Genomic DNA, 72,089 nt, shown 5'->3' with positions numbered 1-72,089 from the left:
GGCTTGGCCTGATTCTTATTGCAAGTCGCCTTGACACCTCTTGAAGAAATGTGACTACAGAGCTTCACCAGAGAAGATCACCGGTACTTGGTGCTAATTTGCCACTTTTTTCAGGTTGCATGCGATTGTGGGCGTCTACTGCACAAGTTGTGGCTTTGTTTTCTTTCTAAGCTACAACTCTGGACCTCGGCGTTCCACTTTCAGCCTCTCCAACGTTTCTGACTTAGTGACTAAAACCGTAAATGGAAACCCGGCTGTAGTAAGCCGTGATAACCTACAAACAAAAGTATCATATAGTACGTGCTCGCATGCCTTGAATAGCCGAGAACGAAAACGAATTGTAGCGATTCTCCAGACGGCGTCATAAGATTATGAGAGACGTCGCCATGGAGGGTTTCAGAAAGTTTAACCACCAAGAGTTACTTAACGTGCACCCAATCTAAGCCCACAGGCATCAAACACTTTGGCCTCCATCAATAATGTACCCGTCGCGGCTGACTACGTAATGACACTGAATAACAGAAATATGAATAGTAATTCAAGATTGAATGTCCCAACGCCACCATATGTTTATGGGGGACGCCGTAGTGCAGGGCTCCAGAAATTCAGAGAAGAATGCACAAATTCTGTCCCACGACAACGGTAATTGCAGGGAGCCTTAAGAGGTGAGACACGGTAAATAATGAGGGATGTTTGTTCAAAGACCGTGTGATTTGCGTGCATCAAGGTAATTGTGTAATCTACAGAATCAAAGACTCTAAAGTTACTGCACGCGAAATTCGCGTAACTGAACCATCGCTTTCAATTCGTCCACTATTTGTACATAAGGGCAGGCAATGCCAATAAGGTAATTACATTAATAATTTCCTTGCCATGTATGCCAAAGATTCGCGAAATGCATTTGTTCCAGCTGCCACCGTCAAAAGTCAGGAAGTCGGCATACACTCCCACTTCTTCAGCCCGGAAGGTGCATTCAATGATTTTTTCAAGTGTGGCTGTTTTCAATTTGCCTGTCGAGAAAAAAGCGCTGATTATTTGTGTCTGTAAAAAAATAGAGAGACCAATCCTGGTGTGAGATCTCAATGCTGTTGGTGTCACGTTTGTGGCTGTACCCCTTTTTTATAAACATTTTGCCACAGTAGAGTTCAAACAGCCCAGCCGTGCAAAGGTCTGCAAACATACCCTATTTGCTACTCGTTGTGTAGTCCTCAAGGTATCGCCTGATATCGCCGTCGATATAACCTGAATGGTTAAACAAAGTTCATTGCACCTCGCGCGCCAGATAAGCTGGGGAAATGTAGCAAATCAAAGACAACCTTTTTGTTCAACGCTAATCATATAAAACAATGTAAAGTTAGAGTAAGTAACGGTGGAAATAGTGCGCAACTTATGAGGTGCTCTCACGTTGAGAAGTTCTGAGAGTTTATTTTTCTCTGCTGATAGCTGAAGGTGTCCACTATTTTTTTTCGTTTCGCTTAAAGTTTCAATAAGGTTGGCATTCAGGCCAAAGACACTCCCTGAATCATCTCAGATATTTATACAAGCAACTTCATTCAGGCAGAACAATAATGATTTGCTTCCAAATATGCCCGTATAGCTTTGAGTTTCAAACTTACATTGACAAGTAGTCAACAACCCATTCATCATCGTAGATACTCCAATAAATCTTCATCTTGCAGCCAGAAAATAAATTCCCATGCCTAGCGACTCTACTCTAGCGTCTAAGGCTTCTTCGCTCAGTGCGTTATTTTACTGCATCATTTAAGTTTCGCCATCATTTGCGCTGCTAAACAATGTCCAGGCACTTATTTGTCCTTCTGAAAGCACGAGAAAGCTTATTGCGTTTAATTTCCTCAAGGCATAAACAAGCATTTCTCTGCAAAAACATGCCTTTGCAAGACGTTTGCATGCCTGAAAAAGGCATCATACTGCATTCATGGTAGAGGTGAGCCAGAGCAACTTTTTTGATCAGTGCCTGTAACTCATCTTGGGCATAGGCACGTGCTTTTCCTTTCCTCATCCTCGAAATCGAACTGTGGCCACTACAGTACTGTGCTGACGCAAAAGTTTTCCAGAAGTCATCATTTGTTCGGTGAAAAGGCTTGAGAAGTCACCGGCGTTGCTCTCGTAACAGACAGAAGTTAAATTTTCATTCGACACCACAGGCAACTTCATACAGGCCAACGGAATCAAAAGGGTGCCGTACATCACTTGGGTACGGCGATGGCGCTGTCACTTCACCGTTACAAACTGGTACTGCAGCCAGGTATGTCTGCTTGGCATTTGAAAGCTGGAGTTCATCTGATCCACTCCCATGAGCGACGGAATGAGGGTCAAGCCCAGTCTCTCAATCGCCGTCTGAAGGGAGTGATTCGGGGTACATCAGCTCGATGTTTCACTTACGTTGCTCAAGTGCCGGTTCTTGGACACAGTGGCTTTGTACTATATCTTATACGCCTTCTCATGTAGAAGATTTGTTGTGTTTGCTGTTTCGCCGCACAATAGTTGCATGTGTCGCAACAGTTGACTAAGAGTACGGTCGCCGAGGTTCATGTCATGAAGCGATTGCCGCAGTCGCTGCAATTCGGGGGGCGTGACACGGCGGATGAGAGTTTCTGCTGGATTTACATATGCTGGTGAGTGCGTGTAAGAAAACCCGTATATCAGCGAATACGGGTGGCGGGAGGTTGCTCACGACGCAATGGTATTCGGTCGTGTCTTCTGTGGTGCGTCGCGCTGCGAATCAGGCTTCCACTTGAATGAACCAGAGTGCGGGGTCCGCAGTCCAAAAGAGTGGCAGTTTACCGTCGACTGAGGAGACTGTCGGTGTAGCGTCCATTGGGGATGGCGAAGCCATAGTTGTGGAATCAGTCGTTGACGTCGTAGATATTGCGACATTGGTGCTCAACTCCAAGGGCTGCACCACAATGCCGGGACACCAGTGTTGAATTGCACTGCTTGACCTAGCTGGGTGAGCAGGTCCCGCAAGCGAGATAAGCCGTACGCGTCCCAAAGAGCCACTGAACTTTAATTTCCCTTGAACGGCACGAAGAAAATTCACTTCGTTCCTCGTGCTTGCGCTCATGGCATTCGCGCAAAGGTGTGCCGTTTCACGGCTCTACACGTTGTTTTATATACTTTAACGTCACGTGGGTTCTCCATTTAGGATAAAGACCTGCCAATTCCTGCACTTATATTGTGTAGAGTGTGCTAAACAAAGAAAATCGATTGATTACTTGGTAGTCAGTAAACTTTCATGAGATTGCGAATAATTAAACGCATTAAGTGAGTACTATACCGAGTAGACAAGCGAATGAGTGTTATAGTCAATACAAAACAAATAAACATTTAATAAGTGACAGTTCCGATGAACGACGTTGGTTAGAGAAACAAAAGCACGTTAAAGTAAACGCAAATCAAACGTGCTAATCTTCGAGTCACCTCACTCTATTGCATAGGGTCACAGGCGTTTTAATAATATTAAAGATACCTTATCTCAAACCTACAATTAAACTGAGATGAGTGAACTCATTGGCTCACTAATTCAGGTTCCTGATTTGACGAATCGATGGTTGGATTTCGCATACTGGGCCAATGGTCAATTACCTTCCATAAAGAATAATAACATATATATTTCCCACACACCACCACGCGGACTGATAGGTTCCCTATTGCACGGGCATATCTAGGGGAGCTATTTTCACGACGTCTATTTCGTGGACATGTCTAATTCGCCCGAACGCTTTCAGTTACGCAAAAAACAAAAAATGGTGAGTTGTGACGTTATGGCACGCATGACCACGTCGGTGCACCGAGTGTGCCAGGCCATTCCGAGCGTAAAAAGAAACCACCTCAGTGGATGAAATAAAAAAACAAGGCTTTTAAACAAAGTTGACAAGCTTACACGTGCGTTCGAACTTGTTCAGATGTTTAAAGAGCCATGCGGGGAACGCGTACAGATCTTTTAGAAGCGTCAGGCAGGCGGCCTCGATTAACCTAATTCAACGGCTAACTTGATTGGAGTCTACGCATGGAATCATAAATGTGCGTCTGAAAGCGGATCTCCGGGGGCAGAGTTTCTCGAGGCGAAACGTCTTCCCTCTTTTTAATTTGGGTCGAGAGTTGTCAATGCTGCCTGTCGTCAAAATGACGTTGTGGAAAAAAGAACAGAAATAAGCGTCGCTCTCAAGGCAATAAGGGTAGGCACAATTATACAGGACCGCGAATTTGACACCATTAGAATAGCTCCCCAGGCTAGTTTGCGTGCCTTATTTCTTTTCCGCCATTTTGCGCTTCTTCACTTTTAAAGACGATAGTCTCTGTTGGCGACTTTTGACGGAATAATTTTTGTCTGTTTGTCCACCCTAACGATACCTCAAACGGCATCAAACGGCCAACCCCATTCGCAGCGCCAACCGATATTGCTCTCGGTTTAGCGTTCATAGCTTTGCGATTGCCAATTTAAAAGCAATTATTGCGCATATATGAGGTGCCACAACAACACTTCGATGTTTTATATGTCAGCCTTTGTACTAGAAGAGGCACACACAAATAACTCTAAGGAATGTAGCGTTTGATCGCGCTGCGCTGACAGTGCAACGCGATGCTCAAAAAGGTGTTTCCAACGCTTTGCTACGGCGTAACGGTGGTGGCACCTTCCAGTCACTTTGCATTCTACACCTTATCACCTCCGAGACTGGTGCGCATCTTTCTCCGCGGGCTGCACGTTTTCGTTTCGGAAGATAACTGCCAGATGACACTTGTGTCTAGCGTGCCTAGATGCGCTCGTTCGCCTCCGCCACACGCTCGAGGCACTCTAACGCAGCGCCTGCAGAATACCATTCACCGAATTTTTGCTCAGAACATCAAATAAACGTTTTGTTCACTCTATCCAGACGCAAGAAGTCTTTCGACGACATTTACAGGGTAACATGCAGATTCGGGCCAATTTTTTTAGTAGGCGTTTGTGGTGTTTTGACCTCGTTCTTGTGTCTGCTTTTGCACGCCCTGTCTCTTATACAACGACTTTATACACTGTTCGCGAAATGTCTCTCTGACATCCTCACTGCATAATTCATATTTCAGATTTGGAACCCAGATTTCTCTGCAGAGAAACATTGATCTTTATGGCAAATAATACCTCATGTGGAGTTGTAAAGCTTGAGCCAGTACAAAGTATGATTTTCTTATTATTATACAATGCGCTAAATTTCTCATCCATTCAATTATGCCCCCCTTCTAGTTTTTTTACGTAACTTGCAGCTACTATTTCGAAAACAAGGCTAAAGCAATTTCGAGACCATGAGCAGGAATTGTATAGTTTGCAGCGAAACGAAAAACGAGTTGTATGTTGTCTGAGACACACTATGATCCTCTTTAAATGGCATGCTTGAAATTTTGTTGTTTGTAAATGCACACTACCACTTTATGATGTATTGGATATTAGCAAGCTTTCTTGATCCAGAGAGTGGCTTATCAAGAAAGTACAAAGATACTTATGGTAAAGCTTGTATATACAAGCTATTGTCACTTGTATGGTTGCAGTAAATGCGCCTTCTTTTTAATTGAGCAGGAGGGAGTAATATCCTAAGCGCATGTGGTATTTCGAAGAAGTACTCTAAATTTAGGCGATGCACGCTGAGAAGGAAGGAAAGGAACTGCAGACGTTTGGTGCATTTAAAAGCATAATACACAAACGAAGGTTCAAAGGGCATACTGAAAAAAAGGTGTACAGTCGTGTTCGAGAATTTTTTCTCTCTTTACAGTTTTTTCTTACCCTAAATTCTGCCTGTTTCTTTGAACCCACATGGTGTGTAAAGTTTGCTTGAAAGCTAATCAGTATTCTTTTTTTTATGTAAAGTACCGCGAATCTTTCTGCTCACGTTACATAGCAGGTTGATACAATGAGCTTAGATTTGCAAAATTTTCTTCAATATAAACTTTCCTAACGCTCGATAGACTGAATGTTATGCCAACTCTTGCGGCTATTTTTCCGCGTATATATCTTTTATGGTTGGTACAGCCTCATCAGCTGATGTACGTGTAATTCTTGTGCATATTTTGTCTTTGTTATTGCTAAGTATATTTGGATGACGAAACGACGACGCTGAAAGTGCAATAATATGCAAATAATTTCAGGAATAATGCCCTGCTAATAAATGTTGCATAATCTCGCTACTTATAGCAATTTTGTGTGGCTACATTGAACCTGATGACGCTATCTGTCGCTCATTAGTTCCACACGCCTTCGAGTTTCTTGTTGATCAGCTCTTACAATGCGCCAACTGGCCATACATGCGATGCATTTATCTACTGCAGTTACATTGACTATCTATCTATCTATCTAATCTCTCTCTCTCTCTCTCTCTCTCTCTCTCTATATATATATATATATATATATATATATATATATATGTATATATATATGAGATCTAACAGACAATAGTACCGAGGAAAGAAATATAGGGGAAGGTATCAGGTCGGATTGTAATGTACTTTTGGAAACAAAAGTGGATAAAAAGGTAACTTGCAGTGGCCAGGAACCGAACCTGTAACCTTCGAGTAACGCGTTAGATGCGCTACCACTGAGATACCACGGCGGCTACCCTCCCAGCCACTTTATCGGGTACATATGTGAATTTAAACGTGGGAGTGTCAGTAAGTTTCACCAGTGGCTATGACGGCAAGTGGGTACACTATTTACGAGCCTGTGTGGCGTCACGTAGCACATAAACCAATTACCAGCTGGCAGCTGACCATTAGTCCCTCGTATACAATATAAAGGCACCACGTCTGTCAGCACGAGACCCTCGTAATGAATAAAGGAAAGAAGTGTTTGCTTAAAGGCTCGTTTTTCCGTGTTTTGACACAATAATAATGAGATCTAACAGAGAATAGTACCAAGGAAAGTATAGGATAAGTTATCAGATCGAATTGAAGTGTAATTGTGAAGTAAGGAAAGTGGGTGAAAAGATAGCTTGCCGTAAAGCAGGAACCAGTTTACAGGAGGTGAGTATTGATGTTCTCTTCGTTCTGGCGGCTATCTGATTGTTACCTATTGTGTGAACATAATAAGTAGGAATACATATTTTTGGCGTCATATACCATACCAGGGTGTCTGCATAGTATAAAATTGTTGTTGGTTTTTTTTTCGCCCTCAGTGAAACAATTTCCATCTTCACATTATATTACTCTACTTCATGAAAATAGTGTTATGCAGATTAGGGATTTCTTTGGGGGCGAAGCTCCTTATGGCGTGGGTTTGTCCATTCCTTGTATGTTGTTTGATTGATACGTGAGGTTTACCATCCCAAAGCCAACATATGATTAAGACAGACGCCGTAGTGAAGGACTCCGGAAATTTCGACCACCTGGGGTTTTTGAACGTGCACCCAAATCAGAGCACACGGGCCGATAACATTTCCGCCTCCATCGGAAACGCAGCCGCCACAGCGGGCATTCGATCCAGTGACCTGCGGGTCAGCATCCGAGTACCTTAGCCACAAGACCACCGCAGCGGAACCATCCTTTGTATGTATGTATGTATGTATGTATGTATGTATGTATGTATGTATGTATGTATGTATGTATGTATGTATGTATGTATGTATGTATGTATGTATGTATGTATGTATGTATGTACGTAGACGGTGGTCGCGCATACCCGCTCTAGAGAGTGTACCCGCTCTAGAGAGAGTGTACGCTCTAGAGAGTGTTAGGGGAGATTATGGACCATCTCCCCTAAGAGGACATTGATTGGACGCACAACAGTGGCGACACGCAAGGCTTTGACCAGGTGGCAGCGCTCGTCGACGCAGACGCCGGAAGAACGCTTTAGAGTGAAACTTGGTGTAGCGATCACTCGAGTGAGCACTTATTAGAAATGCAAGGAGACTAGAAGTGGGTTGGGTTTCATGTAAGCTTCATGCGGTCGAGCGTTTCGGGCGGTGTAAAGGGTGAAGCAAAAAAGAAGTATGTTGAGAGTTGGTGTAGAAGGCGGCAGCTGCTAATGCTGCGGCAAGCGTGTTGTGGGGGATGCAGAGAGCGACATCAGTGCGCACCTGCGAGGATAGAGTGTGGTGGGAGTGCAACTTCAACGTGCAGCTGCTGCTTGACCTACTTTGCAGCAATCCGACACCTGCGGCGCAGGAAACGCGCCGCGGTGCGTTCGTACGGACGTAGATACTTACGGTGTTACACACGTGCGCGAAAGAACGGCGTCGCATATGAGAAAGGTTTTAAGACTACGCAGCAGCTTACGGCGGAGGATGGCTCCAGGCTCGCGGCCTTGTCAAATGCCAATAGCACAAGATAATTGACAAAAATGTCAATCAGGCTCTTAGCCAAGAATACATTTCTGGGTATGAGGTCTCGTAGAATGCCTTCAAAAATATCTCTTTTAAACGCAAAGCAGCTCTGTCACTAGCCTGTGTAACGTTGTCCGTTCGTGTTCCAGTGCGAACGGGCTGCACCGCGCTCCGCTCGCCAGAGTTGCTACAACTATGCCATGTAGGTTAAGTCATACTTGCGCGTTGACGTCACTTTCTTCCTCACTACAGCAGCTGTTGGCTCCTCCGCCAGCTGGCAACACGCTTCTCTTTCGCTCCACTCTCTCTAGCACCCTGAACTCTCGACCACACGTCGAATGAAAGCACGCACAATTATTCGCGCGTCTACAGCAGCCATACGGAAGCGGTCTGCCATTGGAAATAGCTAGCAGGCTGCGTCCGTTCGGCTGCTGCGGACTTGTGGCTAAGTCTGCCTACTCTATTAGCTTGTTCATCTGCGATTAAACTTATGCGAAATTTAACCCGCCTTCCGTGTCTTTGCGTTGCGCACAAACGTTTATTCGAGTAATTGCTACACCCAGTCTTGCTTCAAACATTCTAGTCCACTATACTTCGAACCTTTCTTTCAGCACCCGCGTCGAGGCCTGCTTCGACGTGGTCAACGCAATGCGCACTGCTGCTGCTTCGCATCCTATGAGGGTTTCCTTCAGTGAGGTTCATAGTTTTTATGAATTGTACTTGGTAGAACACTACCCTTCATCCGATGTTCGGAGAGAGGGGGGGGGGCGAACACACGGGGCACATCCCATTTGCTATGGGCCTGGGCAGAGTTGGCTTGAAGACAAAGATTACCACGTGAGGCCGAGAAGAGAGCCACAGAATTCACATATAATATTGAATTCGAAATTGTTGACAGGTATAATTTGGTATGTAGCAGTGAGGGTTCCAAGTGTATAGGTGTAATCAATAGATACCTCGCGAAAATGCAAAAGCTGTACTTTCAACTTTATGCCTCGCCGCGGTGGTCTAGTGGCTAAGGTAGTCGGCTGCTGATCCGCGGTCGTGGGATCGAATTTCCGATGGAGGTGGATATGTTGTAGGCCCGTGTGCTCAAATGTGGGTGCACGTTAAATAGCCCCAGGTGGTTGACATTTTCGGAGCCCTCTATTATGGCGTCTTTTATAAACATTAGTTGGTTTTAGGACGTTATATCACACATATCACTCTATAAATCAATCATTCTTAGTCGCGCAGCCTTTGCAAAGCCACCAAGAGTGATGAGAAACTTACCATCGTGTTATCGTCTCACCTTGTTCTTTTATTGTCACGTCACTAAAAAGCTGAAATCTGCAAATTTATCAGAAAGTAACTCTTAACTGATGTAAGGTGACGTTGCATCATGACGTCTTCAGATAAAGTCATCCTTTGTGTAGAAGTTCAGCCGATAATGTAGGCAGTGCGAAACCAGCTGAGACGCAGAAAACTTACAATGTTTCCAAGTACTGAAGAAACGGAAAACCATGATAGATACAATAAGCTTTTTGTGGGCGTGGGGTGGGATGAATTATTTTATTGAAAGTGAAACAAAATAGGATTTGCCTTCAAATTGTTTTAAGCAGTCTCATTAGTCAAGCGAGATTGTGGTCTAGCCCCGCCGCGGTGGTCTAGTGGCTAAGGTACTCGGCTGCTGACCCGGAGGTAGCGGGTTTGAATCCCGGCTTTGGCGGCTGCATTTTCGATGGAGGCGGAAATGTTGTAGGCCCGTGTGCTCAGATTTGGCAGCACTCTAAAGAACCCCAGGTGTTCGAAATTTCCGGAGCCCTCCACTACGGCGTCTCTCATAGTCTAATGGTGGTTTTGGGACGTGAAACCCCACATGTCAATCAATCAATCAATCGAGATTGTGGTCTAGTGCGGATGACTCCCGGCACCTAGCCAAACCGGCGTAAACTATCAACGCGCGTTATCGGTGTAAGAACGCAATCGCTACAGCTATTACTATTTTATAGTGTTCTATCTCTAAGAACTACTATCAGCTCGGACATCCTCAGAAATTACGCCGAATCGCCACGGACCTCCAGAATACACGGAACCCTTGCAGTCAAAAGGTTTCCTGAAAAAACAGAAACATCCAGTAGATGAAGCGTGGTTATTTTAATTGCGATGAGAAACCTTACAGGTAGACTTCAGCAATACCATTGACAGCGCATGACGTGAGCCTGTGATCATATGACAATATCACTTCGATGTAGAAGCATACCAGGATGCTGTCGGCTCTAGCAGCAAATCAATGACAGCTATTCTTCTTTATTATGGAGCTACGCACTTGATTGATTGATGATTGATATTGTGGATGTAACGTCCCAAAACCACCATATCATTATGAGAGACGCCGTAGTGGAGGGCTCCGGAAATTTCGACCACCTGGGCTTCTCTAAAGTGCACCCAAATCTGAGCACAAGAGCCTACAGCATTTCCGCCTCCATCGGAAATGCAGCCGCTACAGCCGGGATTCAATCCCGCGACCTGCGGGTCAGCAGCCGCGTACCTTAGCCAATGGACTACCATGGCGGGGCATACTCATTTGAAGTGGCACATTTGTAACAACATGCTTGTCTTTCAACAGAAACAAGTGCATTGTTTAGTGCTGTTAGATTACTATATTACTGGCCTAAGTCTAACTGGCTAAGCAGCGAGTGCTTGTTAACATATGAACTCGACTCTAGAGCCAATATATCGTGGATATTGGGAGAACGCCAACGAACAACCGCATTCGGTTGCCTTGGCAGAAGTGGTATATGTAAAGCGTATAAATATTGTTGCTTCTAAATTACCAAAGAAAACATATTATGAGGCTAGGTGTAGTAGGATGTCCAAATAATCAGATGACATTGAGTTATTTATTACACAGTCATGTCTGTACACCAGGTATCCCTAAATATAACTCCTCTTGAGAGGTGGCCACAATTACAAAATGAGCGAATATATGTGAAATGTTTGTTCAGAAATATTTCTGCTCTCGTTCATTTTACTTGCAATTTCAGCCATTCACTAAATATTTTTCTTGCAACTGTTAATGAGAAACAGTGACAACGTGGACTAACAAGATTTTCATTGTAGTATTTTCTCCTTCGTCTAGATGGGAACGTTTATTATGAGCTCCGCGTCAAAAACGCTTATGTTTCAACTGTTCCTGACCGACGATGTGGAAGGCACTTCAGTCGTGTTGGTGGCGCTGGAATATTTACTTACAGCCCAGACTGTCAAGATCTAATCAGGCCACGCGAGTGAACTTATACATAACAAAGTACACCTAGACAGCATTTTATTGACAATATAGCTACATATTTATTTTGCTGGGAACAACCGCAGTGAAGTCTGCTTTTGATATACATGCATCGCACCAATGAAATAAAAAGAAAATGTTTTGTTTGCGTTCACATCAATGCCTTGACAAGCCATTTACCACAATTGTGTCCACGACTCGTTTTAGGGGCGAAGCTCCTTATGGCGTGGCTTGGGTGTCCCTCGTATGTAACCACTAGTGGCACATACCCGAAATAGGTATAACACTTGACCTACAAGGTGGTGCCAGTGAGAGATTTCTTCTGTGCGTTGTTTAACAATAAAAAATAGTGCTCAATGAACATGCCAATGGCTGCTAATGGGGAATGAGAGACATGAGCATTCGGCTTTTAGTCAACGCGCACGCTGCGATCCCCATTAGCAGCCATTGGCATGTACATTGAGCACTATCGGACAAGAAAGGAATGCTACATTATACTCGCTGGGTGTAACCTCCTTAGCTTTAGAAAGGTTTAGCGAGCGTTGAGCCGCAGTGCCATGAATACAATGAACTTGTATATACCATGAATGAACTCAAGGTGGTTAAAAATGAGAAGTAGATACGAAGCGCAAGCCGTAAGAAAGTAAAAGCCGAATTCTCCTGTCTCTCATTTCTCATTAGCAGCCATTGGCATGTAAATTGAGCCCTATCTGACAGGGAAAAGTTGCTACGTTATACTCGCTGGGCGTAACCTCCTTGGTTTTCGAAAGGTTTAGCGAGCGTTTGGTCGCAGTGCCATGAATACAGTGAACTAGAATATACCATGAACTCGAGGTGGTTAAAGGTGGGAGGTGGACCCAAAGCGTAGGCCGTAAGAAAGTGTGCGTGTGCCACCTCTCGTTTAGTCCTTGGAATGTCCGCTGGATGGCGGTGCTTCTATATGGGGAATATATGATAAAAAGATGCGAGATGGTGGGACTTGGAGTGTTGAATAGATGAACGAACGGACACACAAACAGATGCATGGATGGACGCATGAACGGACGCAGGGCCGGATGCATGAAAGAACGCAGGGACGGGCGCACAAACAGACGCATGGACGGTCACACAGACGGACGCATGGACGGACGAATGCTTCGTCCCACTCTCCATCATTCACTCCGTGGATATGCTGCCATTTTTTTGCTATTTTTATCAAATAAATACTAAGAAAGAGCAAAATATAGTGTAACGGCGCCTCTGCAGCGAGGAATTGGAGCTGTCTGGGAAGAACAGGAGACGGCTTTGTCATGATCTTCCGTAGCCTCACGAAAATTACCCCTACCGAGATCAGAAGCCATCATTTTCACAGACAGTATGTTCGTCTGTTCCTTTTTAACTACACAAATTTTTTCGAAATTCTTAGAAGTACTTTATTTTCTTATCACAAGACATATAGGCATTATTCTCTTGGTTGGGGTACCAGGACACAAAGGTATGGTAGGGTGGGGCGAAATGCGACAAACTTTGCCTAACTTCCTTTTGATTCTTCTCTGACATGGCCCCTTCAGCTTTTAGAAATTGTGTGTTATGCTCTAAAACTCACTTCACTATTTGGCGCAGTCGATTACAACCTAGGAACGAACACATGCTTTTCCTAAACTTATCAGATTCATCACAGGCCCACCCAGAAAAAAAAATCCATATGTGTTTCTTGGAGCTGGTTCATATCGCCGGTATTTGAAAACGTGAATGCCTTAGCAGGTGCCAGGTTAAATGATAACATCAACTAGTAAGTCAAAAGTTACGAAATCATGTGGGGAAGAGGAGTTCCTGTATTGATACAGGTGTGACAGAAACGATAAAACAGGACAAGTATACATGTTTTAAAAGAAAAGCAGAGTTCAGAAACTTTTTACGTAGGTGATTGTACGCGCTGCGTGAATTCACGGACCGAGCTTGAGTCGATTGTAACGTTGCAACTAAGTGTTAAAACATAGGCGCTTCGGGGAACTGTGTGCTTCGTGTAGGCACAAGTGGGGTATCTCATTGCTGCAAGAAGAAATAAAAGTATGAGGTTTTACAAGTCAAAATCAATACATAATAATGAAACACACACACACATCAAAGGAGCGTTTGCAGTCTGCGAAGTCCACTGTAAAATGAAATGCAAAATAAAATGGTGGGTGTTGTGAAACGTTACTTCGCAAGCCGTATTAATAATGATGTAATGGACGCTCTTCACGTGATTTCTTCACAGCCAGGCAATAAATTTACATAAACCCAATGAGGGAGATATACCAGTATCAAAAGACGAATAAATCAGACCAATGTTAATTTACGAAATGGCTAATATTGTAGAACGCATCGTTTAACAGCAAAAGTACACACTGGTATGGCGGGGCAGACAGAAGCACCAAGCGGGGATAGATTGATATGTGAGGTTTAACGTCTCAAAACCACCATATGATTATGAGATACGCCGTAGTGAAAGGCTCCGCAAATTTCGATCGCTCGGGGTTCTTTATCGTGCACCCTAATCTGAGCACACCCGTCTACAACGTTTCCGTCTCCATCAGAATTGTAGCCGCCGCAGCAGGGATTTGATCCCGCGACCTGCGTGTTGGCAGCCGAGTACCTTAGCCACTAGACCACCACAGTGGGGCTAGCAAGAGGGGTTGAAGGCGGTAAAAATAGCGGTTATTTAGGGCGACACAGTTGCAAATCATACGATGAAAAAGCACAAACAAGACCTTTATTTTTATAGCATAAAAGACGTTAACAATGTCTCGGGAGGAAAAAAACAATCAGCAAGCGGCTCGAGAACTCAGCACATTGCACAAGCCGTGAACAAGCACGAACTAGGGAGTTGAAAATGCGACCAGAAATGTTAGACTGTAATTACCTATAAAATGTAAGAGCATTAATTGTAGTTGGAAGTGTGACCCTGCTTGTCACCATTTACCTGCAAGCTGACGAATACGCAGTCTTTTGTCCGACTAACCAACTGTCTTGCAGACAGTTGAAGACATGTTTAAGTCGTGTCTGTTCTATTCAGCAGCAAAATCCACAACGCCACAATCTCGAAAGATCGGCATACATTAAACACGCTCACAAATAGGTAGAAAGGGAAATCCGAAAAACACACGCACAAGCAAAACACGGCACACCGCCTTGCCCGTCTATGTGCTCGCCGACAACGAACCATATGAATATGAGCAGTGTGAATGCGAACCTAGTTGCGCTGAAAAAAACGTCGGGAGTTCGGCGGCACGGGCGTTCGCGCAATGCTTTTAGTGTGTTCTCTTACTACAGTCACAAAATCAATTACATGTACTACAAGGAAAATTTTATAAAGATCAAATCGTAGATAAAATTAGTAAATAGTACTTGTATGCAAGAAATAATAGAGAATGATTACTTTGTAGTGTATACACCGCTTGCTATGCTAGCGCCACACTTGTCGTGTGCAAGAAGGTTTCACATTCTGCACTCACAATTCTCGTTGAGGTGTTCTAATTAGTTTTGCAACTAAAGAAAGCCGTGTCTGGGCTTGCTTCTTTTTTTTCTCGTTTTTTAAAAAGCCTTTTGCACGTGTTTCGGCCGGCGGGAAGAGAGTGGGGTTGATTGGCTTTGAGTTCTTCTACAGAAGAACATTCCGTGTAGGCCTTTTTTTTTGAAGTCCACGTATGGCACGTGTTTTGGTAATTGATCAGCTATTACAATATTTTGACGACTTCATGCTGCTCCTGCGCGTGTTCCACGCGTTGAAGAGGCTGTATTCGTAGGCCTTCTGTTGTAAGCCGATGCTGCTTTTATTAACTGTGTAGGCTAAAATGAATAAAATGTTTTATTTTGTGCAGTTCAGCACCAACAAAAAATCTGGCCCCTGAATATGAATGTGGGCGCACATTTCTTTGTCGGGGGTGTCCTTCAGGGAAGTAACCTTTGCATGATGAGACCAGCTACTTCTGTTCCTCCTTCCGTTGCTCCCTTACAAGCATAAGCCTAAAACTATCGCTCCACCGTATTTAGAAATGTTGGCCATCTTGTTCCATTTGCTTTTTTGGGGAGAGTAACAGTTGCTGTCAAAGACAAAAAGCATCTGCTGCCCCATTTTGGCCATTTTCGGCTTATAATGTAGTCCAACTCATATATGCAGGCACTGGATCTTGACAGCTGAAGTAATGCCATTGGGAGGTTTCTGCTGCGCGTTGTTAAACAATACGAATTCGCACCCTCCAAGTTAGTATTCTGTCTGTCATCACTCATCAGCAGCGATAGGTGTGTTCTAGTAGGAAACAGCAGTCCATCAATGCGTGTTTGTGCCATGTTTGTCTCCTTCGCAAAGCTGCGATGAGGGCCAGCTTGAACGTCACCGCCATTATAAGCGTTAGCACTTGCTCCTTCGCATCGGCAGAAGTTTTATTTTAGTGGCAAATGGCACAATTTTTATTTCCAAATTGCATGGAATTAGAATAACTTTTAGCAGTAATTATCTTCTTGCTTTCCTCTTGTTGTCCAAAAGAACATGTTGAAATATTTAGACCAGGAATGAACCGGACAGGTATAATCGAAAGGGCAGTAAATGTGTACATTGCACATGCTGAATGCTATAGGGGGATACTTTTTCCAGTCTCAACCACCTTTTATTGGAAATAATTCTGTGTATATTGCCAAATGCATGCACATGACAAATTTAATGAATTCTCAAGAAGGATTTTTGAGTGAGCATTAATTCATACGATATAAAAGTTGATTGGTTTCAGCCGTATCCAATAGGCCATTTTTTATGCGTGTGATATCAATTTCTGTCAGGCTTACAAGTCTCACACTTTAGCTTCCTTAGCGATACAACACCGAATCAACGTGATTTATTTGGCTCAGTTGCTACAAAGATTATGCAATAAATGACACACTTGTGAAAGGTGGCACGAAAAATGTTTATCGGAGATAAGTGTGAGTTCGCTCTTCTCGTTACTTGGTACTAACTGCAAGATGCATTGCCACATTAGGATTCCTAAACGAAACTACTTGCAAACGGGACATGACTCATTTAGTCTACGCTACTGGGCACATACGCGAGGGTGGTAAAATAGACAGCAGGATTTGCTATTGTTAACGACACCGAAAAATGGTGAATGATTTTTTCTTGCGTGAAAAACCAGCATTGTTCACGCAGTATACGACAGCTACCTTCTGACTGCAGCTGAACTCGTCGAAAAAAATGACTGCATTTCCGGCTCAACAATCTTTATTGAAAGAATCCGAAACTATTGATGCGAAAACGCTTGATTGCTAGGCGTGATAACCCGAAATAAGAAATATCACAAGCTTATTGCAACTACAGGCTAAAAATAGCGTACATAGGGTGAATTTTCATGCTACTATATGTAGCCCCACATAGAGAAATCTGCTTGATGCCGCTGCAATGAATGAAGGAGGAGGAGGAGGAAGGGGAGAAATGAAAGGCAGGGAGGTCAACTAGACACACGTCCGGTTTTCTACCCTGCACTGGGGGAAGGGGTGAGGGGATTAAAAGAGAAGAGAGAGAGAAGTGAAAGGCAACGTGTGTGTAGATGTGACCTTGTGCATTGCACGCTTATAAGTGGTCGCGTAGTCCGGTTGTCTTTAGAAAACTTAGCAGTGCTTGCGTCGCTTTGCTGGCCAGCGACGCGTAGAGCCATGAGCCAAGTATCTTCTCTCCGGAAAAAGGTCTACTGTCTAGTGTCTCCAACGTTTCGCGTAGCAAGTTGCGTTCGTTGCAATGAATGAAAAACGCTGAAAAAGGCTGCCAGGAAGCGCTGTGGTTAAAACCATCTGATGTGCCTACTTTATCATCTGCACTGCGATGGTAACGTTGTGAGCTTGTTCACTAATAAGCATGGGTTACATTTGCTATGGTGCCAAGTTAGCTACGTGCCTGACCAACCTGCCATTATAGCATGGTCGCCACAGGGGTATTTTGCTTTATTAAAATACAAAGCCATTGAACAAAACTTGAAACTCCAATAGATTGACTGGCGTTTATTATTGATACCAGTATGAACATTGTTTATATAGAATTGTGAAGAAAATAAAATAGTCTGCTAAAATATTTTATACTGTTATTCATGTTGTCTGTATAGTCCCTGACATCTGGGACTGTAAATGTAGAAAGAAGGTTGGTTCCCTGCGACGCGTCTAAAGTATCTTCGACATCTTTCACTGGGTAGACTATACGCAGAAGAGTTTATAAGGCGGAGATCGTAGTAAAAGTTGCTCCCTAGAAAGAAAAAAAAAACAAGACAGTTGGTTCCTTCATCATAAGAAGCAGTCGACACGAATGGGAAACGTCTTCTTAGGGAAGTAGTAATAATGTTTACTGCACATTATACAGCAGAGCGTATAGCTATACAGCAGAGCGTATAGAATGTCTGTCGGTGCTTGACAGCTGAAAAACCACGTCAACCTGAGGGCATCCACGTTGACGCTTTGTGACACGTTTTTATCTCGACAACTAATGCCCATCAATATTAATTGATTATAGATTAAAGTTAGCCTAGTGGGTATGAATACCTGTGGTTGTTATAAAAGGTGAGATGGAAGCAAAAGGGGGAGGCAAAAGGGTGCGTCAGTAATTGTACGCCAAACTTGAGCTAATTTACTGACACAATGTCAGTGGTACCGAGTGACGATGTGCGATTTGAGAGAAACGCAACGCGCGCTGTGTGGTTTCTATGAAGGAGCTTATGCTAAACTTCTAGAGGGGCTGTCCCGTGCACCTGCCCGTATGTCGAATTGAAGCCGAAAAGGTCATATTACTCAGAGCAAAAGGAGGCGGCAAATGCATTGTTCGTCGTCATGTTCTGTGCGCTTGCGGCCGTGCTTTCCGTCATAGCAACAAAAACACCTATTTATTATTCTTAGGAGGTAATTGTGGAAGTGACATTGATCCACATCTGAATAACTGTTGTTTTGACACGTACCCTCTGGGTGTGTTAAAGAATGGTACTCAGGGTTATCAGTACGCATTATAAAGCACGGGCTACATGCACTCGTTCACGCGGATATCTACCTTAAGGTAAACGACACATTCGACAAAAACTTTAGAATACTATTGGCGTTGCCAAATGAAAGGCCAGCAAGAAGTAGCTTTAAATGTTGTAACAGAAAGAACAATAGCGTGGCCAACGAAGAAGGCTGCCAAATAATAGTGAAGCTGCCAATACCTGTAAAATGTTGGTGATGCGTATGCTGGGCATTGGTGGGCTGCAAACTAATTCTCACCTTTAATTTACGGACAATAATGAATGGACAGTTTCTTTGCAAGAGCACGTGCAAGTCACAACCCGTCAAGGGGAGACTACCACCGACTTGCCCACAACCGACTCTCGCCTCCTCCTCATGTGGGACGCATACGCTGACCTTATGCGCAGTTGGCACCGGCAGCGTCACAACAACAAATTACGCCGCCGCATCGAAGCGCTAGCGTGTGACATCGAGAACCACAGTCTCGCCTTCGCGAGACAGCAGTGGGGTCAGCTGTGTGACAATCTCAACGAGAAGATGAGCTTCAAGAGAACGTGGCACTTATTACGACACTTGCTCGAACCCAGTGCTTTCAAATCGTCTGCACAAAAACAGCTTCACTGGCTGCTACATCGTTACCCTGGCACGGACGTCGAGCTGCTCGAAAAGTTGGCTCGTCGTTACGTGAACCTCGCCCAGCCGAATGCGCCACCAGAGTGCTTTCCCGCTAAAGCGACAAACCGAACCCCCGACTGGTGTCGCAGGTCCCAATAATTAGGGAGGCGATCGCCTGGCTAATTCCAAGGGCCGAAGTATCGGCCCCCGGCGCTGCACCATGAAATCGTGGACATTTTAAAAGTTGTCCCTTTTTGGCGCGCCAGCGGACCGAAAAAACTCACATACCTACGTATGTGAGTTCCTTTAAACTGTACCGTTGAAATATCGTTAGCCAGTGGCTCCGCCTTTAAACACCTCACACTCGGAAACGAGGGCAACGCTCAGAGAGCAGTTTCGTCTCCATTTCTATATAACCTTGGTATGCGCACGCTGCCTTTTTCACTCGATGGCATCATGGGCCTTCGTTATACCATCTATGCAGACGACGTCACGCTGTGGACGACTACGGGTTCAGACGGCGAGATAAACGAGAATATCCAACTTGCGGCCGACGCCATCGTTAGCCACGCAACGTAGGGGGGCCTCAAGTGCTCAAAGAACAAGTCGGAGCTTTTGCTGAATTATCCTCCCGACTGCCGTCGGAACATGTACCCACCCCAACTGGCCATCCACGTCTATGTTAACGGTGTAGCCGTAAGACAAGTTGAGCACATGCGCATTTTAGGTCTATTCATTCAATCAAAACAACGGAACACCATCGGAATGCCTCACCATTGCCATCCCTCAAACACGTCTTCATCATATCTCGTCTCATGTACGCACTACGATACCTGCGCCTATTAGGATGCGAGAGGGACAAACTCGACGAACTTACGCGCAAAGTGTAAAGACGGCTCTTGGACTCATTCGCACAACCTCTACGTCACATCTCCTTTGCCTCGGCATTCACAGCACTGTCGAAGAACTCATCAAGGCGCACCGCACAGTACAGAATCAGAGACTTCGCGGTCGCAGAACCGGCCGCTGGATACTCGCTCGCATAGGACTCGCCACCTCGCTATCGGGCGCAGACCTCGTCTCTATACCTCCAACTTTACGTCGACGTTTTCTCATCAAACCACTGCCGAAAAATATGCTTGCAGGACACCACGACAGTAGACGGTGAGCATGAGCCCAAGCCTTGCACGACGACTACGCCTCGTGGCGCGATGCAGCCTACATGGACGCGGCCCACTACCCCTCTGATACAAGCACGTGCGCACTTAGCCTAATATCTACTCGCACCCCCTTCAACACCGACGCCATTTTGTGTGTAGCAGGCTCTCTCCGTGCCTTTCACCTCGCCAAAGCCGAGGAAGCGGCCATAGCTCTCGCGGTGTCCTCCGGGTTCACTACGATTCTCAGTGACTCGAAAACCGCTATCTCACAGTTCGCTTGCGGTACCGTTGCTCCCGGTACCTTGCAGCTCCTTGAGTCCCTCAGCTATCTCGAAGACGAGGATCCACCTCCTATGTCTCTTATCTGGGTCCCGGCGCACGCAGAAAACTCGAGGAACGAGGCCGCCCACCGACAAGCTCGAGAATTCGTCAACTGAGCGCTGGGCCCTTCCACGAATCCAGAGACTTACGCAGAGCTTCTCATATCCTATCACGAAGTTGCTCTGAAATATCGCCTCGAACGTCGAACAAAAGCAACGCTGCATCCCAAACTCAATAAGCCCAAACAAATCACACGGCACCGCCTCCAAACGAACTCGTTCCCGTGCCCACGGGTATACGCACACACTTACCCCGATCTGTTCAGTACGCATTGCTCAAAATGTGGCTCTGTCGCCTCCTTCTCTCATATATTATGGGACTGCAGCGAGGATCCAGCCCCGCCTGATCTCCTGACCACTCCCTTATCCGAGGCATGGGAAAGAGTACTCCGAGATACGAGCCTAAATGTACAGCTCCGGGCTATACAGCGAGCTCAGAAGGTCACGGCCAGCGCGGCCTGATCGCCATTCCTCTGTGAAGTTTTTCCACTTAAATAAAGTTGTTTCTTTCTCTCTCTCTCTCTCTCTCACCTTTAACGGTGTATTATAATAAACCACCAATCGCGCACCTATTTTTTCATCACAATCACCCAAAAGGGTGTGATTTATGTAAACCCACCCGTTGTACAGCCCTTATTATATTTGATCGTGCTAAAGGTGTATGTTCACAATATATATATATATATATATATATATATATATATATATATATATATATATATATATATATATATATATATATATATATATATATATATATATATATATATATATATATATATATCTATATTGGAGCATCAGTAAATATCATATATAAATAGATGCACTTAAGCCGCATGGGAAATTTCTCAATAAATTTTGTTGTTACAACGTATGTTTGCATTTCCGTTTCATTGGCTGAATTTTACCTCGCTTTATACGATATTTGATATAACCTCCTACTTTGATTAGCCACAGGATTTCTCACAGGTTGAAAGACCTAACTGATCGGCTAACTTTGTGTGATTCCGGCTAAAAATTGTTTCTAGCCGCCCTTCTTCATTCATCGCTAACTGTCACTCTTTAACAACGGTCCAATTCATTATGTTGTCCTTTAACAAAACAAGATATGATTACAAGCTGTTTCTGACAGACCATCATGCCCACTTTCTTTTTTGAAATCGCACTGAGCTTTTCTTATTGCAGCAGCTGTTTCATTTACAATGAGGTGCACATATTCTCTGACACTGAAATACTTCGCATGAATAATGAAGTCGCAAATTTATACAATGATTTCTATTCAGATCCATGATTACGGATCAGCTCAAAGTGACAGTATGCAGAGAACGTGCTATTATGGAACTAAGCACGTTTACACTGAATCGGATGAGCTCACTCTGCTGCAATTGTTGAACATGCATGACATGCTGCAGCACAATTTGGGGGCACAGCTGCAAAGCACAAGTGAACATGTCCAAGGGAACTCATCACTCTGCAGTCACCTATTTTTTAAGAACGCTCGCGAGTCGTACAATGTACGCGTGAATGATCACGGACAACGCTAGTGCACTGTACCCGTAGCGCAAAAAGGAGAAAGTGCAGTTCGCTAATAATGGCATTGTAATTAACCACCACTAACGTTCCGCTACAACACACAAAGATCTCGCACAATGATATGCTTCCTGAAGATTTACTACATAAAATAAAAGCAACCATTATTGACACTCCATCGGTTAAAAAAAACATATTCCCCAGGATCTTATCAGTGATTGCTGAGCCGTAGATTATTATTGAAAGGAACTTGATCGCGCAGCAGCGCCTTGGCTAGGCATCATGAAGAAAGGAGGGATAGAAAAAGGAAAGATGGAGGCCCGACGTATAATTATATACATATTTTTCTTTGGTTGCGTGCGTGTGGATCTAAATAATAAGCTTTTTTTTTTCAAGGTAAATAAATCCTGAACCAAAGGAAGCTCAATTATGGCTCTATTCACCACATACATACTCTCAACTTTGGTCTAAAAGTAAGAAGAAAGCGCTCATTACAATTATAATTTATTCTAACTGGTTACACAGGTTTTTCCGCTAGTTTTACTTCAACTGCCAGCCAAATTATCTAGGCACCAGTCAATTTATTCTAGCCACCACTATAGTTATTCCAAGTGCCAGCCATTTTAATACAGTGCCTCTGGAATGACTTCAGTCACCAGTAGATTCAATCCTGACGCCAGGGAACCTAATCATGACTTAATCGCGACTCCAAAGTGACCCAAAATTTTTGGGAACGCGTGGAGTGAATAGCTTTGGAATGAATTGAATGGAAATATTATAAGCATCCCTATTGATAAAACGAGCGCCACTGGATACCAGCGTCCAGCGCCATGCCTGATTATGGGCCCAGTATGGCGCTGGTACCAGCGCCTCCCAGCGCAAGTACTGGGACGCTTGAACAGCAGCGTCCCAGTACTCTGCGCAACATGGCTTCACAGGGTTAAAACGGCGATGTCATTTCGCCATAAATAAATAAAGGAATAACTATATATATATGTATATATATATACATAGTGCGCATTCATCGCAATAAAATAAAAAAATAAAAATAAAAAATTGCTTGGCAGAATTTGAACTCGCCACCTTTCGATCTCTATCCGAATACGCTACTCACTACGCCACGCCAAAATGTGCCTATGGGGTTGTAAAACTACTATTTATCCAAAGAAAGCGCCGTTCAACTTCATCTTCACAAGTCGCAAAGTCAAGACTGACACAATATTCTTTTCCAAATAACAATTGCCTCTTGGTTCGACAGTGACGAACGGCTTCCGGGCGCCGAATGACGTTCAGATATTAGCAAGAGCGCAAAGTTTTTTGAAGCATCTACGTCTTAACTTTGAAAAATCTCAAATTGACTGGAGTAGCAGCCATTGATTGTCAGCTGTTGCTGCCGATACTTTTTTTTTTCCTTTGATAGTCGGTTCTGGCACTTGTTACTGGTCAAAAAGTACAAATGATCTACTTGTCTTGTTTGGTAGATGTCCACTCACACGAGTGAATATTGAGTTTTTTTTTTGCGCAAGCGACGATGTAGCAGTACACATCCGGCGTGCCAGATTACATAATTGCAGTAATATCAATGCCTGCAACTAAGAAACTGCCGAAAAAATAACAAATGCAATCCGCTGAAAAAGAATGCCAGTATGTTAGTTCACTAACGCGTACCATATTCCATTTCAAAATTGTGCGTTCTTACGTACGAGTCAGAAAAGAACGGGCTCCTGCGCTCAGACGGAAGCTTTCGGTGACAGTCTACGTCGCTGAAAGCACGACACATTGATCGTCGCCGCTCCTTGTGCGGGCACCGCACTTGAAAATAAACAGTTGAATTATGCTCAGGGATGTCTAAACTGTACTTTACAGTCATTCGTACACTTTAGAATTGTGCCTTTTTAAATTAAAAAGCACGGGCAGCAGGTACAACGACGCGGGCTTAACGATAGGCGTCACTGGGACGGGGCACTGAGTAGGCGAGTTGCGATGCTTGAAGTTTCTGCATTTGAGCTTAGCAATTTTTTTAACTGTTACCTAAGCTGTGCCTGAAGTAAGTGGAAGGTCACTCAATGCCAGAAATGCATTTACGGAGTGGCGATGGCGAGGGACAGCCGTATTTCTGGCCTCCGCTTGCAGTATGCAGCAGGCGTGCAAGTGTGCAGATATATGCGGTTATATCGAAACCACCAATAAAAAAAACACCCATAAAAATACCAATGCAATCTGCTGAAAATGCATGCCAGAGAGTCAGTTCACGAAGGCTACCAAATTACCAACTGAAAATTGCGTGTTGTTACATATCAGTCGAAAAATTACCGGCTAAGTGCGGCCGGCAGCTTTCGGAGACAGCCTGCGTAGCTGAAAGCGCGGCGTTCGATCGTCAGCGCTCCTTGTGCAAACATCGACACAAGACAAAATAGTTGATTTAGGTTCTAGGATGTCTAAACTATACTTTACAGTTATTCTCATACTTTAGGTCGTCTGTGCACGAAGCAAGAAGCGCCGGTAACATATATACCAACGTGGCTGACACGACAGGTTTAAGGCTTGCTGAGCCGGGCACTGGGTAAGATCGCTCTCGACGCGTTGAGTTGGTATGGTTGAAGATTCTGCATTTGAGCTTTGGACTATTTCTAACTCCTACCTGAAAAAATTAGAAGGACAAGCATGGCCAGACAAACATTTATGCGTCGTGGTGGAATTGAACGACGACTTTTTTTTTCTCGCCTCCACTTGGGAACCTTGCGAAGCGATCGAGAGAGCTCATTTACGTTTCGTCAAGTTTGCGGCGAAAACAATTTCTTGTTTCTGTTAGTGGTGGCGTGCAGCTCCAGGCTTACAAACACTGCACCTTGGAATTGTTACCGCAATACACGGATGATGCGTATATTGCCGGTTTACGCGGGGGCTTATGTGAAAGAGGTGCATTATAGTTGTTACGATACGTACTTGCGCCGCAAAAATTAGGTATGCTCGGTATCTGTTAGAGTAGCACTTATCCCGGCCGTCGAATCTATCGTTTTATATTCAACGACACCGAAACAAACCACGGCACACGCTACAATAACATGCACGCTGCATCTGCGCTGGTAGAAACAGTGCGTGCTCCAGTATTCACCAGCGCTTGCCAGTGAAAATTCGAGCGCTTCCAGCACATCGCAGTGTGCACCAGCATCACAGCGGTTGAGGCAGCGCCCCTACCAGTGCGACACAGCTTTTTCCCAGTGCGCCTAGCGAAGTGCCAGTGAATACAAGCGTGTACCAGTGCCAAAAAACCTACTGGCATCACGCTGTTTTTGTGATAGGAATGTGGAGAATAAACAATGTATGAGTCACTAGTGACACAGTGTGACTTGTGCGACTTCACCACCCCCATCACCCACGTACGCACTATCCACACCTTCGACATGCATATCAAAGAAAATGCCATCTACGCAGTAATAACTTGATACTTAATGCCCGATGAGGTCATTACCCTGGGCATTAGGTATGCGGTCAAACATGTATGTCATCAGAGCGCGTTTTGTTCAACAGACGCAATGTCTAATGCTTCAGGGCTAGCGGTGACATATGTGCCTTCCCTAACAATTTCAAAAACCGATAAGCGAACGTCCGGTAGCCGGAGACTCTATAATTCAGATGCCCTACGTATTTCAAGATTGAAGCCAGGCAGTAACATGTCCTAGTGTTATGTCACAAAACCACGGAACGAAGCATGGCGCCCCCGCGCTGTGAAACGCGCTAAATGATGGGGCGGAAGCCGTAGTAAATGCCGAATGTGCACTCTCAGTGTCTCGTCAATGATATACGTTGTGACCGGCTATTCTTGCACGATAACAATGTTTTTGAGGTCTCCAGCTTAACAGGTATGCAAGTGTGCTGAATGAGAAACTGGGTACGCGCTCGTTGGTAAAGCGACATACTGAAACTGCCAAGTGCACGCTGACATGCTAAAAGAACGCTAACTTACACAGGGCTAATTCCTACTAACATTTAATTGCGGCACAAAGACACAATATAAGCATTCTTTGCCCATCTGCTCACAGCAAGTTATCATTTCACCCACTTTTCTTTTATCACATTCACATTACAATTGGGTCTACTAACTTCCCCTATACATTCCTTGGCATTATTGTCTTTTCAAATTATAGGCCAATTTCTGTTTTACCAGTGCTATTGATGGTATTTGAGAGTGCCGTAAATTGTAGACTAAGGAACTTTCTTTCAAAGTATCAAATATTAAACAGTGCTCTGTATGGTTTCCAGAAAGGAAAGTCCACTAAATTAGCCCTATTAAACGTAAAGAGGTGATACTAAACAATTTTGATAAAAGACTATATACAGTTGGACTGTTTCTTGACCTGAGGAAGGCTTTCGATAACATAAAACACGACATTCTAGAAGGAAAACTATTTGACTACGTATTGCGTGGCGGTGCTCTTAAGCTTATTATGAATTACTTATCTGATAGAAAACAATATGTTAAACTCGGTAGCTTAGCGTCAGCAGCAACAGAACTTAAGCAAGGCGTTCCACAAGGTTCTATCTTAGGACCCTTGTTATTTGTACTTTATATAGATGATATATGTAATTTTCCTTACACAGAAAAAACTAGTCATGTACGCAGATGACACGAATGCCTTTTTCAGTGCTGATACAATGGCCGATCTTCAAGTTACTGTACCTAATTATTTAAGACCCTGGAACTGTGGCTCCATGAAAACAAGCTTGACTGAAACGCAAGTAAAACAAAATATGTTATATTTAGGCCTCCTTATAAGCCATGCATTAATTTGAAGTTCTCCTTTCAGGGCACCACGCTGGAGTGTGTTAAAACGCAAAAATTTCAAGGAATATGGTTTGAGGAAAACATGTCATGGAATACGCATGTGTCAAAACTGGTCTCTGAATTCGGCAAAACTGTAGGTTGCATGTCTAGGCTATCAGACCTTGTACCATTATGGCTTAAAAAGGCTATATACAACGCCTATTTCTATTCTCGGTTATCCTACTGCGCCCTATATAGTATGGGCAAAAACGTCTGCTCAGAACCCAACAAACAGAGATGTTACAGAAAAAAGTTCTTAGAATATTCGAAAATTTTTATGGGCTTCCTAGCGAACTACGTACTCATCAGCTCTTTATAAATCATGATTTTATTAGAGCACGTGACCTTTACGCATATAAACTAACACTTTATACTCAGAAAAACAAACTTCATCGGCATTCAGTTGACAGCTCATGCCGATACACTCTCCGAAATTAACTTAGAACAGTTCCTTTTTTCTCGAACACGTTGCGGAGAATGCCATCTAGACCAGCAGATACCAACAGTATTGAACAAATTTTTAACTGGTATTGACTTCAAACTGCCTGAACGTGAATTTAAGAAACATGTGCGAAGTATGTCGCTACAGATATAGAAACTGCTCAAATAGCACTAGCTACCTTATGTTATCATGTTTTTCACGCGTTCTTCTTTTGTATAAAAATTGTTGTTTTTGCGCATGTGCGTACAAGATTTGTGACACATGTGAAATTGTCTATTTATTTTGTTCACCAAAAGGAAAAAGAACTAAGCTTTTATTTTGCCTATGCATGTACAGCGAATTACGTGATATTTTTGTAAAATGCCTGCTGCTCTTGAAGGGTTCTTGTGCTCTCTGAAGATGTCTCCGACATATTTTCACCTAAGGACCTCCAACTTGATGTTGTTGGAAATAAACATGTTGTTGTTGTTGTTGTTAGATTTTTTTATATTGTGTCAAAACACAAAAAACAAGCCCTTAATTATACACTTATTTCCCTTATTCATCAACGAGGGTCTCGTACTGGCAAACTTGGTGCCTTAGGTTGTATACGAGGAACTGTTGGTCACCTACCAGCTCGTAATAAGTTCGCGTGCTGCGTGTCGCCAAACGGGCTCATAAAGGGTGTGCCGCACTCACCACCATGTCTACAGATGCCGCTGACTGGCACTAACACGTTTAAATTCACGTATAAACCCAATAAAGTGGCTGGGAGGATGGCCGCCATGGTAGCTCAGTGGTAGAGGATCGAACGCGTTATTCGAAAGTGTGAGGATCGGTTCCAGCTTACGACAAGTTATCTTTTTACCCACTTTTCTTTCTTCATATTCACAATACAATTGGGTCTTATAACTTCCCCTATGCATTTCTTGGCATTACTACCTGTTAGATCTCGTTAATATTGTGTCAAAACACGTAAAGACGTGCCCTTAACTATCACTTCTTTCCTATATATTCCCTTCAACTTCTTTCTTGTATATATATATATATATATATATATATATATATATATATATATATATATATACATAATAGAAGTGGAAGGGAATATATTGGAAAGAAGTGATAGTTAAGGGCTCGTCTTTACGTGTTTTGACACAATATTAATGAGATCTAACAGATAATAATGCCAAAAAATGCATAGGGGAAGTTTATATATATATATATATATATATATATATATATATATATATATATATATATTGTGGGCATTTGTTACTTACATCGTCATGATTCCTGCATGATCACAAACACCATCATCAGCTTGTCTCTTTGTCCTCATTGTCACTCTGGGTCATCATCGTCATCATCTGTGTACTGGCTCTGCCCGTTCGTTATTCGAGGTCTTTCCTCAAATAAACGCTGACGCAGCCAAGACTACCAAAACTTCATACGTGGTGGAGGTGGATTTTAGGTCCCCTGACCTCCCAGAGCCGCTATACCCTTTGGAGCTTCGTTCAGGCCGGCGCTTGCGCCCACAGTCAGGCAGCATGTCCCAGACCGAGCCTGCCGGCTCTGATGTCATGAACCACGCACCGCCGCAAGCTGCCCCTCCTACTTACATACACGAACATCAGCGGGAATCCCCGCTCTTCGCTGGTCTTCGGGGAGAAGACGTAGAAGACTAGCTTGATGACTACGACCACGTAAGTGCCGCCAATAGGTGGGACGAAGCCACCAAACTGCGTTACCTGCCTTTTTATCTGATCGGAGTCACGAAGACATGGTATTTTAACCACGTCGTTGACTTATCCGACTGGGCTACCTTCCAGCAGCAGCTCCGACACGTCTTTGGTACACCAGACATTCGATCTGCCGTCGCGAAGAGTACACTCGATACTCGCCGACAACATCCCGGTGAATCGTACACTTCATACATCGAGGATGTCCTCGCACTCTGCCGGCGTGTCAACAAATCCATGCCGGAATCGGACAAAGTGCGCCATACATTGAAAGGCATTAGGCCTGTTGCCTTTAATGCCCTCGCTGTGCAAAACCCAGCTACCATAGCTGATGTCGTGACGACATGCTAGCGCCTTGATGCGCTGGACTCCGTTCGCTTTCAACCGGACATTGGCGACGACCACTCCACGTCAGATGGCCATCTGCGTGACCTCAGCCGGGGCATTACACGCGAAGAATTGCGGTCCATGGGCTTCACACCTCCTACACTGTGACCTACACAGCCTTCGGGAATGCCCTTACGTGACATCATCAGGGAGGAACTTACATCCCTGACTGGCTCTGCGCCCGTACAGCCACCTGCTTCTCACCCTATATCCACGTACCCTCAACTTGCTGCCGTGCCTCCCAGCGACGCCCGCGCGACATTGCCGCGTCCATCCTACGCGTCAGTTGCTGCCGCTCCCCCGGTGAGCTACCATTCCGTGCTCCTGACCCTTCGGCCCACCTGACCACGCTATCTCCAGGTGCCCCGAATGCCTTCTATTCCCCACCGTGGTGCTCGTCTCGCCCTGTATGCTACAAGTGTGGCTATCGCGGCCACATATCTCGTTTCTGCCGAAAGCGACAGCAAGATGAGCGTCGGATCTACGTGAATGAACGGGATTTGTACACCGGGGCATCTTATCTAGGTCAGCGTTATTCTTCTCCCCCGCACCGGTCTCCATCTCCTCCTGCATCGCCTGCACCACGAAACAGGCGAAACACGAGACGCCGCTCACCTTCGCCCTTCCGCCGTTCCACTTCTCCACTTCGGCCCGCCTCATTCACCTCTGATATTCATTCGGAAAACTAAGTGATGCATTTCGTGGAGGAAAAACTGTATTCAGAATTAAACTGAAATTCTCCCATCAAGCTGTGTAACATGGTTTCTGTGGAAGTGGAAGGAGTGCGAGTCGATGCTTTGGTGAACACAGGGGCAAACTGTCTGTGATACGTGCTGATTTGTGTGAACATTTAAGGAAAGTAATGACGCCTTACGATGGCCCCACGTTAGTTGCTGCGCAGGGGAACGTCATTTGCCCTTCCGCATTTTGTACTGTGCGTGTTTTCATCGACGGCAACCGCCATCATAAACAATTTGCTGTCCTGTCCCGCTGCTCTCACCAACTAATTTTAGGGTGGGATTTTCTATCATCTGCTTCCATGGCAATTTGTTGTGGACAACGCATCGTTCACCTCAGTGACACCGACTACATGCTTGACGACGACAATCAGAAGCCACTTCGTCTGGTCGCCGTGAAAGACATCGAACTGCCGCCACTGCAAGAGCAAATTGTCAGCATTACGTCCAACGACACCTATCACGGGGATGTATTGGTCTCACCGTCAGCGCTTTGCGTTCGCAAAGGTATAGTTGTTCTGTCCGGTGTCGTTCGTTTTTGCAATGGCTCGGCACTTGTCACCACTGTCAACTCTACACCGGGGAAAATCTTACTGCCACAGGGCACTACTGTGGTCCGTGTTAGTGACTTCGAGCCTGTATTTGTCACACCACTTCAAGCCATCGCATTCAAAGAACCTTCTAAAGAAATGCCTCGGTGAGCATGTTTTTTCTTTCGCCTTTACCACCGCTATCAGCAGCGAATTGACATATTCACAGAGGCAGCTGCTCGCATTGTTACAAAAACATTCAAATTCTTTCGATATTTGCTCGTCTAAGCTGGGCCACAATAATACTACAGCACATCGAATTCAAACTGTTGGGACATCGTACACCGCCGACCCTACCGCGTGTCTCTAACTGAAAAAAAAATTATAGAGAAAAACGTTGCGGACATACTTGAACGGGAAGTCATCCGTCCCTCATCTAGCCCTTGGTCGTCTCCTATTGTATTGGTCCATAAAAAGGACGGCTCTGTGCAGTTTTGCGTAGACTACCGGGCGCTCAATAAGATCACACGCCAGGACGTGTACCCTATGCCACGCATTGACGACGCCCTTGATTCCCTACAAGGCGCGGAATTCTTTTCAAGCATCCACTTGCGTTCTGGGTACTGGCAGATTTTCATGCATGAAGACGGTAAGGAGAAAACGGCATTCGCAACTCCCGACGGCCTATATGAATTCAACGTGATGCCTTTCGGGCTCTGCAACGCACCCGCGACTTTTGAGCGCATGATAGATACCGTGCTGTACGGCCTGAAATGGAAAAGTTGCCTTTGCTACCTGGACGACATTATTAGTATCTTTTCGTCAACATTTTCTGAGCCCCTAGAACGATTCGATTAAGTGTTGACGTGCCTTGCCGGCGCCGGGCTTCAAATAAATACTAAGAAATGCTCTTTCGCTAGTAAATCTATCAAGGTCTTAGGACACGTCGTTAGCAAAGATGGCATCCGGCCCGACCCGGACAAGATTTCTGCAGTCCTTCACTTTCCGTGTCCCGAAAAACGAAAGGAGCTTCGCAGTTTCCTTGGCCTCGCCTCCTATTTTCACTGGTTTATCCAGGACTTAGCTTCTATTGCAGCTTCATTAAACCAACTACTTGCTTCCAACGTCCCCTTTCTGTGGTCTCAAGAATGTCAAACGGCATTCGACCTGTTGAAGTGGGCACTCACGTCTGAAGCTCTGTTCTGCCACATTGACGAAGCCGCACCGACTATCCTCCATACCGACGCTAGCGGCCTTGGTATAGGACCCGTTCTTCAACAACGCGACAAGTCTTTCCTAGAGAAAGTTGTTGCATATGCCAGTCGCGTACTCACCCCTGCCGAAAGGAACTACACTATAAATGAGTAAGAGTGTTTGGCTGTGGTTTGGTCGGTCCAGAAGTTCCGTCCCTTTCTTCACCGCCGTAACTTCACAATCGTTACGGACCACAATATCTTATGCTGGCTTTCTACACTGAAGAACTTTCCGGACGCTTGGGTCGGTGGATACTACGCTTGCAGGAGTACGACTTTGACATAACTTACAAGTCAGACACAAAACGTTAAGACGCCGACGCTTTATCTCTTTGCCCGCTTCCAACTACCCATATCAGCGTTCGTGAGAACTCAACCGCCACATGTACCTAAGTTCATACGCTCGCATCAATAAGGCAACCCTCTTCGGACGACGAGCCAATATTTATCTCCCACCAGCGGTCCGATTCATACTGCAGACGCATGATGGACCACCTTTTGGGAGTTTCTCATCCACCCAACGCGCGACTCCGTCGTCAACTCCTGCACTTTAAGCTAGACAATGGGGTGCTCTACTGCCACGTCTGTCACCCTGACGGTCAGCGCTTCCTGTACTGCCACGCTCTCTTCGACTTAAGGTGCTCGAAGCCTTCCAGGACAACTTGACTGCAGGTTATCTTGGTTTTAAACAAACTCTTGACCGCATTCGTTGTTGTGATTACTGGCCTGGCCTTTCTTCTAGTGTAGCTCGGTACGTCGGCTCCTGCTACCCATGCCAGCGTCGTAAACTCCCCAGGTCTGCACCTGCTGGACCTCTACAGCCCCTTCCGTGCCCTTCATTGCTGTTCGAGGTAGTAGGTGTTGACTTTTACGGGCCTCTCTCCGTTACATCTGCTGGCAAACGATGGATAGTGACCGCCGTGGACCACCTGACACGCTACGCTGAGACTTCCTCTGTTATTACAGGCTCAGCTGTGGAAGTTGCAGACTTAATTCTTCAAGCAATAATACTGCGTCATGGGGCTCCTCGTGTACTGCTTAGTGACCACGGCGAAGTGTTCCTGTCAGAAATGGTAAATGAAGTACTGCGCGCTTCTAGAACTACTCACAAGACAGCTTCAAGCTACCACCCTCAGACAAATGGTCTCACAGACAGATTTCACCGAACCCTTATTAACATGATAGCCGTTTACGTCCAACCCGACCACAAAAACTGGGTACTCTTTTACCATTCCTGACATTCGCTTACAACACCGCCGTTCAGCGAACAACTTGCTACTCACTGTTTTACTTCGTGTACGGTAGCACCCCGACTACCTTACTCGACGTCTCTTTCTTTAACAGTCATGGAAATTCATGTCAGTCTTCTAGCGAAGAATACTATTCACGCCTGGCCCAGTCTCGCCATCAGGCTCGCATCAATACTGAAGCGAGAGAGCATGAGCGGAAGATTACCTATGATGAATCCCACCGCGTTGTGTCTTTAGAACCAGGTGACGAGGTGCTGCTTTTGACACCTATTCGCACTCCTGGTCTTTGTGACAAATTCCAACCACGCTTCATCGGGCCATACAATGTTTTAGAACAGACTTCGCCAGTAAATTATTGTGTCACACCACTCTTCGCCCCAACAGACCGCCACAACCGCAGCACAGAGATTGTCCACATTTGTCGCATGAAACCTTTCACGCGACGTTCCCCGTCACTTTGACTTATGGCAGCCAGTTTGTCTGCTTCTGAGTGGGGGGAATTAGTGTGGGCATTTGTTATTTACATCGTCATCATCATCCATGCATGATAACAATCACCATCACCAGCTTGTCTCTTTGTCCTCATTGCCACTCTGGGTCATCATCATCGTCATCATCTTTGCACTGCTCTGCCCGTTCATTTTGTGAGGTCTTTCCTCAAATAAATGCTGACGCAGCCAAGACTACCAAGACTTCATAATATATGTATATATACATATATTTATATAAATATATTGTACCGAAGCATAGTGGCGCCAGCTCTGTGCCAGCGTGAAAGAAGACGTTGACGTCCGTGTGTGGCTCGTGCTCTTGGGTTCCTGCCTGTACCAGCTTGTTGCGGCTAACGTTTCTGGAATAATAACCTGTGTTTTTACGCAACCTTGCTCGTTGCATTATATATATATATATATATATATATATATATATATATATATATATATAGGGTAAGAAGTGAATAATAATGAGATCTAACAGACAATAATGCCAAGGAATGTATAGAGGAAGTTATTAAAACGAATGGAATGTAAATATGAAGAAAGAAAAGTGGGTGAAAAAATAACCAGCCGTGAGCAAGAATTGAACCTACGACCTTCTTCTATACATTCCTTGGCATTAGTGTCGGTTAGCTCTCATTAATATATATATATTGTCATGACCAAGAAAGCCGCTGGCGCTTCGGTGCGCGGGTAGCTAGAGCAAAGAAGTGGAAGACGAAGTCAGAATAAGAACAGCATTGGAAGGGCCAGTACTATCAGTCCTTCCCGAAGTGGCCACTATAACGGCGACAAGATACACAAAGCTTGCGGTCAGTGCAGACGCTATGGAAGCAATATTGTCAACACCAGAATTTAGTCACTTAAGATTTCCATGGAAAAGTCATTGGTGTCCTACAAAACATTTGGAAACCATAATAACCAGATTTCGATGTCGTGTCCCCCCGTTAAATTTCTATTCACATAGGGCTGGTCTGGCAATATCACTACTATGCAACTTTTTTTCAGAATTCGAAACAATAGAGCACTATTTTTTATCATGTCGCCGATACAAATTGCTCAGGAAAACATTCTAAGCCCTCCCATTCGCTAGCCTTGGGTTGAATTTCACTATAGAAAACATACTTTCCTTTGGTGCTTACGATCTGGGCTTCAGCCACAAGAACGTTTTCTACGCAGTTTGCAAGTACCTGAATGAAAGTAAAAGAATTAAGCTTTTAATTGCGTGATTTTTAATCATGCAAAAAAATCCAACAAACACAAGAGCATTGTTTAACCATGCTGATTCTTATTCAAGGTAATGAATAATTGTCTTATCTGCACGAGTGACAAGCAACTATTGCACTCCTTTCATTCTGACTAGGGTGTCTTTTCTTTTTTTTTTCTTTTTTCTGGTGGGTGGTTTCGATATTAGGAAAAAAAAACTTAATTAAGTCATCGATTCTTGGCCAATCCCCCGGAGTGGGTACGAGCCATGTCTGTGGATTCAACATCATCATCATCATCAGAACAGCTGGCGCAGGATCGGGTGTTGTCTCTTGTTATCTGTCTCGCTCATCACAATGGCGCCGTCGACGAAGAAGAAGTCTTATGTCCCGGCTTTGTCATCCAGGACAGCCGCGATAAGCGCTGCTCGAGGACGGCGTCAAGGCCTCCTCAGCAGCTGTTCACCTACCACCACTTCCACCACCGTTCGGGGACGGCGTCGAGGCCTCCTCGGCGGCTCCAGTACACGTTACCGGTACCATTTCACAAGGGACGCCGTCCACGCGTCCTTGGCAATGAATTATACCGTCAGCGCAAGCCGACAAGTGAACCGTCTGCGGGAAGTCACCGGTACGTGTCTTCGTGGTTCGTCGGCAGTGCGGGCTTCTCCATCAAGGAACGCCGTTCACGCTTCCTTAGCGATGGGGTCCCACCCACCGGTTTTGCCACCCTTCAGACCACCTGTGGACGGCGTCCAGGCCTCCCCTGTGGTTCTAGGACATGACCTGATTGAAACCCTGCCACGGTTTCACGGCAGGGATACACACCGGCTCCTGTTCCTTGGGAATGCCGCTCACGTTTCCCATGGCCTACATTCCCGTTGCGGTACTCTTTCAACAAACGAGCCGCCACGGAACGCCGTCCAGGCTTCCCTGCTCGTCGACCACACCGGGGTGAGTGCTGCAATTGCTACTTACTTAAAGACCACGATCACTGACTCTTCGGGCATAATGCCCGACAGCACCACGGACCCGCGACGTACCATTGCGCTAATCCGCGTCGAGACTAACGAACTGACAGCGTTGATCGCCGAGCGTGCTTCTAAAATGTAGCCAGCATTGTCTTACATTAACGCAGCGTTGGATGTAGCTGCCTCATATGACCTTGAGGCAAGCACACCGGAGCAACGCAGGGAGCTTCGGTCTTCTCTGATGGAGCTCTCACACCAGCTCGACTGCTTCGCGTCGGTGATCTCTGCGTTGCCACCTGCCACTTCACAATCACCAGCCGTCTGCAGACTAGCGGGATTCCACGGGGTCCGGAACGACGCCGACAGCTGGGTGGCAACCGTCAACGCGATAGCAATGCGTGAGGCCTGGACGAAATCTCAAAAATTGACCGTGGCTGTTGACCGTCTTCGGGAAGGTGCAGCGGCATGGCACCGGTATGAAGGCTTCAAGCAGCAGTCCTGGGTGGAGTGGAGCTCCAAGCTCATAGCTGCCTTTGGCCGGACACTATCCGATCTCTCTTCCACCAACCAGTCCAACCTGACCAGAACCGAGGATGGAGTTCAAGAAGGGTTCCATCTCGAGGCTCTAGCTGAGCACTCAAGTTCTCCACATGAGCTTCCAGACTCGTCGCTGGTACCGGACCCAAATTCGTGTCAGTCATCGGACACCCCGTCCTCTTTCGTGGGGCGAGATACAGAGGGGCACAAGGTAGCTGGACCCTCTGGACTCTCTGTAACAAAAAGACACAGAGATGGCGGCGCAGAGGCTCCTGCGTCAAATCATGATGCCCGGGCATCGCAGCCTGTCCAGATAGCCGACGGCAATGGAGACCAGTGTCCCAAACTGTACCAATAAAATTGCCTGCTAAGCGTGCTGTGAGTGCCACGAGATAGCCATGGTCACCGAACAGAGTGTTCAACAGCCCCGCAAGGTGAGTCATCGCGTCCACGAGAGGGACCCCACAGACGCAGCCAATATGATGACAGCTTCACAGAATGTCCTGCCGCAGATTGCAAGACCAGCCGTGAATTGTCTTTTCTGCCACACATCACAGAAGTTACGTACCCACTCTCGACACCAGTCAAGGCACCTAGCGCGTCTTTTGGGATACGGTTTCGGCAACCCTTGCCCGGCATTTTAAGTCAGCCGCTGATTTGGTGGTCCGTCCGAAGCGCGCATGTTTGGCTGCTTCCCACAGAGAGCCTCTGCATGGCCGAGACCGACCAAAACGATGCAGCTAGTCTCGACCTCCCGATAGACTTGTGGCAGACTCCGGCACCCAGTTCCAGCGTGGCCAAGGCCGACCTCCGAGATGCAGCCAGTATCGACCACCAGATCTACTTCTGGCAGATACCCGGACCAAATCACAGCATGGCCGAGAGCGTCGGCCGCAACGGGGCAGCCAGTGCAGGCAGCCTGAGTCCACAACACTTTTTCAAGAGACATCGTGGTGTGCAAAAGAGCGACCGGCTCGAGGCAGCCTGTGCCGTCCACCAATGACGCTTCCCCCAGACCGTCGCTAAATGTTGCATTATTGTCCGGGCTGACCACCACGATGCAGCCAAGCCTGCCCACCAAAAACTTTGCCACCAGCTCCGCACGCGCGCAGTCATGGCCGAGTGTCAAGACCAAGAAAGACGCTGGCGCTTCGGCGCGCGGGTTGTTAGAGCAAAGAAGAGGAAGACGAAGTCAGAATAAGAACAGCTGGCCCAGGATCGGGTGTTGTCTCTTGTTCTCTGTCTCGCTCATCACGATATATATATATATATATATATATATATATATATATAATATAAATATATATATATATTTATAATATATATATATATATATATATATTATAAATATATATATATATATATATATAATATATATATATATGTATAAATGTGTGTGTGTGTGTGTGTGCTTCCTCCTTCGATTGTCTTCTATTTATTGCGCGTCTTAGCTTATTCATTACGCGTGTTCATTTGCCGACAGCTTGAAACCACATTTGCTCAGAGCGTGGGGTGTTTCCTGTTTGTTTTAAGTTGCCAACTTTGTATTTGCATCGTTTATATAGTAGCGACACGACGCATAGGCAATGTGAAGAAGGAAATTTCATTGCAAAGGGCCTCTTCATATATATAGATATGTATACTATACGGTGAATGACGTTGACTTCAGCGCCCAAGGCGGCATCCAGCCGAGATTGTCCATAAGATTGGTAGCGCAATCGTACGGCATGCTGCTTTGCACTACAGTTCTTGGTTTTGATATGCTTCACTGCAGGGCATTTGTTTGTGTGTTGAACTTAAGCTTTATATTACCAGTTCCTCATGTTTAAGTGCAAATAAAGGCTTTTTTCTTGTACTTTATTACAAATGTCATGCATTTCAGTCCTGATTTCATGTCCGGGGCAGCAAATGGTATTTTACTCAGCACACTCAAAAAAGTTTTCAAATAGACGACTTTTTTCTTTCTAAAGCCTGTGCGAGCTCTGTTTTTATCAAAATAGTGATTTAATTTCATTCATGAATAACTGTGACTACGTCGTGGTCTATGTCACCACCAACTTTGTTGATGCTTTATATTCAGATACGATTGCACTTTACATGACAGAGCAATATATGCTATGCCTAATATGCATCCTAAAAGCAGTGCCCGAGTCAGTACTTTTGCAATGTAACAGGATCAACTAAGATAAGAATTCTGCCCCTGAAGGGTGTAGCAAAATGGTTTGCGTCCAGGTGCTTTCATAGGGGCCTACTGGAAGGAGGTAACTCTCAAATTATAGAACTTGTCGCATCGGTATTAGGGTAATTTCTGTGAAGACAACCCCACACTGTTACTGTATTTCGGGTTTATTACGTCCCCACCCCCATTTTTGTCACTTGGGTGCAATCTTGCTACCAAATTCCGACATCCTCTTCGTCATTTGCGTGTCCTTTTTTTAATACTCCCCAGAAGTTGTTTACGCCCTAAGGTGAAAATTTGGAAATACCGCCATTTCGAGCTTGTAACATCCATTTCGTGGAGTATAGGTGGGAGTTGGAGAAATAAATATATACCTATATGGGTTTAAGCTGAATTACAGTGTGGCTTTAGCCATTTTCGCTGTATTTGCCGATATGGTGGAGGAATAATATTGGCTGCATTCATCTTTGCAAACGTCGGTGAACGTCGGCATCCGATAATGATCTAATGCATATTTAGGTGAAGCAAAACGTCAAAGTCCAATGCAATCTCAATAGATAAACAAATGTTTGCCAACGTTGCCGCGAGTTCTTCCAAAGCCAGCGTGCCCACTGGGAACCAGGCTAGATCACAAAAGGAAATGCCCCATATACCACCCAGCCTTATTACTTTGCGCCCTTCAATGAGATTGCTGCAAAGTCTTGCTCACTGGGATCGAAATGGTAATTTCACGTCTCAGTAAAGTTACTATTTTCTAGTGTTACAACTTCAGATGTCACAAGGTGAATCAGCCTTCGAAGCTGGCCGTGTTTTAACCTATAGACCAAAGTAACCCAGGAAAAAACAAGAAACTGAAGCAACTAGCTACAAAAAAATTGGCGGATGCTACGTACAGTGGGAATCGATGATATGCGAACCACGAATGAGGAAAGTTAATGTCACTTTGAAATCAGCACAACATTACGAGGCAAACGTAAATAATGTCGTACAGGACTTCCGTGTCATGACTGTCATGTTTGGATGTCTCATTTACTTTCCTCGTCTATTCACGTCACGTAATACCTAATGTTGTATATCGGAAACTAGCAAAATGGCTGCGAGTACGCTTTGAGCGTAGCATGTAGTCATGTTTTACATGGCGTGCAAAATATGATTATCATGTTTGGACGTGTTATTTATCTTCGCTGTCTGTTCACATCACGTGATGATAAACTGAGGAGCTTAGGTGGCTCGAACAAAACACAGATGTTTTCGAGAGCCAATGTTATGAGATTTCGTTACAAACTGATAATGGATGTAAGCTCAACTTGTAAAACAGCGAAAAAGCTTGACAATCACTTTTGTTAGAGATTGATAATAATGGTTGTCAGAGTTTAACGTCCTAAAATAACCATATAAATATGAAAGACGCCGTAGCGGAGGGCTGCTGAAATTTTGAGTAGCGGGGGTTCTCTAATATGTACCCAAATCTAAGCGTACTGAGCCTGAAGCATTTTCGCCTCCATCGAAATTGGGAATCGGCTGCCGGGATTTCAGCCCGCCACCTGGGGTTCAGCAGCCGAGTGTCTTAGCCCCTAGATTAACACAGCGGGTGTAGGCTAGAGATTCATGCAAGCTACTTTCTGTTGAATTGTATGTAGCTGTGCTGAGCTAAAGCAAGAATCACATGTATCCAAAACTAAGGATCCATCGTTTCTATCGTAAACGTGATTTATTTTTTGAAGTGATGTAATTTTTTATGGCATACGTCAAGGCGTTCATCTGTTTGCAAATGGGCGTCATGAGTGAGAGATGTTTGTTTGGGAACATGATTAGTCCTAAATATGCGAATATTGATCGACGTTACCAAAAGAAGGTAATAAAAATATTGAATAGAACGCTTATGCAAATATACCTTACGTCAGACAATAAAGACTGTAGGTTGAACTTCTTGTTGTTTTTGAGTTGTCATCGACTGCTGTACAATGTGATATCTATTTTCGCGACGTGAGAAATAATTGAGAGTACGTACAGTCCGTGAGAGACTCGACTTTAAAAACACCGCAAGCATGATCTACTGTCATGAAGAGTAATCTTTCAACTCGTTGGAAGGTGCCTGAAAAACGAAGCAAGAGAGATGATTAAAGTTTATACCACCTTTTTTGCAGAAATGTACAAAGAACGAATCACATAAAAATTGTATTGCTCTAACACCATTTGTCAAACTTGTAAATGTCTACAAGACCTTACAACATAAGAAGAGACACATGGCATATAGCATTTTCGCAAATTAATTATGATATTAAATATCTTACAAAACATTTTGAGTTGCCTCACATCAAAGGTATTGTGGTTCGTATGTTGACGAACAAGCAGTAAAAAGAATATTTAGGTTGAAATCTTAGACAGCTTCTTTTAAAGAGATCATAAAATCTTGAATTCATTTTCTGTGAGTAGTATTTATAATGTATCAGTATCAACTTGACAATTCATGTTGTATTTGATTAGAAGTACATTTTAGCCTTTTTATATGTACATGCATATGGACTTGTTTTATGTATTTTTGTTTTAGTTACGTATAAAATTTCTACCGAGTATACTTTTTGTTTTTTCTTACGTATAAGTTTGCAAATTTTCTTTCTTTCTCGCTTTTTTCTCTCATAAGTATACCCTGTTTTTATCTGTTTAGAACCACATACTCTGGGGCTGCCCGTACGATTGATTCGCCGTTCCCTGACCTCTTCCAGCCTCACCCTACCTGGGAACATTGCGAGGTTCTTTGCAGCACCCAATGGGACATCCAAACACAGATCCTGGAACGAGCGCAAGCCGTGATCGAGAAGCAAGGCCTGGCAGCCTAGTTGGCTTAACCTCAATTTATTCCTCACCCTTTCGATAAATAAATGCTGTCACTCTCTCACCTCTGTTTTTTGCTGATTTTGGCATTGTGTCGACGGTTACAATTCGCTGCAAAATATTTTTATGTTTTCGTTGCTTGTATGTTGCTTGCTTGTATTTTTTATATGACCACGTGCCTGCGGCAAAACTGTTCGGGATCGTACGCCCATACTGTATAGGGATGAAAAACTGCTTCTTACCCACTTTCCTTTCTGGTCATGAGTCTTATTTTTACTTTTTATTCTGATTTTTGTAGTTTTGTGTTGACCATTGTCATTGCATGAAAACATTTCTTCAATGCAACTGCAACAATGTGCTTTAATGGTTATTAGGGCCAAGGCGGCTTGCTCTTAGTTCCTTCCCAGCAGACACATTACGTGTTCAGAAAAGTGAGCTGAAAGGTAGTGATGTTTTAGATCAATTTACAGTACGACGTTTGAGGGCGCGGCCATGTTGATGATTGATTGATTTGTGGGGTTTAACGTCCCAAAACCACCATTTAATTATGAGAGACGCCGTAGTGGAGGGCTCCGGAAATTTTGACCACCTGGGGTTCTTTAACGTGCACCCAAATCTGAGTACACGGGCCTACAACATTTCCACCTCCATCGGAAATGCAGCCGCCGCAGCCAGGAATCGAACCCGCGACCTGCGGGTCAGCAGCCGAGTACCTTAGCCAGTAGAACCACCGCGGCGGGGCACGCGGCCATGTGCTCGGCAGACAAGTTGTGTACTGAAACCATGGACCCTTCGCTCATAGATTTTTTAGAGCTGCAATAATGAGGTGCATTTAGGTTATACAAAGAGATTATGTCCTCACGCATTGCTTAGAGAAAAAATTCAAGAACGGCTCTTTTGGTAGACGTTCACTCGGTATGAGTTATATCAGAGCAGAGATACGGGCCTATGCTAAAAGCACTGAAAACGAATCCCGGCAATGCGTGTCCAAGAGCATTTCCTCAGATATACGACAACGTTCATAAAATAAAGCGAAGGTGCATGCGATGTTAGGTAATTCCGGTAGCCGCCTACATGACTTACACGAGGAGGCGCTGCACACTCAACACATTATTGGCTTGCATTGGAGACCACGCGCCTACCTTGAGACAGTACTGGATAACGGTTGGTAGTAGAGGCAAAAGTGTGTTGCCTGTCATATTGTGTAGCCAGATAATGACTGCTGCTTAATTACGCTGCCAAGTAGCACATAACAATCGATGCGTTCTAACTGCTGAATACTGCCTCGTATTTTCGCAAGTAGTGCATTCTGTTGGCTAGTAGAGGATAACGCTCCTACGTTTTTGCTTGAAGTCCGCCACAGAAGCTAACGCTTGCTGTTGATTTTTTCCTACAAATTGTGCGTAATTTTTTTCGCCTGCTGGTTCCTCTCAACCATTAGAAGCGATAGTTAAGTATTTGTTGTTAATAGTGCTCATAAATTTCTGACACTCTTCCATTCGTACTGTGTGGCTGTGGTTGACTCGCCGAACTTTGCCAATGAACACCTCAGGATATGGACGAAAGACTGGTGTGCGTTCGAATATGCGATTCTGTCTGTCGTCGGTAAAAAATTCTTTGAGAACAACAGCGTCATAGACGTGTCTTGTAGGTTCTCAGCAGACATCCACTGCACAGCGTGCTCAAACACGTTCTTCCGCCTCTTCACGCATGACTCTGAACCATTTTATTGGGCACGTAAAGCTCAGTTTCTGCCACATACTGCTTAACATGTAATCATGAAGTGCGTGAAGTGTGGATAATTTGTTGCGACCTTTCCACAACATTTTTATTAAATTACCTATAAAATTACGAAACTCGCAGCAAACGCCTTGCGTGATCAAGCCCGTATTTAGTTATGCGTGGTGAACATATTCAAGACTATCCGGGGTGTGCCTTTTTTGCATTTCCATTCGCCTCTCGTCTTTCACATATTAGTTTATTTACACACTTCTCGATACCTCTACTGCTTAACAGACGACAATAAAAATAGGTGCACTATTCATTCTAAGCCAAAAGGTTCTCCTGGCATAGGTATGTTCAGTTTTTACTCGCTTGAAGTGTGAGAACTAGCGAGCAAGACAGTGTGAAATTGCGGGGACTCAGAGGGCTATTAGGCCTTACGGTAGATTATTTTAGCAACACTAGAAGCATTAGGCATCTTGAATAAGAAGTAATATGTTAGATGATGCGATGAAATATTAGGTTTGTTAAAGTTTTGCACATGTGTTTCTGTGAGACTTTGTTCACTGACTCATAGGTTTCTGATACGTGCATTGAAAAAAGTGATCTCATTGAAGCCCATGTGTCCAGTCAAAAACAATGTCCCCATAGTCTGATTTTTACATTGACGACTGCATAGGATTGTAACTTTTGGGTTAGGAATGCGTGCTCGTTGGTCGTTTTGGAATGAATATTAATTCCAGAAAAAAAAGGTCCACAAAAAATGACTTGGAAGACTAGAAATGGCAGTGTGGGGCCATCCACGAATGGAAGGTTGTTCAAAAATTTCTGCATCGTCCTATGCAGGACAAGGAATGACGCTTTATATAGTAACATAGGGGAATTTCGACACGTATTTGAAGATCCCTTCTTGAATGTGGTTATAGTGTAAGTAACAGCGTGTTGGTATAATTGAAATCCTAAACACATTGAATTTGTACATAATTTATCCACACCTTTGTGAAATATAGTCATCCGATCCGTGTGTACTGCATCAAGTATTCCAAGTGTTTGAAAGTCACACCTGCGAACAATACACGTGTGAGTCCAGCAGAAGGTAAGTAGCGGAAACAGAAAAACTTACCTTCTTCCTCTGAAGAATGTACATCTTTTGTATGAAATTGACAATGGTTTAATTTCCTCAATCATATCTAACTCGCACTTGAAGGAACCTCTGTTAGTTGTTTTGACAGTCCATACCGGCTCCATTTGGTTGTAGAACTGAAGTAGTATTAAATCAATATTTCAATGTATATCTGACACATGTTATGATTCTATTCAAAATATCAAGCAGTTCCCACCTACCTTGGCAACCGACGTTATGGGAAGCATGTAGAGGAAAGCTGACTGTATTAATTTGTTAATGAACAAGACGTCATCATATGACGTTAAATATATGGACAGACGTTGCACGAATAGACAAAATTTCAACAATGGCAGATGTCTGCATAATCAACTGTTCGCACTTGCGCAACGATACAAATAGGAACACGAGTATTAGCAATACCAGAAGCAATAAGCTGATATCAAGCAGTGGTGCTCGCGTAGGTGGCGCCCCTAGACACTACTACATAAATCAACTTCAGTGAATGCCACTAAATTAGAATACTGTGGACATTAGCCCGATGTGACGGCTCTATGATAAGAGTACATATATGATATTTACAAAATCGCATAGCCAGAACCGCAACCACAATTGACATCACACAAGCATTAAGGTTCATTTGAAAGCTAGTTCTAAGACCTGGCATGGCTATGTGGTAGACTACATGATTACCACGCAGAATTATGGAGTTGCATTTGTGCTAAAACTATGATATTTATTGTATGCGTTTGTTGAGTCAACGCTGCTGATGTCAGATTTTTCTTATTACAACTGCGTTAAAATTACTCATCTATGTTCACGCCGTTCCTAGAAAGATAATAAGTATCAGATATATATACATAGAGAGAGAGAAAGAGGTAAGGCAGGGAGGTTAACCAAGTTTGGCTCGGTTGGCTACCCTACACTTGGGGTGGAGAAAGAGAGAATAATAGAAAGGAAAGAGATAGAAAAGAGGAGTAAGAAAGAGAAGAATGAATAGTCAGCTCGAGACTAGACAGCATGGTGTGACACTGTTCTTTCACAAGCGGTCGTGAAGTCTGGTGGTCCTTATAGAAGTACAAGAGTGCTTTCGTGGCTTTGCGCGTATGGGAAACCGTCGGCCAAGGTTCCAGGATCTTCTCTTCTGTAATCGGCCGTGAATCCAGCTGAAAGAGCTTGGCTTCCATAATACGTCGTTCGGTCTGGTATGCTGGGCAATGACATAGAATGTGCTCAAGTGTTTCCTCGCAGGCGCAGGTGTTGCATGCCGAAGTGCTCGCCATTCCAAGTAGACGAGAGTACAAATTCGTAAATGCCACGCCCAACCTCATGCGACACAGTAAAGTTTCAGCGCATCCTGTGAGCCCGGATGGCAAACAAAGTTGCAAGTTTGGGTCGATCGAATACAGGTGCGTGTTGAAGGAACCCTGCGTATTCCATTGTAGGAGAGATATACGGTGAGCAAGTGATTGTAGTAGCCTTGCAGCGTCCGTTCTCAAAAGTGGTATGGGCGTGCGCTGGTCTTGGTCATGAGCCGATTGAGCAGCTTCATCCGCGTGGTCATTGCCGACGATTCCGCAATGACTCAGCAACCACTGAAATACAATATCGTGATCTCCCGCGAGCGCTTAGTGGTAGTCGTGCCTTATCTGATATACTGATTGTTCATGTAACCCGTGCTGCATAACAAACCGTAGTGACTGTAAGGCTGACCTGGAGTCGCAAAAGGTGGCCCATTGGTTAGGTTGCTGGCGAAGAATGTACTTTACTGCACCTTGAAGTGCTGCTAGCTCTGCTGCTGTCGACGTCGTGGTGTGAGAAAACTTGTACTGAAGCAACACATTTTCAGATGGAACAACCACTGCTCCTGTAGAGCTGTTGGAATTAGTGGAGCCATCGGTGTAAACATGTATGCGGTCGAAGTACCTTTCGTCCAACAGACGCAAAGTCAATTGCTTCAGGGCTAGCGTTGACATGCGTGCCTTCTTAAAGATTCCAGGAACTGATAAGCGCACGTCAGGTTGACGAAGACTCCATGGCGCAGTTTCTGGATGCATCGCAAGTTTGAAGCCAGGCGGTAGTATGTCCTGATGTTTTGTCACGATACCGCAGTACGAAGCATGGGGCCTCAGAGCTGTCAAACACGCTAAATGATGTGACGGTAGCCGTGATAAATGCCGAATGTGCGCTCTCAGCGTCTCGACAATGATGTGCATTGTGACCGGTTGTTTTTGTGCAATAACAATAGTTGACACTGTCGATGAGCATCTTGGAAGGCCAAGGTATGTCCGAAGTGCTTGGGCTTGAACGCTTTGCAGTGCACGGATGTTAGTCTTGCACGTGTTGGACAGGACAGGAAGGCTGTACCTGAAAGTTCCGAGAAAGAGGGCTGTGTACAGCTGCAACATGTAGTGCACGGATGGGCCCCATGATTTTCCAGCGACGAACTTGAATACATTCTCAATGCCAATGAGCTTTTTCTTCAGGTATGTGACATGTGGGCTCCAGGTTAGGTCACGATCTACGATGACGCCTAAGAATCTATGAGTGCTCTTATATGGGATTGATCTGCCATCGATGCACAATGAGTAGAAAGACATCGGTTTGCGTGTAAACGCCACCGCTGCGCATTTTTCTGTGGCGATAATCAAACTTTGCTGGCAAATGTATGTCGATGTCATTGTTGCCGCTTTCTGTATTCTTGCGCGCACTTGAGGCCGTGTCACGCCGGACGCCCAAATGCAGATATCGTCAGCGTAGAGAGATATATAAGCCGTCTGTGGCAGCATTTCAGCGAGCCTCACGAGAACCAGGTTGAAAAGTGTTGCACCAGGTTGAAAACACCGCCTTGCGACACCCCACGACTTGTGAAGTACTTATTCGTAGACCCATCTTCAGTTAAAACGAACATAGATCTCTTTGTGAGGTAGCTTCTTACCTATCAAAAGACACGACCTCCAAGTTCAGCTGCTTCAAGAGCATTGAGAACAGCCTCGTGGGTCACGTTGTCGTAGGCACCCTTCACGTCTAAGAACAGAGCTACCGACCGCCGCTTCTGAGCTTTCTGATGCTGAACAGAGGTCACTAAGTCAATAACGCTATCAACTGAGGACCGACCTTGTTGAAAACCAGCCATAGCATCAGGATAGATGTTATAATGTTTCGAGTACCATTCCATGCGTGTAAGCAGCATCCTCTCCATGACCTTGCCAACGCAGCTTGCTAGTGATTTAGGCCGGTATGATGCCAAATCGATTGGAGACTTTCCGGGCTTCAGCAAAGGCACCAGGCGACTACACTTCCACTCATCAGGCACCATTCCATCATGCCAAGACTTATTGAAAATGTCAAGGAGACAGCGCTATGCCTTCGGGCCTAGGTGACGTAGGGCAGTATAGGTCACTCCATCCGGACCTGGGGACGATGAGCGTCTGCATGTGGTCGTTGCCGCATGAAGTTCTTCTATGGTGAATGCAACCTCCATTTGCCGATCTCGTGCGACTGGAACATCAATCACCTGTGGCACTTACCCACAAACCAGAGGACACACCTTCCAGTGGGTATGAGCCACTGATTAATGGGAAGTGCTTGACGACGTACGGGACGGGAATGTGAAAATATTCAAGGTTAGACTGGCGCACCATATCTGTCCAACAAGATTACCCTCGCATGCTAATATTGGTTGATGCAAAGCTAAGGGGGTGGTAACGAGGGCAACTTGCCGTAAGCGGCTAGATAGATAGGTAAAGAGATGCATGCACACATAAATCCATCCATCCATCCATCCATCTCTCTGTCTATCCGTTCGTCCGTCCGTCCGTCCATTCATCCATACATACACGCACACACATACATACATACATACATACACACATACATACATACATACATACATACATACATGCATGCATACATACATACATACATACATACATACATACATAAATACATACATACATACATACATTACATACATACATACATACATACACCAAAACCCCTATCACGTGGCTCCAAAGGAACACGAAGTGATAAAAGAGCAAGTCGACAAAATGCTAGAAGGTGACGTCATTAGCCCCTGGGGGACACCTGCAGTCCTCTTTAAAAAAAGACGGCAGCCTGCGCTTCTGTGTAGGGAAGGGAAATGGGAGTAACAGAACGGCAGGGAGGTTAACCAACCTATAGGGAGCCGGTTTGCTACCCTGCATATGGGAGGGTGATGGAAGATATGAAAGATAGAGAACAGAGATGGAAGAGAGATAAACACAGCACATTCGGCAGCACACGCGCGTACACTCAGTCATTGTCCTGTCTTGTCTTTCGTGGTGTATGACATTGCTGTTACAGCCACTTGTTCAAGTCCGTGTCGTGTAGGACTTTCAACAGAGCTTTTGTCACCTTCTGTAGTAATGTCTTCTCTCGGGCACTTGAGAGAATAGTGTCCACAGACAATTGGCTGTTGTCGATGCGCACAAGAACGGATGCCTGTGACTGTCTCTGGATTTCATACTGCGAACAGTCGGACAGGATGTGGTGTAGCGTCTCTTCGCAATAACAGGCATCGCAGAGAACGTTGTCCGCCATTCCTAAGAAAAAAGAATAAGATTTTGTAAATGCCACTCCTAGCAATAAGAGATGAGGAAGGGTGGCTTCTCTTCGGTCGAGCCTGGTGGGCATGCGGAGAGCCATCAAAGAGGACAGGTGGTGTTGACGATTCGTCTCGTTGCTTGGCGGGAACCATAGTGAAAACGTGACTTCACGAGCATGTCGTCGAAGATCACTGGCTGCATCGGTCCACGAAAACGGTATGTTTTATTCTCGTGTTTCTTCAAGAGCTGCCGGCGCAGTAGTATCGGTCTGTTCGTTCCCTATGTTGCCGAAGTGACTTGGTAGCCACTGAAATGTCACATAATGCCCTTTCTCGTGTTAGGTGCCGAGAAGGAACTGAATTTCAAAAACAAGCTGTTCGTACGACCCATGACGTAGTGCTGAGAGCAGATTGTAGGGCAGCGCTTTAGTCGCTGAAAATCGACCAGTGTTGCGGTGGTTCCCGATTGACCACGCAAAGTGCAGCGCGCAAAGTAGCTAGTTCAGCTGCTGTAGATGCCGTGGAGTGGTCAGTCCTAAAGCTGATGGTAACACCTCTTGCTGGGACAACTACTGCACCTGACGAACACTGGCGGTTCCTGGAGCCATCGGTATATATATGTACACTGTCTGAATACTTCTGGTGCAAAAGAAGAAGAGACAGTTGTTTCATCACGGGCGATAAAAGCTCAGATTTCCTTCGGATCCCTCGTACACTAAGATGCACTGTGGGTCGAATAAGACACCAAGGGGGTATCGATGGTGTATATGCAGGAGTGAAGCCCAAGAAAAGTTTCTCGTTGTACTTCATAATCATTTTAACGTATGATGCTTGGCGCCTCTCTGAAGGCAACAGTGCAAGGTGATGACATGGGGCCCGGGCGAAGTGTCTGATGTGCGTTCTCAGGACTTTTACAACTATCTGAGTTTGTATAGGATAATCGCCAGCAATTGCAGTTGTTGCCTCTGTTGATGTACATCTGGGCAGACCAAGGCACACTCTCAGTGCTTTGGCTTCTACTGCCTGTAGAGCACGAACATCAGTCTTGCAGGTATTGCTAAGCATGGGCAAGCTATATCTCAGGAAACCGAGAAATGGGGCTCTGTAGAGCTCCATCATTGCGTCTACTGACATCCCCCACGTCTTTCCCGCCAAAAACTTGAACAATGGGGAAATAGCGGTAAGGCACTTCTTCATATAGGCTACATGCAGACTCCAACAGAGGTCCCTATCAATAATGATGCCCAAAAAGCGGTGGGTTCTGCCGTGAGAAATCAGTCGCCCACCGATTAAGATGATATAAGGGGTCATTGATTTGCGATTGAAGGCCACCAGCGCGCATATTTCTGGTGATATGCTGAGACCTCGTTTTAACAAGTAGTTGGCAATCATATTTGCTGCTCTCTGAAGCCGGGAACGTATTTGAGGACGTGTGACTGCCGAAGTCCAGACACAGATATCGTCTGCGTAGATTGAGATTTTAATGGTACTTGGCAAGTATTCAGTAAGGCCTATTATTGCAAGATTGAATAGCATCGGGCTAAGAACTCCTCTTTTTGGATAACCCTTATATAAAGCATCGCGTAGTTGGGCCATCTTCTGTTAACACAAAGAATGATCTTGCAGCCAGGTAACTCGAAATCCACCGAAATACTCGACCACCAAGGCCAAGTACCGTAAGAGCACCCAAAATGGCTTCATGTAGTACATTATCATACGCGCCTTTCACACCTAGAAACTAAGCTGCAGATAGTCGCTTACGGGATCTTTCATGCTGAGTGTACGAAACCAGCCATGGAGTTTGGATAAATCTTGTCGTATTCAAGATACCACTTCTGGCGGCCTATTATCATCCGTTCCATTATCTTCTCTACGCAGCTGGCCAGTGCTATTGGGTGGTATGAGGCGAGTTGGAGTGGGGATTCACCTTGCTTCAAGATGGGTAACAAGTGGCTTACTTTCCAATCGTCAGGAACATTGCCATCCTGCCACGAGATGTTGTAAAGGCTCAACAGTTCTCTCCTTGCAGCTCCCCCAAAGTTGCACAAGGCTGGGTACGGAATACCATCGAGACCCGGAGAACTTGAACGCCTGCAGAGAGCTAGTGCTGCCTCGAGCTCCTTCATTGTAAAATGCAGGTCTATGTGGTAATCACGAGAACGGAGGACGTCACCTGTCACTGGAGAATCTGGACTAGTGGCTTGGTTGGCGATTTGTGCACAGAAATCTTCTGCGACATTGATGTCTTGCCTCTCTTGAAACAGCGCGAGTGCTTTGAATGGAAAATGCTGTTCCATAGGGTGAGGCCAACTTTTCACCGTTTTCCAAATGTGTGAGAGTGGCTTGCGAGGGTCTAGTGACTCGCAAAACGTGTTCCATCGTTTCGACGCTAATCTATTCATGCGACGCTGAATCTTCTTTTGCAGCCTCCTGGCTGCCTTAAGATTGTGAATTGATTTTGTGCGCCGATACCGACGCTCCACCCGGCGTCGAAGTGCTCGGAGTCCCTCCAACTCTATGTCAAAGTCGTTTCGTGTGGAAAATATGGTCACCGTGCGAGTGGCGTTTTGCATTGTGCTCTTAATTGTTTGCTCTAACCGAGATCGTAGGCCATCGCTGCAAGCATCTTCCACGTCAGATTTGAAGTTGGTCCACTGGACTGCTCGATTGGTTGTCTGTAGACCACAACGAGGCAAGCCTTGGATGTTAAGGTAGATTGAAATGTGATCACTTTCTCGTGTCTCAACATCTGAAAACCACTTGACGCATCTCGCGAGGGAGTTGGAGACAAAAGCAAGGTCAAGACAGCTGCTGTATGTCACCCCTCGAAGGAAAGTGGGGCTACCGTCGTTCAGGAGAGTAAGGCCACAATTGTAGGCGATGTTTGCTAATCTGCGTTCTCTTGCATCTGTCCGTGTACTTCCCCATGCGTGATGGTGCGCATTGAAATCACCTATGATGACCCATGATGCACGAAACACTCTCAAAATATCCGCTAATCTCCTGGACTCCATTTTATAGGACGGCGATATTAAGCGCCTATGAGAGTAAACATGAGTTTGTTCTTTTTCACAGTGATGCAGACATAGTGATAGTCGTCGTGAGGCGCAATTTGTTGCAGAACATACGTAAGTTCACGACGTACAAACACGATGATTTCGCTGCTGCACACACTGTTTGTTGAAGACATGACAGCTTTGTACCCCGATGGTCCTGTTGGTTTAAAACTTGGTTCACAAATGACGATGAGTGGAAACACGTCGATTAACATAAACTGACTAAAGTCTAAAAGGCTTGACTTTAGTCCTCTGGCATTTCTTTGGATCACGGATGCAGTCTTGACTTCTTTACGAAATGATTCGGTGTGAGTAGCCAATTTCCTAGTTTAGAGATTCAAACACTGGGCTTAGGGCGTCGAATACTCTAAGTGCGCTTCGCGCAGATGCTGTCTTTATGTCAACTAATATCGCTCGGATGGCTTCTATGAGGGAACGCAGCACCGAGTTCACTTGACGATCTGTTTTAGGCAAATATTCCATGACTAGAGACGGCTCAGGTGTGGCCGCAACCTGATGAGGTTCCTTGAAGAAAGAGCCGGTTAGGAGCATGGGCCATTCCTCCGGAGAAGGAGGCTTCTCCCCTTCTTTCGTAAAAGTCGTGGGTCCTTTCGTGGTGCTACTGGGTGGAACCACTAAAAAGTGGGAACTAGCATTTCGAGAGTGTGCCCTCTTTGAAGACTTTCGATGATGCTGATGTCCACGCCGACGCCGGACTACTTCGGCTGCCTCCCTGTGTGTCGAGTTGTCTCGGGCCATTTGTCTGAGAACCACGCGCTCGTTTTTTGATTGAGGACAGTCTTTCGACGAAGCAGCGTGAGGACCGCTGCAGTTGGCGCATTTCGGAGTAGTCGCCTGACAGGCGTCTTCGGCATGAGATTCAGCGCAACAGGGACACAGTCGTTAGCTGGGGCATACGCCCTTGACGTGTCCTAGCCGGAAGCACTGATGACATTGAAGTGGCTCTCGGATGATTAGCTGAACTGGATGTCGGAAATGTCCAACTTTAGCGTGGGACGGCATGCAGTCTCCCTTGAAAAACACTTTTACGCAGTGCGTATTTCCAAGGCACCGCACTTGCCTAATGACAGTTCCCTCATTTGCAGGCTTCATGAGGGTAGGCAAGTCAACATTATAATTGGCAATATCGATGTCATAAATAACACCGACAATCGATTTATTATCAATAGGGATAAAGGGGCACATTTTATTGCCGCCTAGCTCAGACATTTGCTGCAGCTGTCCTAGCGCGTTCTCATCGTGCACGTCAATGACGAGAATATTCTGCCTCAAGTTTATTCTTACGTCCTTAATTTGATCTGGCACCACACATTCCAGAGCAATGGAAAGGACTTGCCTGTTCAGAAGTCGTAAGTTGCTTGAGGGAGCTTCCGGCATGAAGATGATAACGTGCGGTCAGCGCGCAGGCCTTGACTGTACAGTCGCTGTACTTGCAGGAGCTGATGCTGATGCTGATGTATTGGTTGTCCTTCTCCTCACCCTCTTACCCCGGACAGGTATAAATCCGTCATCGGATGTGTCGTCTTCCGACATAGAATACAAATCAGTGTCTTTGGTATCACCGGGGAAGCCAGTTCGCTTCCTTGTGGTTGATGGGTGTGAGGACGTCTGACCAGGTAGGCCTCTGGCATTTTCCTTGGCCATCTCCGCAAGACGGGTAGGCAAGGCACCTCGAAAAACCAATGATTTCACTGAAGAAGTACAGAGTGAAGAAATAAGTTTTCTTCTAAACAGACATTTCTTCCTTCACGTGGTCGCGCTTCTGTGTAGATTACCAAAAACTCAATCAGGTTACAAAGAAAGATGTGTATCCACTTCCTTGTATAAATGACTCTCTCGACAGACTTCGACATGCTCGTTACTTTTCATCAATGGACTTGAGGAGTGGATATTCGCAAATTGAGGTAGACCCAAGAGACCACGAGAAGACTGCTTTTGTGACACCAGATGGCTTATATGAATTGAGTCTTGCCCTTCTCGTTTATGCTCAGCACCTGCTACCTTTGAAAGACTCATGGATACCGTACTTTCTGGGTTGAAGTGGAAAACCTGTTTGGTCTACCTTGATGATCTAGTTTTTGCCGCAACATTGACCAGCACCTGAATAGACTTGAGACAGTTTGACAAGCCATACGGTCCGTGGGCTGGACGTTGAAGCCTGCAAAGTGCTACTTTTGCTATCAAGAGCTGCAATTTCTTGGCCACGTTGTCAGTCACGCAGGCATTCGTCCTGATCCTGGAAAGATCGCAGCTGTTGCACAGTTCCCGGTGCCGACTGAAAAGAAGGTTGTTTGACAGTTCCTCGGACTATGCGCGTATTATAGGCGATTCATCGCGGAATTCACACGCATCACATGACCGTTAACCCGCCTCACGAGAGAGGACGTTGCCTTCCAATGGAGCAACGAAGAGGAAGCTGCTTTTAAGAACTTGTGCCAGTGACTACAGACGCCTTCAGTGCTTTCCCACTTTAACGAGAAATCCCCGACGATGCTACACACTGCTGTCAGCAATGTTGTTTTGGGAGCTGTGCTTGTGCAGCTGCAAAAAGGCACTGAAAGAGTAATCGCCTATGCAAGCCAAACACTAATACGAACCGAGAATAATTACTCCACGAATGAGAAAGAATGCCTCTCCGTGGTATGGGCGGTCACAAAATTTCGCCCGTATTTATACGGCCGCCCTTTCAAAGGTATCAGCGACCACAATTCACTGTTTTGGTTGCCAAATCCTAAAGATCGTACCAGGTGATTAGCGCGTTCGAGTCTCAGGCTGCAGGGTTACGAATGACGGTCGTGCACAAGTCATGAAGCCGCCACATAGACGCCGACTGTCTATCCCGCTTACCCATTGAATCGGCAACTCTATCCGATGAGGAGGACACAGCATTTCTCAGTGTGCTTGACATGACCGTCATTGCGCAGCAATAACTTGGCGACTCTGAGTTACTTGCCCTAATTAATTACCTGGACGGAAGTTCTCAGAAGGCACAATCTGTTTTCGTAAGAGCGTTGTCATCATTTTGCTTACGGGGTAGAGTGGTATACAAAAGAAACTTCTCTTCGACAGGAACTGCCTATTTGCTCGTCATCCCAGCAGCCCTTTGCTCCGAAGTACTCAAAGCAAGTGAAAACGAGATGACTTCCGGCCACATTGGTTGCACGAGAACTTTGGCCATAGTACGGCAGCGCTACTACTGGCCAAGACCGACCACAGCCGTAAAGCACCATGTTCGTACTTGCCTCGACTGCCAGCGACGGAAGTCACCGCCGACTAAACCAGCTGGCCTCCTGCAGCCCATGCAGGTCCCAAGAACATCATTCGACTAGTTCGGCATAGATATCTTTGGCTCACTTCCTATTTTTACTGCCGGGAACCGCTGGGTTGTTTTCGCAACTGATTACATTACCGTTATGGTAAAACAAAGGATATCGAGAGAGCTACAGCAGTGGAGGTGGCACAATTTTTCATCGAGAACGTTGTCCTGCGGCATGGTGCACCAAGCGTCGTAATCCCAGACAGATGAATCACACGAAATCGTGCCGTTTATCACGTTTTCATACAACACGGCCAAGCAAGAAACAACCCGGGTGACACCGTTATGGCTAATTCACGTAAAAGAATTACGAACCATGTTAAACGCGATGCTAGCACACGAATGCGACAATATTGAACCGGACGCCGAGATGTTTACAGAACGAGCGGAAGAAGCAAGGCAACAAGCGCGCTTGTGAATCCAGCAACAACAAGAGTACGCCGCAAGTCGCTACAATTCTCACCGCAGAACAGTCGCTTACCAGACCGGCGACAGAGTGTGGGTTCGGACGCCCATACTGGAACTAGGACTCTCCGAAAAGCTCCTAGGGAGATACTTTGGGCCACACCTACTACTGCAATGACTGAGTGATGTAACTTACGAGGTCATTCCCGACAGTTTGTGTAGTACGAAGACTCGCCAGCACCGTCCTGAACTAGTACACGTTGTATGCATGAAGCTTTATGCCAGGTAGGGCTGCGTAAGACACATCTTAAAAAAACTGCACCACTGGTTTAGCATCGGGGCAATGCTCTTTAAGGGGGGGGGGGGGGGGGGGCAAATGACGCGTGTGTACTGGTGGACCAAAACGACGATAAGGGGATTTGACGGACACCAGGTAGTTGAGCTCTGGCTAAAAAAAGGCAAAGAAGGTGATCTTGCTGTTCGTCTGCTGAGAGTCGCTGTGTCAACGTTTATCTGCCTTTGGTTCGCGCTGTACCGCGACAATACATATACATACATACATACATACATACATACATACATACATACATACATACATACATACGCAGAAAGACACTCAAAGTGCTTATAGTACGCAAAGAAGAACTTCGCATTTAAAGACGTGCTCCCTCTTAGAAGAGAACGTCGCGCTGTAGTAACAACAATCGGCCACGACTACACATGCCTTTGCCAGAAGGAAGAGAAAGTGATAATTCACTCGAGCAAGCGATAGACCAAATCCTGCTTGTGACTTATGCGGAAAGTGCTGAACCAATAGTTTTTCTCAGACTAATGCATTGTTCGTTACACGTGCATGTAATGTTACGTGTTGTTGGAGCCAGCTGAATTGAGAGGAAGAAACGCACGTGGTACGAGTAAACGGATTGCAGACGACGAATGTAATGAAGTGATTCTGAGGCTATGGTGCCGAGTTTGTGTTAGAAATGATGTGTTCCTTTCTTTTGCTTTTACGTGTTTGATTGTCTCTTAACACTCGATGGCAGCGGCAGTATACCATGAATGGACCGACTTAAACACAAAACCATGAGTGCGATGATGATTGCTCTAGAGAAGTTAGACCATCAGTGGTAACAAAGGTTCGAAAATTTTGTCATTCTCGTTTGTTGAAGAGAGCATATAGTACACTGGAAGAGAAATATGAAAGGTCGGAGGTTGAAGGACGTGCTGGAGTTGAGGAGCAGAATATTTTTATAGAAACACCGATCTGTGTCAACTAAGGGAGGTGAATAGCCGATGGTGTTTCACATGAGCGCACAAATGGGAGGAAATTCCTTGAGGTGAAGCCTGCGTCTCCGTACAAGAGCTGCGCTGTCAGCATGCCCACTGAGAAGACATCAATTCGATTGAAATTAGTGACCGCGCTAAATGAAGAACACTCCCAAATTTGTCTTGCTGCTTTTGCTCCACAACTTTTGAGTCAGTTAAAACCTCTCAGGGCAGCACATAAGGAGAGAGTCCTGAGTGTACAAGTCGAGACGGGCTACTACCAACTATTGTGATAATAGTGACCGAGGACACTAACACGCTGAAGGAAGAGCTCACAGAAGAAAATTTCGAACAAGTTGAACAGTGTGACGACAGATTCCATAGTGTTTCCCACACTATCAAGATACAGCGTTTGCCGTCACCAGCACTGGCATACACCTAGCCAATCGCCCAGAAGTAGTTGCCAGAAGTGCAATGCCATGCTGACGTTCTTTTCAATCTCCACTCGGACAACCTGCACACGCAGAGTCATGTGGGAAATTCCAAAAGACAAATGAAGGAGCTTGCATTCCTAGATAATTGCAAGGTAAAGAACTCAGTGGGGAACGTCCTTCAAAGTTCAAGCATCATGAACTATGGACGCGCATAGAAGAACGCGACAAAATTGTTGAAGGAAGGTCACAGGAAAGCTACAGTCAACAAGACACATGTCCGTTCGACGCACAACGCCTCGGTAAATGACAGCAATGCTTCGAAGACACAAAAGCACCAACTCATGACAATGGACACTATCACTAACGTTCTGCTTGGGAACTCGATGACATCATCTATACGCAACAAGGTAGTTCGACGCTGCAAGGAAATACCACTGCATAATACTGTCCCATCAAAGCGAGTAGTCTACAACTGCAGTCACCTTGTACGCCATTAGTGTAGGCATTTGCTCAAAGATACTGTCAACTTCCAAAGGAAAGGTACTTTCTTCTTTTGCCACCTGCTCAACTGCAAGTTCTCACCCATTTTTATCACCCCCCCCCTCCCTCGGTTGAAAGATGTTGCCTGTTGGAGCCTGCAGTCTGATGTGGAAGAAAGACGCTTACAGGCGGATGGAATGCGCAAGGCGAAAAAAATGAAGTGATGCTAGGCAATGGCGCCGTGTTTTTTTAGAAATATAGCGTTTTTTTCCTTGTGCTGACGGGGATTTTATTAGAAGCATTTCATTAGAAAAGAAAGAAATTTTGATAGAATTAAACGTAAAGGAACAAAAGTGGATGAAGCGATAACTTCCCACTGACATGATCCAAACTTATGATCTCCTAATAACGAGTCCAATGCTTTACTGGTGATGACTGCAACAACGGTGGCGGTCATTCTCTCCTCCACCATATATGTGCACGTAAGCTTAGAAGTCGCAGTCAGCACAGCCTGTGGCCTTTGCGGGGAGCGTGAAACACTTTTTTCTGTTCTTATTACGAGCTAGCACCTGCCAGGAATCGCTCGCATGCCACCTGACGGCATGAAAACTGCCAGAACAAGACCCTCTCTGTGTATGACTGACAGGGTGTATATTTAAAAGATTGTTTTTTTAGACCCAATAATAATGAGAACTAACTGACGGTGATGCCAAGAAAAGTATGAAAAATGTTAAAAGTAATTTCGATGTAATGTAACAAAAAAATAGTTGATGAAAACATACCTCTGGCCTTCGAATAACTGTCCGATGCTCTGCCACTGTGCAATGTGAAAGCCTTTTCTCCAGAAACGTGGTGCACATACTCGTATACACGAGCTGCAGCATGCTGGTATGCACTGCATGTGTTCGAAAGTTTATACCTATCGAGTTACGGATAGGAAAGACATTGGTGTTTTAACGCGAGGTTGATATGGAAAAACGACATCAGCAACATTCACCTTACGAATGCAAAGACGATACCGATACGTTATTGTCCTGGTAGCAATTAAAGCCAACATTTTTGGATAGTGTCATTTGCGTAAGCGCGCGATGGCAGCGGTGAAGAGCGGCCTCCTCCCACATCCTGCGCAATGGCGGCGCTGCTGTCGCCTTGGGGTCTGTGAAGGAGGGTCGTTTGCTAGCTCTACATGCGAAACAGCAGCAAAATCGTTCCCGAATACGGGAATTTAGGCTAGAGCAGCTAGATGACTGCTAATTGAATATACTTAGTGAAAATTAAGGGCAGCGCTTGTACCTAACAAATGTGTGAATAATTATGTGCCTGCATTATATCCGTGTTTTGATGAAGGGGTGGCACACCAGGCTTGAGCCGTTCTTGCCCCTCCCCCCCTTCTAAAAAAATCTGCCCCGCAATTTTTACAGAGTAAAAAGTGAGTGACACTCGACCACTTTTGCCTGTCTGGTACCGACATCAGGTGACTGTGGAGCCCCTAGCTTCCAAAAAAAAGCTCTGCCAGCTCCTCTGCTATAAATAGCGTTTATCTGCGTCTTCAGGTTGTGCACGATTCTAAGCAAACGAGCCTGATACAGTTACACATCGTATAAATTGCGTGTAAGATTTTAATTACAAATGGTTGTGCGTCTGTTTGAATAGCTAAGAGCAAATAGGCCACGCTGACAGTCGTGAACAAATTAGGGCCACAAACCTACGTTTTATATCGGTGATTTTTCAAGGCTCACTGCTTGCACAGCTGACATAAATGGTATAATTTTTATGCAAAGGTGCCTTTCATGCACAACCTCTTGAGATTGTAGGCGAAATGGTCCTAGAACTTACGAGGAACGCTTTGAAAGTGAAAGAAGATAAATGTAAAAAAATATAGAACACAGTGCAATAGATGACACGCAGAGGGTATTTAAATAACGTTTCTTTGAAAAAGATTTTCCGCAAAATGTACATCACATGTGACACGACGACCAAGCTACGTTCGAGTGAATTAGCAGTTAAACATAGTAAACATGTCAACCTGCCGCGCTCTGGACTGTCGAAGTGGCTGTGCATCCGAGGAAAGCACTTGCGATCGGTGGCACTTCTCGAAAGCAGCAAATGACCCTGCAGTTATCAAGGCCTAGACAGTGGCCATTCCACGAAAAGCCTTGCAGGTGACAGTCAAAACCTACTATAATGATATAAAGTTATATCCGACGATCGAATCACTTGATACAAGCACATAGTAGAAAGAAACGTTGTCGAAATGCGCATGGTAGGCGGACACTTGAGCCCGGTGCAGTTATTCAAAGTTTTTCAAATATTTATGCACACTTGTGTAAGCCAGTGGCATTGAAGCGCAAAAAGAAGCGCCCGAAACTTAGAGAAACCGTGAATTTCGAGGACCACGTTTCGACAAGTTGTGGTGATTAGTCTGACGTTAACACAGAGAAGAACGATGTTGACTAGAACACTGGCGTCCCATCCAGTCCAGAGTAGTGCCCAGAGGTAGCAGCTTAGTTCACTGCAACACAAAACCAAACAAAATGCCAAACCTAGAATGTCAAGCTTATCCAGAAACTTGTTGTTTCTTTTTCAAAGTTGATCGAAACAAAGGTATGTTGTCGAAATTGGCAAGGAAGTGGTGATTAGAAAGACTTGGCCATTCTTCTTTGTTCTAGGGGGAAGCTTGTTCCTCCGTGCACATACAGCTTACGTGGATTGGGAAGCCAGCTGGAACTGAGGATCTAGCAGTTGGTACCAGCTTATTTCAGTCACGTTCATCACCTGAAGATACGCATGGGTGGTCCTAGCAGCTTAATTTCTTCGATTTCGACCGCCATATTGGCCGTGAAGACTCTGCACGAGTGGAGGAGCGCTAATGGCGCTTTCCCGCTTAATAAGGGAAGAGAAACGAAAAGGCCAGAGTGGCCGGAAAATCACGGCCGCACGCGTTGAAGAATTACCCATTCATTTAGTCCTATCCCGCCGCCACTGCCTTCGCTACGTTGACAATTATTTGACTTTGCCTGCTTTCTAAAAACCAAGGTTCGTATTATAGTTATTGACCCAAAGTAGTGAAAAGAAACAGCTTGCACTTCTTCAAACGTTGTTTTTGGGAGATACGCGAGCAGACACTACACAAGCGAACGCAATGGCGACGGTGGTGGCACACTCAGCTGGCTGTAAACAAAAGCAACCTACGTTTGGGGCATGCTGGCCCGCTGCCGATGCACCGTATACTTCCAGAGTTCTCAGCAACCGTAATCCAAGTCAGGCTCTCGATGAACGCGTCTTCGTTTATGCCATCAATCTTGGTCGTGCTGTATGGGTAGTTTGCATTTTGAGCACATGCGAGCCACCAGCGTCTGTGCCGCCATGTTAAATCTCCGGCCGGCTGGTTAGGTTACGTGGTTCGATCTAGCGCAGCCGAATCTGTGAAGCGGAAACAGGATCCGGTTTCGCGTGGCGGGAAAATTGGTTGCGGAGTGATTCTTGCGCGCCGGTCATGCGGCGTGTTTTTCCAGCTGCTTGAGAGGAGAAACGAGCCAGTTTGTAGAGGGTATCGCTGGTTTCGCTGCTATGGAGGCGAAGTGTGCAAGCGCCCTAAGTGTTTTGAACTGTCACGGCAAGATTAATGCCCACCAAGTAAGAGCACCAGGTAGAATAAGGGAGCACGGTAGAAGAAAAAAAAGATCTACAAAACCAACGAGGCTTCACCCACAATTGCTCTCGGCTACTAAAAACCTCAAAAAGTGGTTATTATGGCCACAGGTTTTTAAGAAAAAGCAAAGAACAACACTCTAAAATTGAAAACACAGCTAGTGGATGAACTCATGACTGGCCTTCTTCAAGCAAAACAGCTGTAGCTTGTGAGTGAAGCCTTATTGTACCCAAACTCGCAAGGCACTCTGTTATTTATTTATTTTATTTCAGAATACTGTCAATCCCCTGATGGGATTAATACAGGAGTGGTGTGACACTGTACATTGTAAAAACAAGCAATACACCGACTAAAAATACATGTTGCAAGCACTTGAAATTTCAAGCAAAAATGTCAAAAATTGTGCAAATATCATCGTAGTGATAGGCAAAGAGTCTTGATCAATATAAACATCAGATGAATTGCTGGGGCAAGCAAAAAACAAATACAAAACGTAATTGTAGAGACAGAGAGAAATATTGCGACATCATCGATTCAGGAAATCATGGCTAAATAAAAGTCAGCACACATTCACTCGCTCGCTTAACAAATTTATCAACTGTCGGCTTTTTCAATACGGTGGGGTGCAGCACATTCCAAGCGCGTATGGCTCAGGGAAAACAAGAGTGGCCAAAAACATTGTTCTTCAAGGGATACTCATCAAGTGTGCGACAATGCTTACTTCGTGTTTGGCGCATACTGTGAACCTTAACATAATTAGCTGGATTTATTTTCAAAGAGTTGTGTAGCACCAGATACAAAAATCTCAAACTATGAAGCTTGACGCGGCTCGCCAGGGTGGGAGATCCGCTCCTATCAAAAGAGCAGTAGGTGAGTCGGCACGCCTATGACGCTTATACATAAAACAGACTGCCTTACGTTGTTATCTTTCAAGCACGGCTACATGCTTGTTAGTAAAGAGGAACCAGGTCAAACTCGCATATTCGAGGATCGGGCGGATAAGCATGGTATACGCTAAAGGTTTTGTTTGGAGTGTCGAATGACGAAGGGTTCACTTAAGAAAAAATAACCTTTAGAGATCCTTCTTCGTAATATGTTCGACATGCGCAGTCCAATTTAGGTCGGACAATATCAAGATGCCTAGATATTTGCAGGCAGCGACGTTGCGAAGTGGGACATTTTCCAGCGAATACAAAAAATTTGCCGTCGTTTTTTTCTTTGTAAGTGACATGGCGACAGTTTTCTCAGTATTTATTTCCATTTGCCACTCTCGACACCAGGTTTCGACCTCTTTTTAGTGAATCATCTAGTTTGAAATCATTCTGGTAGCTGCCGATTCGCTGGTACAGAGTACAATCATATGGGTACCTACGCCGTAACTTTTCCAAAGCTCCATCTTCATTGAAATTAGCCCTGTACAAAACATTAATACGACCTAAACTAGAATATGCTTCTTCAATTTGGGATCCCAGCCACATTAATTTATTCACATCGCTTGAGCTAGTTCAGAATAATTCCACACGCTTCATATTATCGAACTACAATCGCACTGCCAGTATATCTGCAATGAAAAATAATCTGTCCCTGCCTACCCTGTCACTTCGAAGAAAAGTTTCCCGCCTATCAACTTTTCATAAATTGTATCACCACCCCATCTTGCGCGACGAAGTTATTTTGCAACCCCAGTATTTTTCCAACCGTGTCGATCACCGTCACAAGGTTGGAATTATCACCTATCGTACTAACACAGCTGCGCAGTCATTCCTGCCTCGTTCTACTCGCGAGTGGAACCACCTTCCCCTTGAAATTGTTGCTAATAATGACAACCATCTTTTTCGTGATACCGTAGCTAACATTGTATACGCAGGACCTATTTAATGTATTTTTTGTTTGTACGCTGACTTTTGCTTATATTCGTACTAACGCGGTATTTTTCCCTCCCCACCATGTACCATGTGTTATTCAATGTAATCCACTCCCCTCTGTAATGCCATTCGGCCCTGAGGGTATTATAAATAAATAAAAAATAAATATGCGAACAATCTGATTTTTACATCGGCTACGTCAGCATTGTCATTAATAAAAAGAAGAATCAACATGGGTCCTAAAACAGAACCCTGGGGCATTCCCAATCATACTGGAACCGTGTCAGACAATTGTGCATCATATTAAACAAATTGGTAGTGGTTGGTCAAATAGTTTTTGATCCACTTGGTCATAGGTCCGTTTCCCAGTGTACTGGTTAGCTTTTGGACCAGTTTGGGATGGAAACGCGGTCAAAGGCTTTTGACAAATATAAAAAGACTACGTCAATTTGCGATTGATCGTTAATGCCATTGGTAAGGTCATTTAAGGTCTAAACCAGCTGTTTGACAGTAGATAGTCCTGACGAAAACCGTGTTGATTGGAATGAAGAATAGCATTTTCCTCCACGTATTCGGCAAGGGACTTTAAATTATATGCTCAAGCATTTTGCAGAAAATACACGTAGTAGAAATTGGTCTGTAAGTGAATGCGAAGAATTTTTTCAATTTTTCATTCGGAAGGAACCTGGCAATCCTTAAGCGATTTTGAAAATATAAGAAAAAGGTATTTACACACAGATTCAGCATAACGCTTTAAAAACGCATTGGAATCCCGGCGGGTACACTACGTTTTTTCCCCATCAATGTTCAATAAAAGTGATTGCACACCCTGCTCAGACAGTTGAGGCAAACTTAAATCACTTAAGTTTTTACCCCGAAACAGAAGCGGCGTATGTTTGCCATTGTCAGCTGTGAAGACAGACTGGAAATAAGTGTTAAATGAGTTAGTTTACATTATTTTCTGCTCAGCTGAAAGGACAGTAGGGAGGTTGTTTTTTGAACCAGGATATTGTCAGAACTTCTGGGGGGACTCTCTTATAAACTTACTTAGTGTTGTGCTGCAGAAGTTCTTTTCGGCACAACGAATTTTTACCCCCAATGACCGAGACAAGCAAGCCATTTTTCCTTAGAACCCATAGACTGGATTTAATTTGTTCAATTTTCTTAGCGTTTTTATTTTACGTTTAGTATGACTGATGTCACGTGTGACTCAACGGTTGTGTTTTTTGTGATTTTGCAACCTGCGGAACAAATTTGGTCATACAATGAGTCATGATAGCTTTAAATTTATCCCAAATAACGTCAATCACCGAAGACGCACCAGGACATATATCGAGAAAGTCGTCGAATTCATGCTCTAAATACGTCATAACTGCAGCGTCATCGGCTTTGTGAAAGCTGGGACAGACTTAACCGGCCCTCGCATGCGAGCGGGACATTGTAGAGGCAGGCTGCATGAAACCATTTTGTAATCAGATAACCTCTCCAGGGTTTCTGTTAAGATATCCATTGATGGGAAATGATCACTGACAAAGATAAGATATAGTAAAGAACTAGATTCCTATGAACTAGAGTTATAATTTGTGCAAGGAGTGCGGATGTCATTAAAGGCAGTATGTTCACCTTTGACATCAGCTTATACGCAGGAAGGCTCGATATTTTAAGGAGAAGACAAGCAATCAGCCACTCAGTTTTATAGCGCTATCCTTTAGCTGACTTCGCTTTTAAAGCTTTCAGTGCAAAACAAAGAGCGAGTTTGAAAAAAAAACAACTTCTAGCTTGATAAGCTCGATATTCCAGGATTAGAACTTTGTATTGGTCTTGTAACGCAGAGAACCAAGTTGACACCCTTGGACACATATTTGGGTCACATGGGATTGCGAGTAGCTTCGTGAACATCGGTGTTCTCCAAATTAACTTCGGGCACATCAAGAACAGTTGCCGACACATGACCCTCAAAATTCACGGTTTCTCTAAGTTTCGGGGGTTTATTTTAGCACTTTAATGCCACTGGTTTCGAGGTGTGTGGAAATATTCCTGATAATTCGAGGAACAGCACCGAGATTTTGTGTCCATTTACCTCGTGAAATTTTGACAAGCTCTCCACCTACGATGTGCTCGTAGCCAATGATTGGGTTCTCGGATTCGAATGTAGATTACTAATGTAGGCCTTGACTGTCACCTGAAAGACTTTTCGTGGAATAGCCATACCAGGCTTTGAGAACTGTAGGGTCATTTGGGGCTTTGAAGTAGTGCCGCTGATCGCTAGTGTTTTCCTCGGAGGCATAGCCACTTTGACTTTCCGGCGCGCAGCAGCTCGGCACGTTTATTATTTTAAACTCCCAATTCTCTTAAGCGAGCTTGATGGTCGTGTCACATGTGAAATACAATTTGCGATGACTGAAATCTGACCTTCAAGGTCCCTTCACTGTGGTGTGAGGAAGCGAACAAAAAAATTTAGCGCTGGCGTAGGAAGTGGCGAGTAGCCGGCGGCGGCGATGGCGGCTCAATCTTAACGCAACGCCAGCGCCACCCTCCGAGCGGATACAAATAAGTGCCGCCTCCGGAGTGGCCTTTCCCAGCAGGCAGTATCTAAAAACGTTGATAAAAGCTAAGTATTCTACGCGGCAGTCAAGTATTCTGCGACAGAGCCACACTAAGTCTTGAAACTCTTTTAGAAAAACACATATGCAGGCATAATCTCGGTGAGACATCAACTGCGGTTGCTGTTTGACCCATTTAGTAAAAAAACATTACGCTTGTACTGAAGTGATGAAGGCAACATGTCGGGTTGGCGTGAATGGTACCAGCGCCATTCACTGCAGTTTTTGTATATGCTGAAATAATCAGATCTACCACTCTCGCAAACACGAGCACCTATTACAGCTCATCCGTTCTGATGTTTGTATTATCTATATTGTTATTGGCATTGTTACGAATCTGCAAACAGCTGGTTATTTATTACTACCTCAGTGTTCAACACACGTGTCTGTTTTTATAACAATTGTATATAAGTTTAACGTTATTTCATTAAGTGTCTCTCAACGAACAAATGTCCCCATGGTCATCTTCTCCCAGCGCGATTCGCAGCTCATCGATTTACAAGGTACGTTGAATCTTTCAAGCTTTCATTAGACCTTTTACTGTTTACACAAACTGAAAACGCTTGCATGTGTATAGTAAAATTCATTATTTACCTTTATTATACACTACAATAAATTCCTGCTGCAGTCATTAGTCAGTATAGTCAGGTTAAATTTAGATCCATCAATTTTTAAAAGGTTCATGCCTCTGCTCATTTGCAATTCGTATAATGATAAATACCTCACAGAGCAAAAACTCAACTGCGTGAACTGTGGCGCGTCCTCCAGGTAAAAGTTTTCATGTATTGCATGATTGATGCCCATCACGTCCACCTATCAAGACACGCCAGTGAAAGCCGATACAAAAATTGATACTGTAAAGTTTGTTTAGGATATCAATTATAACATTTTGCTCGTCAAAAATTTAGAAGGCATAGAAATGTCCTAAAATAATAACTAACCTGCCTGACATCCATAGCAGCCGTATGAATTATAATATCAGCAGAAATAAGAACAAGTATGGCTGTGAGCACCTCTCTTTGCATAGTTCAATGCTCAATGCTTCCACGCACCAAACGTGAAGCTTGTGCTGGCCGACAGTTTCCCGGGTACGAAATGTGATCATGATGATTTCCTGTCTTTTATACAATGACATGACGTAGATGTATTGCATTGTTGAACTCGCAGTGTTCTCTTCTGTGACTGTCATGAATTTTTAGCACTTCATGTGCTTAGTAATGACTTGACTGCAGAGTTATTTAGTTGTCACTGAAGTTTCGTCATCAACTCTCTACCGAGAACACCGAAAGAAAATATGCACAACCTGCTTGTAGCAGAATGCCGCAAAAATGTACGCAATTTTCAAGGCGTGAGAATGGTGCAGCCACTGTGAGCAAGTTTTGATCCCCAAATACGAGTGAATTTCACTCAATTAGAACGCTTTCGTTTTTTTAAGGTATGTGTGTTTTCTCTTCTAGATAGATTATTCCAACATGTAGTTGGGAATGTGACTGTTCATAAGCCGATTGACACGTACGACATTCGTCAGAACTCGTTAATAATAGAGATATATTGCGTCAATGCACTTGCTACAAAAATAGCCTGTTTTTGAAGCAATCATTCATCTTTTGAATATCGATGACGTGCTAGAATACGAAGTGACGTGTGGACTTTTAATAACTAGCATGTTCAAGCCAGGCTATCTCTGTGCCTACATGTACTGAGGATCCCGCTGAAGAGCTACTTTTGATGGTCATTCGAAGTGCACGAAAGTAAAAACAAATTCAGAAAAAAAATCCACAAAACTTGAATTAAGCCACTCAATTGTTGAAGTACCAAGACTAGCTAATTATAAGGAATAGCCAAGTTCCTTCTAGGTTATGTCTAGGCACAAGCTAGGTGAATCGGGTTGTTTCTAGGCTACTTCCGGCTGCTTCTAGAGCAGCGCTAGGCTTCAGGATGTTTTTATGTTCATTCTCAGTTGAATCACAAACTTTCGCAAACACAAAACGAACGTCCATACTTCAGAGATGGAACGTCCCACACAAATCGCGTGTTCGTAACGTCCATAAATAAACGGGCGCATTGTCACTGGCGTAATTTTTCCATTCGTAGAGGTGCCTGCGTGGGAGTCGTTGCTTTTATCGTTCTCGATATTCTTTTGTTGTACGAGCTCATTTTCTTCGGTTCGCCGCAGTCGCTTTACAGTCATTCGTTTGGTGAACTCTTGCACTTTTTATTTTAGTGACAGTTGTGCGTAGTGACATCGGCTCATATTATGTAGCAAATACTCACTGTGGAGGTTATTGTATTCGGATCAGCCGCACAAAGTTTTTTGGTACATACTTGTTGTCTGCAACATAGTGAAAGTCAAGTGGTCTAACCTCAATGTGAACTTTGAGAGTTACCACAACCTCATGGCCCCGGACGGGCCAGTTGGACGGACAAGACAATACAATTTCCAAGTGCAGGTAAGAGAGGACATCCCGGCTACCACTAAAGAGGCCACCAATGACAAGCCTGTAGAAAAGATGGAATGCAGACATTCTCCTTGTTTCGAGGCCAAACAGTTGCTCGTGGCCAGGTCAAAAGGGCATCGCTTCAATCTCAGGCTTCACACGAAGACAAACGCAATGAAGAACACTCTAAGGTTCTATATAAAATGCAACGGAACAAGATTTTTGATTGGGTAGACAAAGAGATGTGGAGCAAAAGCCCTTTGAACCTCTTAAGCACCTGTTGGACGACACTAACACTAAATTAAACCAGAAAGTAGTGAGAGTAGGAGAATAGCGGAGAAGCGAGACAACCTCGTGAAGCCGCCCGACAGAGCTGTGCCCATCTTGCCACTTTAATTGTAAAGCTGTATGGCTGATGCGGAGTGGCGGAATCTGCCAGCATGCGACGCGTCTGAGCGTGAATTTATTCTGTGCCTACGCAGCTCAAGCTAAATGCATGAGCTGCGCGAAAAGTGTGGCGCGATGGCTGAGAAATGATGATGATAGTGACGCTATAGATTCTTTTCTCCCCCTTCCCCACAGAAATGAAACCGCAAAAAATTATGAGGGCGTATATACAAGTGGGTTTAGTTCATGAAAGAAAAGGATTTGTAGGCAGTCCAGCTCAACCACGGGATGGGACATTTGGCAACCAGTAGGTCTCTGGCGGTCGACACGGGTAAAAACGCAGCGGACGAAAATGAAAGCAATGGGTCGCAGTGTTCATAGATAAGCGGGTGACACGGTGACTTGGCGGGGTCATTCGAGAGCACACCTGGGGATCGAGCTCAAGCGGTTGACAAAGGTACCCCCAGGTGGAGCCACGGGAAGGCGCTGAAGAGGCTGCGCCGGCGGTGTGAGTGAAAAGCTGTAATGAATTGCCACGCACTGATAACAACTGAGCACCTAAGTTTAAAAGCCACGGCGGGGTCTCTGACAGCACAGAGGGCACCGACCTGGCTGTCGACAAGAAGCAGAAGGCTGGTCATGCTGTTTCGGACGTCACCGTCGATGAAACACTGCCGTCGATGTTTTGTTGCAGCTGGCGTGCCGGCCCGCATCATCGAGTCGGTGGCCGCGGTAACGCCGTGCCCTAATAAAGCCGCCACATGCAATGCGGGTATTCATGTGCACGGCAATCGGTTGGCTATAGTGTCGGGCAAGCTTAGTAGGCGCTTGTGCCGTCTTGAAGGCCATGACAGTAACGCGTGGCTGCATAAAAGGACGCCTGAAAAAGGGCCGCTCTATTTTGCACCGTACGCGATGATTTTGTCGGTGTGCTTTCATGGGTGCTAGTCATGCAGTAGGACTAAGCGTCGTCACTGTTGTGGCCGAGAAGCCCGCGTTTCGAACACGCATCTGGTAGTAGTCATCCTGCCTCTAAGGCACCGGGAAAAGGTGGTGAAACCCTGTCAGCGTGGGGCTCTGCCAGATGATCGAAAGGAGCACCTGTGCTCGAGGAATGACTTTCGGTTGTCAGCGTCAAAGGTGTGTGTGCAGGTCTGCATGGTTGGTGGCTGCCTCCATTGCAAGGGTATCATGTGTGGTCTCCTCTGCCATATGCGGACTAGTACGTCGTCTTTTAGTGCGTCGGTCGTTATCATCACTTCCTGCAAGTTATGCCATGGTTTAAGAGGGCCGTGAACGTCCGCTGCGAGAGACGTTGGGGGCGATGCTAGACGCATCTGGCAAAACAAAGCTCGCAAAATGTGCAGAGTGGCAAGATCGATCGGTGACGTTTATCACACTACTTGGATGGTGATGTCTTCGCGATCGGGTGGCAAACAATCGTTGAAAAGGTGTCTGCGCCACAATCCGAGGTGTGCAGCGAGGCAGCCGAAGTGGAGTCTGGTAGGGACGCAATGTCGCGTGCCGTCGATGCCAAGAAAACGTGCAGGCAGGAAGCACCAGTGAGAGACCTGCGTACGCCGGCTCCCAGTGAACGCACCATTCAATGGTGCCCAAGTCGTCAGAACGCTTCTTGACCATTAGACTGCTGGGCACCTTGTTTACCATAAAACCTGCGACCACCTTCAAAGCCGTTGTTAGAGCCTCAGGGATGACAAGTGAAAAAAAAGCACACGCGGTGAGGTCATGTTGAACGGGCGCGCGAAGTGGAGAACGTGGCAGGCCAAGAAGATAAAATATCTCGTCGTTATGGTTAGGTGCAGGTTTTCATGTTCCGCGACGAGATAGGGAGTAGAAATTGACATAGGCGGGGGTTAAAGATAGTCGTCACGGGAACCCTGCGGGCTGGTTGACACCTTGCTCTGCGACGCCGGGGAAAACCGCAAGCCCCGAGTAAATGAAAGTGGGCAGTAGGTGTGGCTGTATGGGCAGTGCAGTGCAAAGGGCGCCATATGGCTTCGGGCTTGTGGCGCGTTGGGCAAAATGGCGTGCATGAGCTGCTGGGCTCTGGCTACATTCGCAGCGAGAGTGGTGTCGATCTGCATAAACCATGCCTGGGGGAAGGTCGGGTGGATCGGCGGCACTGGCGGGCAGAGTTGCAGTAGCATGGCAGAGTTGCAGTAGCATGGTGGCTCATCGAAGGTTGTGTCCTTCGGATCACCAGAGTAGCATCGAATAAGGAAGACGCGAGACGACCTCGTGAAGGCGGATAACGAAGCCGTGCCCATCTCACCTATTTATTCGTAAGTCTGAAGCAGAGCAGTGTTGGCTGTCAGCATTCGACATGCCAGGCGCGTGAAGTTGTTCTTTATTCGCGCAGTTTGAGCTAAACAAATGAGCTGCGTGAGAGGCGCAGCGCGGTGACGGAGAAATGATGGGGATGACGACGCTACACGAGGGATACGCTGTCTCGGTTCTCCCAGTTACTCGTGGGTAGGACAACTGCACCCATTTATTGACGATAATGGACTTCTACGCGTCGGTGGAAGGCTGCAAAACCTCAACAACAGCGTTGGAAGTAAAGCTTCTATACTTACTTTCAAGTTGACTCTATTTTACTGAACTTGTAATTCATGGTGCCCACAATCGAGTCATGCACGGAGGAGTAACAGCGACAGTACACGACATATGCGAATGCTTCTGGATACCAAGAGCTCAACAAATGGCATATGAGTGTGTGTTATATTTATGAGCGTATGCTCGGAATTGGTTGGTTGTAGCTCTGACATTGATCTAATAAACGTTTGTATGGTTTACCGCTAAAAGTCTGCTATCAGGTGATGAGAAGTGCTGGGTCCCTTTCTAATGCTGAAACTCTACAACCGAGCTCCATATTTGCCTTAAACAATGCCCATCAACGCTGCAAAGAGGATAGCTCCTACATCCGCACCGGCCCGCTGTCCTGCCGTCTCGAGAAAGCGAGACCTAGCCATCTCCAGTGATACCAATGAGCAGGATGTGGAGGATCGGCTCTGAGCGTGGGTCTTATAAGCGTAGATATTAAGCGCGAATAAGCGTGTATATTAAGTGGGACGACAACGGCAAACTTGGCCACGTC

General features: G+C 45.1%; 1 protein-coding gene across 2 annotated transcripts; it reads right to left on the bottom strand.

The window, feature by feature from the left end:
- Positions 1–17,553: 17,553 nt before the first annotated feature.
- Positions 17,554–67,223, bottom strand: LOC142771409 (uncharacterized). Of its 2 annotated transcripts, none has more exons than XR_012885899.1 (5): positions 67,088–67,223; positions 44,461–44,597; positions 44,333–44,400; positions 40,792–40,875; positions 17,554–17,818 (listed from the first exon to the last, which is right to left on the bottom strand). XR_012885899.1 is itself a non-coding variant. In XM_075872890.1 (5 exons), exons 1-5 carry the CDS (start codon positions 58,908–58,910, stop codon positions 17,661–17,663), a joined length of 549 nt encoding a protein of 182 aa, XP_075729005.1. In that variant the 5' UTR covers positions 58,911–58,941; the 3' UTR covers positions 17,554–17,660. The 2 variants fall into 2 exon arrangements, 1 of the variants encoding a protein (XP_075729005.1); XM_075872890.1 differs by lacking the exon at positions 67,088–67,223 and adding an exon at positions 58,809–58,941.
- Between the last annotated feature and the right edge of the window lie 4,866 nt (positions 67,224–72,089).

This window comes from Rhipicephalus microplus, chromosome 9, assembly GCF_043290135.1.
Source record: "Rhipicephalus microplus isolate Deutch F79 chromosome 9, USDA_Rmic, whole genome shotgun sequence".
In the NCBI taxonomy this organism is placed as follows: Eukaryota; Metazoa; Arthropoda; class Arachnida; order Ixodida; family Ixodidae; genus Rhipicephalus; species Rhipicephalus microplus.
Note: the sequence above shows the minus strand (reverse complement) of the source record. Positions and strands in the feature narration are given on the sequence as shown.

Bases quoted from the DNA above. Each gene is read 5' to 3' on its own strand.
- LOC142771409 (XM_075872890.1), bottom strand. From the start codon at position 58,910: ATGCTGCAGCTCGTGTATACGAGTATGTGCACCACGTTTCTGGAGAAA. The intron at 44,598-58,808 runs GTATGTTTTCAT...ATACTACTTCAG, and splicing joins CAGTTATTCGAAGGCCAGAG to TTCTACAACCAAATGGAGCC. The intron at 44,401-44,460 runs GTAAGTTTTTCT...TATTGTTCGCAG, and splicing joins ACATTCTTCAGAGGAAGAAG to GTGTGACTTTCAAACACTTG.